The following is a 71,461-nucleotide window of genomic DNA, read 5'->3' as shown; positions in this document are numbered from 1 at the left end:
TCTCTAACCTCAACTTAAACCTAGGATTTCAGAGAATGAGTCAGTGCTTCCCTAGCTCTTGATTTTATTAGTTTTGATTGCCAAACATAGACCAGAGGAAAATTATTCTGAAATTTCCTTTAAAGGTCAATCCACTTCTAAGGATTGACAATCCTTCTTGTCAATCCACAAGAAGACACAGGAATCATTCAAATCCCATAGCTTCCAGAGGAAAGAACTCTTCCATAAAACAGCCTGGTCCTTCAGCAGCTACCACACAAACTGCTCCAAGTGAGTAAACCCAGCTGACCAAGAATTCTGACAATACTGAAGGGAGAGTTGCCAGTAATATAAACTGATGTAATCGGACATACAACAATGTCTTCTGCAAGTTCCCAGGTACACGTACACAGGTGAGAAGATGACAAAGTGGGATAAAACTGCTGTAACAGCAATTCTGACAACTAGGAAAACTTCTTGAATTCAGTTCCCTACCCCAGCTAAGGGGTAAGCCAAATTTTGCTCTTATGATAGGATACATTATTTCAGAAAATAATAATTTTTAACTTTTTAAATAAAAAGTTGAATGATCTCTCAAATCAACAGACGTGCTGCATCTGAATCATACTGCCTGCCAGGGGCACTGCTCCGAGCCACCTCCACCTAGACTGCCTGAGTTGGATACTGCAATGTAAGACTTCGTCTGGCGAGACAGGGATAAGAAGTTGCTAGGCTTTCCAGCTACAGACTTAGGTACTAAACGTGAGTCAAGAATGAAGAACCTCAAACTTTAAAGTTCTGTAACCAGGAACCAGAGGAATGGTGACACCTGTTGTTAGTAACTGGCAGTTTTACCAAAAAGAAAAGAAAAAAAAAGTGGAAGTGAAGGTGATGATCTCAGTTTTTACATGAGATGAATGTCCTGGCAAAGTCCACCCACGACCAGGCGTGCGGGAAGGAAGAGGAAGTAGAGTGGACCCGAGTTGTTTGTCTGCCCAGAATCTCTCTAGGCAATTAGCCCTCCCCCATTCCTGATCTCCATGTTTTAGTAACTAACTCGACTCCCAGGACCCAGGAGTCCATCATCCCCTTGGTCCCAAGTGATTGGGGTAGGGATAGGGTTGCCAAGTTTAGCAAATAAAAATATAAAATGCTCACTGAAGTGTGAATTTCAGATAAATAAAAGATTGTTTTTATAAGCATGTCTCAAATATTGCATGGGACATGATTATACGTTAAAAATTATTCTTTGTTTGAAATTAAGATTTAACTGAGAGTCCTGTATTTTATTTGGCAACCCTGTTTCAGGAAGAAAAGGTGACATGAGCCAGCCAGTCAGAATCGGTACTGGGACTCCTGGGGAAAGGCTTTCTTCTTCCTCTGAGCTCTCTAGCCAGAAGGACAATGAAAAGCTAGAGCCGCCCCCGGCTACATTTCCCACCACAGAGGGGGAGACTGTGTAGGTATGAAGCCAATACAGAGAAAAGCACAGCCAAGACATGGAGAAAAAGAGACATTCCTGGAGGCATCATTTGAATCCCAAAGCTGAACCACGCCTGAAGCCAGATTCACTCCCTTAAACTTCTGAGTAGTACAGACCAATACATATTTTTGTTTGTTTGCATTAGTTTGATTTGCTTTTCTGTAACTTGACAACCAAGAGTCCCAACTAAACAGGGCTGGAGGTTTTCACAGACATCCGTGTTGATGGGACCTGCCAGGTATGGCATTCTTGATCTGAAGGGGCCCCTGAGCTTCTAGACCTAGGACAGTCACATATGGGGAAGCTTATGGTTAGTCCTGAAGCTGGAAAACTGTATGTTTTAGGCAGGCTTCTAATGAATTTCATGGTCCTTTCACCCCTGAGCATCTGTCCCCTCCCTGACTTTACAGCCCTGCTCTGTCTTGACCTCCAGCTTTTGGAGACTTGCTGGCTTCCAGCTTCTGACCTGGCTTTGACCTATTCTTTCATCTTGAACTTCTGCCTCAGTGTTCTTTGCATATAAGCTGTATTTTCAAATTGCTTCAGATTCCTCCTTCTATTTCTGCCCCCTCGGTCCTCCGTAACCTGGATCATTGCTATTTTTAATAAATCTACCATAATCTGGTAATCTGATCCAGTGAAGAACACTAGTCCTAATTCAGGGACAGGAAAAGATTCTAGAGGTCCAAGCACTGAAAAAACTAAACGTCCCTTCTATATAATTCAAGAGAAAAGGGGAAACAGAGGCCAGCCAATATATGTGTACTCCTTTTAAGGGGAAGGATTTACACAGAATTCTTTGAATTCCAGCTCCACCCTTACAAGCTGGGCAACACTGAACAAGTTACGGAAAACTGGATTTCAGGATCACAAGGCAAAACTCAAGAAGACAATTCTCTGACTGCATGATGAGGGTTAGGGGAAATACTGGCCAGGAGGGCTGTAGTATCTGACGATCATTCAGTCAATGTTACTTTGACTTCAGTTTCACGATTAGCTCTAATAGTTTTCCTTCATTTAAGTGACTGTTTCTTGCAAAATGTGTATCTGAAAAAGAGCTCAGAACCCAGAATATATTGAGAATTCCTACAATTCAGTAAGAGAAATAAACACTTTTTAAAAAAGTAGACAGAAGATTTGAATGAGAACTTCCCAAGAGAAGTAATCCAAGTGGCCAGTTGAGCACATAAAAATACACTCAGCATCATCAGTCATCAGAGAAATGAAAAATAAAACCACAATGAGATACTTCTTTACATTTACTATTTAGCTCAAATTTAAAAGACTGAACAATTCCTAGTGTTTGGGGGATATGGAGAAAATTGCAGTTCTGAGACCTTACAGGTAAGAATATAAAATGGTAAGACCACTCTGAAAAGCTGTTTAGCATTTTATTATTTATTACGAAGTTAAACATACACCACCCTATGATCTAGTAATTCCACTCTAGGTATTTACCCGAAAGAAAGAAAAATACAAGTCTGTATAGAGACTTTTACACATATACTCATAGAAGCCAGCTTTTACTACAATTGTTAAGATAATAGAGACAACCCAAATGTCCAATCACAGGAGAATGGATAAACAACTGTTATATTTTTACATAGATGGACACAACTCAAAAACTTCATGCTGAATTAAGAAGCCAGACACAAAAGATTACAAACTGAAGGGTTCCATTTCTATGAAGTCCCAGAGCAAACGAAACTAATTTGTGGTGAAAAAAATCAGAAAGCACTCATCTTTGTGGTTGGGATTAACTGGGAAGGCACAAAAGGAAACTTTCTAAGATGGTGAAAAAGCGTTATATCTTAACTTCGGTGATTGTTACATAGATGCAGACATAAGTGAGATTCACTGATCTGATTACACCTCAATTTTTTTAAAGTTTAAATATTGTGACATAAAACTCAAAATTTACTTGTGTATCATAATTGAAATACCATATTTCATCTATACTAAGACACATTTCCACATTTTAACATTTCTGAAGTTAGGATGTGCCTTAGAATCAATGGCATGTTATCGTTTACGGCAGCACAACTTCTTTCCTAGAAGTACACAGAAGTACATATCAGATTCATTGAAAATAGGTAGCTTCTAATTTTTTTTTTCTTTGCAAAATTCTTGCTAAAGTCATCAAAATTAAACTTTTCTCACAGACTCCCTACTTTGGCAGTGCACATACTTAACCTATTCCGTAATCTAGAAATGCCCTAATTTTACAGCCTATGGAATGACATTCTTTAACACCTACTTCTTCAAGTAGTTTGAAGACAAATGAAAACGGTTGCCTGACTCCAGCCCCACGTGGCTCCAGCATCCACAGCTGGGGCTCCAGCCTCTACTAATAGGCTCAGCCATGTCCCAGCCTGAAGGCCCCATCAAGCCAAGAACAGGGGACACATGATCATGGCCATGGCTCAGCAGCTCAGCTATTCTTGCTGCCAATTCCACCCTGTCCTCGGCCAGTCCTAATGACTAATTTCACAGAAGAGAGAGAGGTGCCAAGTGAAATTTTTCTCTTCTCAAAATTAGTGTGAAAGATACTATATGTTGGCTTACTTAACAACTACCCTCAACCTTATTATTCCACGTCATCCTCCATTACAGAGATTGGAAAGCCAAACACCAGCTTTTCCAACTTCCCCTGTTACTTGTGATAGGCACACAGCACAGCACTGGCCAGTGAAACACATTCTGAAGTCTGCTGGTGTGGGTGAAGGAGGGAGGGACCTGGGAAAGCTGATTTCTTGCTACTCTGCCTCCCAGGGTCTTGCCTTCAACTTTGATGTGACGGCTGAAGCTGGAGAACCTCTCCTTCAGCTGTGAAACAGCAAGGATGAAGAGGGCAGAGTGGGAACACAGAAATAGCTTTGAAATTATAGTTTTTAATGAATGTTAGTGATATTGTGGCTATTTTTCTAGAAGTCCTTATCTTTTAGTGATCCATACTGAAATACAGATTAATACAGCGATGTCTATAACTTGCTTTATTATAGCTCAATGGGGGCTGTTAGAAAAGTGGGTGTAAGTATAGATGAAACAAGATCAATCATAAATAGGCAACTGTTGAAGCTGGATATACATGCATATTCTCGCTACATCTGTGTCTGTTTCAAATTCTTCATAATTAAAAGAAAGACTGTGTCTGTTTCAAAGTCTCCATAAATAAAAAAGCAGATATTACCTCTGTGATCAAGTTCAACATTATCAGTTGACTTTCACAAGGTTAACAGCACCAGGGATTAATCATGTTGGTATCACGTCCCCCCTCCCCCCATCTGATGCAACGACAGGGCGCTCCACCTCTGTGGCATTCTTCCCCCAAGTCCACAATCGCAGGCCAAGTATGAGCAAACATGGGACAAAACCATATTGAGGGACAGTCTACAAAAATACCTGACTAGCACTCTTCCAAAAGTGTCAAGGTTAAGAAAAACAAATGAAGATTTAGAAACTGTCACAGACAAGAGGCTCCTAAAGAGATATGAAGCCTAAATGCAATGTGGTACCCAGGCCTGGATTCTGGAACAGGACAAACACATTAGTGGGAAAGCTGATGAAATTCCAATAAAGTCTGTAGTTTAGTGAATAATAATATACCAATTTCTTACTTTTGACAAATGTTCTTTAGTTACATGAGACGTTAATGCTAGGAGAAACTGGGTAAAGGGTATATGAGAACTCTGTACTTTCTTTGTGATTTTCCTGTGAATCTAAAATTATTCCAAAGTAAAAAGCATATTTTGAAAAAAGTCTAAAAGAAAGGAGTTTGGATTCCCAATGGCATTACTGAAGCACTGAACCCACACCAGCAATGGCCTACCTCCAGATTTTTTGTTTTGTGAGGAAAAATCAAACACATTTAAAAAAATAAATGTCACTTGACTATTACTTGAGCTGGATAAATATGAACTGATAAAAGGTGTTTGTCGTTTGTCTGATGCAATTAGCTCTTAACTCCCACAGCTGAGAACAATGGCATTAAGTCCCTCACAGCACCCAGGGCCGGTTCCTGAGCCTCAGGGCTGGCCAGCTTCTGTCATTTCAGCAGAATTCACAGGACCAACACCCTACCCGACTCCAGGAAGGACAGGAAGTGAAAGGGGAGGAATTGTCTCTTTGGGAACCTGCCTAAAGCAAACAATTAGTAAGACCCTTTAGTAAGTAGTTGTGACACAAGAACAACACACAAAACAAATATACACAAAATGTTATGGTAGCTCACAGAGGAAAAAAAATGTGACAATGAGTGTGTATATGTCCTTGTATGACTGAAAAATTGTGTTGAACACTGGAATTTGACACAACATTGTAAAATGATTATAAATCAATAAAAAATGTTAAAAAAAGGTTAAAAAAAAAGCTTTCTTTTCAACTATATTCATCAACTATAAATGAATTAGTAAATATAAAGGAAAAAAAATCTCATTCAAGTAGTAACAAAAAACTCCAAAAGATTTAGGAATAAGCTACTAAAAATGACCAAAATATACATGAATAAAACTATAAAACTTTACAGGACATAAAAGAAGATCTGAATAATTTAAAAAACATTATCACATTCCTGGATAGAAAGATGCTACATTGTAAAGATGTCAGTGCCTTCTAAATTAATCTGTAGAGTAAATATATTGCCAATCAAAGTTTCAATGTAATATCTAAATCGCATATACTATACAAAATTAACTGAAAGTGGATCACATATCTTCATGCAAAATATAAAACTATAATGCATTTACAAGGTAACAGAAGAGAAAATTTTTGTGATCAAAGGGATCTTGGTCATGATACCAAAAGCAAAATCTATCCAAAACCAAAAAGATAAACTGGACTTTATCAAAATGTAAAACTTGCTTTGAGAAAGACACTGTTAAGAAAAAGACAAGACAAGACACTGACTGGGAAAAAATATTTGCAAATTGCATATCCAACAAACAGAGCCTGCTACATGATTTATGGAACCCAGTACAGACTGAGAATGTGGGATCCCTTGTTGAAAACTTGTTAACAATTTTAAGACTGCAACAGCAGAACAGTAAGTGAAGCATGGGGCCCTTAGAGCATGGGCCTTGTGCGACTACGCAGGTCACACTCCCATGAAGCCATCTTTGCCAACAAAGGATTTATATCCAAACTATACAAAGACCTCTCAAGACTCAATAGTAAGGAAACAGATTAACCCGTTTTTAAAATGAGCAAAAGATCCGAACAGACATCTTCACCACAGAGGATACGAGGACAGCAAATACAGACATGAGATGTTCAACATCATGAATCAGTAGGGACATGCAAACTAAAACCACCATGAGATACCACTGCACACTGATCAGAATGACTGAAATAAAAAGTACTGACAATACCAACGGCTGACGAGGATGCGGAGGAGCTGGAATGCTCACACGTTGCTGATGGGGACGCAAAATAGAACTGCTGCTCTAGAAAACAGCTCGGCAGTTTTTACAATTAAACATACACTCACCATGGAACCTAGCAACCCCACTTCTTGGTATTTAGCCAAGAAAAATGAAACTTTATGTTCACACAAAGATCTCTGCAGGAGTGTTTAAGACAGCCCTATTCATAGTAAGTGACCCCTAATTGCAAAGAACCTAAACGTCCTTCAGCAGAGGAGAATGAGTAAGCTGTGGTGCATCCATGCCACGGAATGTCACTTAACAATAAAAGGAACAAGCTCAAGAGCTTGGGTGAGTCTCAGTGGCACTATGTTGAGTGAGAGATCAGTCTCAGAAAGTTATGTACTAATCCATCGATGTAACAGCCTCAAAAAGACAAACTCATAGTGATGGAGAATAGACAGTGGTTGCTCAGGTCATACTCACTGTAGTCAGAAAGATCAGAAGACCCCGAAGAGCTTGAAACCAAGCAGGATAATGTGGGGTCTTCCCAGGTACAGACCCCCTGCCACCCTGTGTCCCTCATTTCTGGTTTGTAGAAAAGCTTTAGCCTCTTAGGCCTCCCCCAAGTTCCAAAGAGCAAATTGAATCAGAGAAGTAAGAAAATGCAAAAACAAAGGAAAACAGTCAGGCAAGACAAAACAGTAATAGTTTAGCCATAAAACAAAGTCAAGGAACCCTAGTCCCTCCTCAAGGCCTACAGGTAATATCCTGAGCCATATCCTTGACTTGTTTCTACAGAAACCAGGCTCCTACCAGATGAAACTGCTGACCACTAGCAGGAAGGCCCAAGAAAGATTGGAACCAGAAGGTCGATGACTGCGATTCCCCAAATGTCATCCTATCACCTCACCATGCACCTGTCAGAGAACTGTGCACGAGCTGATCACACACCCATGACCCTCTCCCTCACACAGTCCCTAAAAACCCCTTCCTGAAAGGCATCAGGGAGTTCGGGTCTTTCGAGCGTGAGCTTCCCACTCTCCTTGTTTGGTGCCCTGCAATAAATGCTGTCCTTACCTTCATCACAGCCCGGTGTCAGCAGATTGGCTTTGCTCCATGTCGGGCGAGTGGACCCAGTTAAGTTCGGTAACAAGCTCAACATGGTGAGTTCTCCTGAAGAAGAAAATAAAGCAAGATTTAATTAACTAGGTGAAGACTTTTAGGTTTTAAAAGTCTGATCTTTTGGCTTGTTTTCCAAAATTCTCCCATAACCTAAATCACTAGCTGGAGCTATCAGAAAAGCCTCTAGTGCATCATTTATTAAATTGATGCTCTGCAATAAATGGCACCTTTGAAGGGAGTGTTCACCTTCCAAAGGGCTTGTTATACCTAATTCCTATAAAAGTCTCCAGACACTGAGATATACAGTTGCTCATTACCCAGACAGTGGGCTTCAACAATCACATTCTTTCTCTTATTTGACAACTAATTTTGAGTCCTGACTGTATGGCAGGCACTGGAGAAAGAATGGTGAGCAAACCTTAACCATACCCTTCACCTCATGGAGTTTACTGAATAGTGATACTTTTCCCATACAGTTTCCTGAATTCTATCCCATACTTTCTGAATCAGAATCCCCAGGGCAGTGATTCTCAAACTTTAGTGCATCTCAAAATCAGATCGCTGTCCCCTCCACCTCCAGAGTTTCTGATTCAACAATCTGCATTTCTAACAAATTCCCAGGTGATGCTGACGCTGCTGGTCTGGGGACTCCATGCTGACAACCACTGGCCTGGCACACAGAACCCAAGCATCTGCGGGTAGCTCTGATGTGTGTCCAGGGTTGAGAATCACTGGGGTACCATTTGCCCAGCACTGTGTTGGTTGCTGTTGGTCAGGGAATTTCAAAATAAGCACAAGTCTAGTCCCTGCTTCTAAGAAACCCACACTGAGATGGAAGAGATAAGACACAAAGCTGAATTCTACAAACAACTAAGTGCCTTGCTGGGTATTATCCTACACACACAAAAGCTCCAGAAATGTGGGTTCTCCATGGAGACTGGAACAGGTGAAGAAATTCGCTGGTCTTGAAAACTGAGTGCTGTTTGGATAGGCAGTAGGAAGCGACAAGCTACTCATGGGAAATTAACTTAGAGTCTACTTTCTTCCAATATGGTGACAAACCCCACTGCTAGCAGCAGTCCCTGCAACTCTGCCACCAAAAGAAGTTACAGGTATTTTCATGCAGTTCAGTAGCTGTAGGCATTTCAAAATATTGTTTACAGACATCACCATTCTGAAATTATAACGGTGACAGATCTGCCTCTAGATCTTATATGAAATGCAAATACATTCGCTTCTTTTATCAACACAGCTTTTAAAATATTTTGACAACTGTATTTCAGTATAACTTGGTTTCTTTGAAATATTATGTTTCGTTGTGAGCATTTAAAACCATTATTCTGCGGAGGGGTCCATGGCACAAAAACAGGTGAAGACAGCATTAGCAGTACCAGTAGCTGTGAGAAGCAGAGTAAGCAGGCAGTGAGCAGGGCATGGAGTTGGAATTAAAAGTAAATTAAGTTTGGGTTGCTTGGATGGGGCCTTAAAAACCAAGGAGCGAATCCATAAGGTTTGGTGGATTGGCTGTCATCTAAGTGTGTGACTATTGGCTTCAGCTCTGACTGAACAGCTGCATCTGGACTTCTCAAACTTTAGCACAGATGAGAATCCCATGGAGAGCTTATGAACATAGATTCCGGGGCCCCACCTGCAGAGATTCTGATTCGTAGGTCTCAGGTGGGGGGGGGCAAAATCCGCATTCCTCATGAGCTCCCAGGTGACTGACCACACACAGTGGTCTGTCCACACAGACTCCACTTTGATTACCTCTCACATACTTAATGGCATACAGACAGAAATGTCGAGTTTAAGAACAGCTGTATCTCGTGTTAATGCTTTCCTGTATTGTGCAGTATAGCGCAAGTGACAAGTGGGAAAGAAAAAATGTCCCATGGCTAAATAAATAAATGAAAAACGTAGAACAATAAAGCAAGACTTATGCTAAGAACCTTTGGGAACGGTCCCTCTTCAGGAGAAGGACGTGGTGGGCTGTCGTGCTGGACTAATAGTGCAAAAGACACATTTGGAGTAAAGATGGTCTATGGTACGTCTGGAAGAACTCCCCCAGGAGAATACCAAAGCAGTCTACAGATAAGGAAGTTAGTTGTTCATAAGCCTTTGCCCATGGGTCTTGAGCAGCTCAACGAAAATTACAAGATTCAGCTGAAGACAGTTTCAGTTTCCTTATTTCACCGAAATCATTGATTTTCCTGAATGTGAACTTAGAATCACTTGTTCTAGTGAGACTGTAGGGGAGCAGGCCTGTCTGAACAGCCAGCCACCCCGTGCAAGGTGGGTGGCGCTGCCCGTCCCGCCTTCCCCTCACCGCACAGGGCACTTTTCATCAAGCACACGCCCGCGTGCTGGGCTCACGTACACACACAGTGCACCCACGGGAGCATACACCCACTGGCATCTAATCTTCAATCCTTCGCTTCTTCATGTAATTTTTACCTTGAGGACTGTTCAAAGGTGGCCGGCTAACACTTTCCCATGAGGATATGACCTCCCTTGGGGGTTTCAACAGTTACTTTTATTCTTATTGCTCAAGGGGGAAAGAATACAGAATGTGAGGCTTGAGCCTCCTGTGGGGCGATGGAAACAGAGCAAATGCCTGTGTTCATCGACAGTTTTATAAAAGGGACAGAGAATGAGAAAAGCCACTCAAACGTCTGCCATTAAGTTTTTCAGAGAGGCCAGATGAACAGCTGGGTCACCACAGGGGTCAGCTTCCTGAAGCTTGGCCTGTGGCTCTGTTCCCTCCAAAGCACGCCTCCCGCGTCCGCCAAGGGCCAGCCTGTACACAAGGCTAGTGCTTTGGATGACATTACCACCCTTTCCTTCAAATAAAAAAACCTTGTTCCTCGAGACCTAAAAATACTCCTTGGCCTTGGAGCTCAGCCTTGTTTTCATCAACGCCTGTCCACTGGACCAGCTGCTCAACTGGGACAAGCCAAAGGCAAGAAAAAAGAAGCAGTTCTGAGGAAGCTGAATCACATTTGGTTCTCTTTGAAATGTCCAGTTCACAGAAAGAGCAAAAATCTGTCCTTTGAACAGGAGAATTCCGTTCCCACCCCACACTCACCTCTTTTTAAAAATTTTTTTTGTGGGATTTTTTTTTTTTTTCTGAGGGGGATGATCTTGGGCAGGGCAGAACAAATATTATTTTGATTGAGTTTTTTTCCCCTTACAATTAGTACAAAGGAAAACAAGACTGGGTTAATTGACTACTTTTTTCATTCATAGAAATTGACTATAAAAATATCACAGTCAAATGAAATAAAATTTTCTCAGAGAAACACTGGGTAGATTTTATTTTACACCGTGTGTGAGATGATTTTAGTGCTCAATGGTACAGCATTCTAAATTCATGGCGGTGTTGTTTTGGTTAATAGCCCCATATTTGGGGGGCTAACCATCTAGTTTATTCAAGTCAAACTTGGGTGTCTAGCATTCGAGCAAGCACTCACCTTGCTGTCACATGCCGTGAGAGGGTCTGAGAGGGCAGCGTAGGAGCTGGGCAGAAGTCACAGCTGTTCCCAGCTTCGAGTGGGAGGAAGGATCGCGGTCAAGGGAGAGGGTGGGAGTTAGGTGTCCTGACAGTGCGATCAGGCATGGTCCGGAGAGGAAGAGATCAAGGGCAAATCAGGGGCAGAAGAGGAGCCGAACAGTGAAAGGCTGTTGTGGTGAGTGTGGATAGAGGGGATGGAAAACCAACTACAGTGCAGAATCGAGTGAAAAATAAAGAAACTGGAGGGCAGAGGGGTCAGTGGTTCAAGGACAAAGGCAAAAAAGCTCCTGCATCAGGTGCTCTGGTCAGCCTCATTTGCAACTTGGAGACAAGACATTCCGTTCAGAATGGGTTAGTCACAGGAACAGCTTCTGACATATCTGCTCTCGGTCTGTCTCCCTGACACATCCATTCAACTCAGGTCAGACAAGACAGCTCCCTCTTCCTCAGATGTCAGACTTCCCCTCTTCCCACCTTGGTTCTTTCTGTTTCTGTTCTTGCACCAGAGTTTCTTTCTCCCTGGATCCCTACGTATCACATCCTACCCACCCCTTCATGGACCATCTCAGGTGTCACTTCTACAAAGCCTTCCCTGGTCCCTCCACCAGATCCCATCTCTGCATTAAAGAAATACGCACGTACTGCTACATTCAGTGCACGAACTCTGAGGTGATGGAGAAAACAGGGCAGCAAAGGGTTGGGGGGAAGGCCTTTCCAGCCCATCTCCTCTGGAGGTGCACACTTAATACTGTCTGCATTCCAGAAAAACTCCTGGTAGATTTCTATTAGTATGTCATTTTACCTTCCTCACAATGCTGTAAGATGTCTGGTTAAGGCTGGTAGTTTATTAACTTATATCCTAATTGTCTACCTAAAGGAGTTAAAGAAATTCTGAAATGAACAGTAATCAGAGTTACACGTATTAGGCACTAAAAGCAACAGAGCGGGAGCAGGAAATCTGAGTCCCTCTCTGCTCACGCAAGCCATTTCACACACCTTTTGAATCACGGTTTCTTCAAATGCAAAATGAGGAGAGTTCATCTGCCCCATCCGCATCCCAGAGCTTTGAAAGTCAACAGTGAGATAAGGCCCATAAGATGTTTACAGGCTACAAATGCTATGTACATAGGAGCATTATCAAAATAATGTTCATTTATTTTTTCAGTTACTCAGCTAACATGCATTGATACCTACTATTTGACGAGCAGGAGACTAGAGACCATATACATACTTACATACCCGTTAACTGAATAATTAGCCTGATACAAGTTGGTAGGTGAATGTTGAGATATGCAGAAGTGAATGCATTTTTCTCTGCATCCACCATTAAGATATAAATTATCTCGACTTTCGTTTTTTTTGTTGTTCTTTCCCCAAATTTCTAGACTATCCATATACCTTTATCACTTTTCCAATTTGGAAACCAAACAAACGTTGGTTTAATCTTAAAGGAATTATGTTATTCTTCTCCTAAATTTCTCCATGAAGGGTCACCAAACTCCCTCATCTACATACAAATTACATGCTTTGTGCTGGCGGTGAGGCACCACGTATGGCCCACCTTCTTCTCTTCTAAGTGCTTAATAGGATGCTTCGCACACAACAAGCCTTTGTACTCCTGTACTTTAGCACAGTGCAGTTCCAGCAATTCCCTGCACAGCTCTACCCACGAATGCTCGCAGATACAAACTGGCCCTCTCCCACCTCTATTTCAAATTAGGACCAAATAACGTAGTATGTGAAAGCTCCTATCTGCAACAACCAAAAGGAACCATGTAATGTATGACAAAACCAAGTTAGAAATGGCTTTTGAATGATCCTCACCGTCTCTGCCAATAACTTTAAATTACAAGCACTCCCATAGGCCTCTTGCTAGCCATTTTCTTTTTTCTTTATAAAGCAAAGTTTCAGGAAATTCTATGACTAGGCATTTGGAAGTGTAAATTTCTACCGATGGGACTTTATACACAAGGGTTGCAAAGGGACCACGTTTGAACCGGAGAGCCAACACACCCCAGGAAAAAAGAAATCAACACTCACAGTTTTCAACATGTGGGCTGATGGAGCTGGAATCTAGTTGACAGAAAAGAGAGAGAAGGGGCCGCCGAGAACTCACGTCTTGGGTCTTGACTCCTCTGGGGCTTAGTCTCTCCTCTCTTTAGTTCTCTGGTCACGTTTCTTTCAATCCTATCCGTTATTTGTTGCATTTTTTTAGAGGGATCCTCTTTTGATGAATCATCACTTTGTATTTTTAAAGCAGGTATACACGCACCCAGCAGGAAATTCAAAAGGTACGAAAGGTCACAGTGTGAAACCTCAGTCTCCCTCCGACCTTGCTACCATCATTGGCTGCTTCTTCCCCCAAGAAAGCACTAGGTAACTGGTTTCTTGAGCATCCGTTCTTTTCATTTCTACCACCAACTCCCTAGACCAGACTCTCATTTCTTCACAACTATCTTAGTGTACGCTTGTCTCTTACACCTGCCTGTCTCTTTCCAGGCCAACATTTCCTTCCTCTAGCAGGTAGAATAACTGCAAAAATAAGTCTGAGTAGGACCTGAGCTGGATTTTGATACACGAGACAGATGAATGATATGAAAGAGGACATCCCTTTCTGGTGGCAGTGGGGCACTTACCTGAGAGCCTGGCATATAGCAATGCTCTACACATGTTTACTGGGTAGTTGAACTAACCAATTACACAAGCATGTCTTCTCACAGGAATCAAGAAGGAAACTACTTCACTACAACAGAGTTCACAGTGAGAACTAACAAAGGATGGGGCCACAGAAGTCACAGCTGTTACTATCTGCAGAATTACTACTGTGCTCCAGACACTTCTAAGGTTCTACGCGTTGTACTATTTATTCTTCGAACACCCTTATGAGGTATCACTTCATTATCCATTTTATAGGTCAGGAAATGGAGTCTACTGGGGGAGGTGTAGTAAATCTCCAAGGATGCCCAGCTGGTGTGTACTCAGGGGTCAAATCGAGACTCCAACTGTTGGGAACAAGAATGATTAGGATAAAGAAACCTGGAACATCTGGGAATTTGTAGACTGAAATTTGGGGGACTCTTTCTACACGTTGGCATCATTCTAGGTGCTGATGAAGATCAAACAGATGCCTAAAACATGGGTCCTTCCCTGCAAATCACTTGTACATTTTATTTTTTAAGCCTGTTATCACATTGTTTAGAAGGTGACTCAAGCCACTTCATTCTGCTTTTCTGCTCTTCCCAGCTAGACTACAACCTTCTGAAGGCAGAGTCGGTGGCTGCCATTCCCTTTGAACCTTCTGTCACCGCACAGACCAGGATTCACTCCTGAGCTCCTTCCATTCCTGCACCGTCACTAGACCTAAATGTGACAGATACCCCAAAGGCTCAGCACTGGAAAGTCAAGAGCTCCTGGCTTATTACAGCAGCAGTCAAAATAGTGGTGACATCAAGAACAATTCCAGAGGCGGATGTGTATCTCTGACTTGCCTGCAGAATGGAAAAGCAAATTACCCTGGCTGACGTGTTCTTTAAGCCCTAGTTCTCAGTGAACATCTACCAGCGACAAGTCATGAGCCACAAGGCATAGGGAACAATTCAGAGTGTTTCTCAACCACTGGCCATGAGAAAACACTGGCTTTGTATTTCCTTCTTTACACTAAAATATACATTAGAGACCTGTACCAGTAAATACAGTACCCACCGAACGAGTTTACAAACTGAGGGAGCAGAATATATAACCATGACATGATTAAAAGTGAAGGACATTTTGTAAAGAACGTAAAACAAGAACTGTTTAATGAAGCATAGAAGAAATGCTTCAGGAATAGAACAAGACACATCAAAATACTGGTTTGGGCACTAGAAATGGCTGCTGCGTATGGGGAAAGAGAACCTCAGCTCACCGTAAAAGAGAGCTGCCAACCACTGAGTCTTAGCGTCAAAAAGGTTACAGATGTGTCACGAACTGTTGATCCCTCAGTCACGGGGTGGCTGGATGGGCAGAGAGGCCAGAGCCCTGGGAGGTGGTCTGTAGCCGTGAGAAGCCTAACCCGGGGCTCCCCAGGGGGCAGCCCGCGCCAAGTAGGAGTTGGACGGCGTACGCTGCCATCCTCAGAGCAGGCGAGCACATTTACCACGTGCTGAGTGGAACCGAGGAGGGCATGGACTTCAGAGGCCAGCAGAGAGTGTGATGCTGCCAGCTGCAAGCAAGAGACCCCTGGAGTCTCTGGGAGGGCTGGTGTTCAAGGATGCCTGGAGCAGGGCATGCAGCCAGAGTGCAGCCAGCCAGCCCAGGGTGCTGGAAGGCCAAGTGGATCGTCCCGGCAGAGACAGCTCAGAGAGGGAGCTCCGAATCTCCCACTTTGACTGTATCAGGCACTTCTGCGTATCTGTGGCTGATGTGCCCTTTCAGTTGGGACCAGCCTAGCATCAGGATGACTCCTTACTTAATTAAACATGTGGACTTTCTGAAGGTTAGATCTTCATCATCTTTTGAAATATTTGATATGCAAAAGAGTTCAAGTAGATTCAAAATTTATTCTCATTATCCTAGAAATTTCAACATTATATTTGTGAGTGAAGGAAAAAGAAGAGCTATAAATTTTTTAAATATAATTTCAACAGTGGTAAAAAAAAATACATGGTTTTACATTTTTACAGCCTTCTTCTGCAGTTTCTCTATGATGCTAATTATCAAGTATGCAAATACTGTATGCCCTTATTTTAAAAATTTTGATCAGGAAATGTGTGTCATTACTTGAAGTATAAAGCCAGATAAAAACAAGTTTTGTCCACGGCATCAAGCTGAAATTTCTCCTTAAAAGATTAAACAAAGATATTATTTGGAAGTTTTAGACACATTCAGTATTTTTAAATTTTCCTTAATGCTGTGTATATTATATTTATTATATTTCTATCACATAAAGAAACATAATGACATGGTCTTACCACAGCCTGTATATAGTAACCAAACCACACCCACGTTATTCTGGCGCACTGCACAAATGTTACCATTTTTCCTTGGTGTGCTGATATGAAAAAAATGTTGGGAAGTATTCCCTAAAAGCACCTTTAAATATTCAGCCTTCCTTTTTGCAGGCAAGTCCAATGAGTGGGTGGACAGGAAACAGTGTGCTATGTAAGAGACCAGCCTGGGCAAAAGCAAAACAGGCAGAGAGTAAGCATATTCCCGAAACCATGAGAGTATTGGGACGAAGGGAAGACTTTCTTTTTAAATCATTACAGGATGGCACATAGCTTAATTCCGCAGGGCTGGAAGGAAAGGATCAACAGGTGAAAATCAGCCCTGACAAAATTCAAATAAATCTTTGTATTTAATTTCTCTCATTTAATCTGTTAAATATGAAAAGTGATGCAAGACAAGCCCGAAAGGCATGCCCAGCAAGGCCAGGAGGAATTCATGAGAGAGGCCAGGTATTCTGGCTGCCCGGCCACTGCCTTTATCCACCAGCCTGAACCTTCCTTTCAGATCATCTTCTCAAATTATCCATAGGAGATTTATCCACATACTCAATAAGAAAAATATTTCTAATTATATCCAACCATTCTTAACATGAATGAGAATTATGCGGGGACACAAGATTGCCAAGACTTTTTTTGCCAAACAATTCCTTTTGACTTAAGAAAGAAGAGGCAGCTGCATTGTTTCCATAGCTATCCATATAAAAAGGCCCTTGGAATGAGGCTGACTCGTCCTGCTTTAAAAAGCTCCAAGGTAAAAGGGAACAGGGCTAGACCTTGAGGAGGGACACTGGCCACGCCGCCCAGCGTCGGCTGCAGCTGCTGGCGCTGGTACTGCTGCTTCTGATGCTGCTTGCTTCACACCCATGACTTTTGTCGCTTTCCGTTTACAATAGCAAGGAATGCCGCAAATGGGAGTTTGGGTTTGGTTTGGTTTGGTTTGGTTTCGGTTAACTAATCAAGTGCTTACCCCTTTTCTTTTATAGAACCGCCTCACTTCCAGGCTGCATCTTCTCACTTGCTAACAAGGTAAGACTTGGACTAACCAGTCCCTGGAGGATGCTGTGAGAGTCTCTGGGATGGATGTGTGTCACTTAGCAACCTTTGAGAAACGGCTTGTCTCAGTAAATACTTTAGCAACTGTGCTTCAGGAAAGGAGAGGGAGAGGGAGGAACTGCCTTTTAGGACAATGCACACAGTCTTACTTAAAACTCGGGCATTGGTGGCATCATATTTCAGCAAGGGAATAGTTCTTAACAGAATATCATTTTGTTTCTGTAGGAAAAAAGATCTGCACAAAGATTCCTTTGCTTAAAATCTCAAATGTGATCAAAATCTATCCTGCTATAGAATTTATTTAGTAAACATGGTAATGAACAAGCAAGAAAAGAAGTACCTATGAAAACACTTCTTTTCTTTCTTTAAAGCCTTTTAAACAGTTACCTTACCCAAGGCAGAGTGTCGTGTGAAACCAAAACACTGACATTTTGTCAACAGAAAATAAAGGTATTAATCTGCCCTACTGCTGCACTGCATTTCTAAAGAGAGAGGCTGGTGGATAGCTGATTAAAATGACTTTCAAGTAACTTGATCATGTAATGACTGCAGTAACATCCTTTGCCAAACCTTTCATTCTACTGATGCCACCGGCAACCTGCAGATAACACAGAACAGAGCAGCCCAAGCCTGCGTCTTTTAGAAGGAAAGGTGGGACAGTGAAGGGAGCCTTCGATGTGGAAGAACAAGGATAATGTTTGCCGTGGCTTTTATGCCTCAATTAGTTTAACTGGGTTAAACCGATTAACTGGATTTAATATGCAAAGAAATTATGCTACAGAAACTCTACTAAGCCCCCCCCCCAAAAAAAGGTAAATGAGATGATAATCCCCCCAAATCCACTGAACGTGAACACCTGTGGCTGAACGTCTAAAGGAGGAAATAAAGTTCTCTTACATTATACAGCAAGAAATGGAATTCCCAATAACAAATGACATTTTATAGCTCAGTGGTAGCCTGAACTATTTCAAATTGCTTTCTCAGCTATTATGTTAACTTTCCCCCCAAAATGTCTTCACTGTATCTCACGGTTGCAAATTAAGAAAGGCAGATACTGTGATTCCTGTTCTACAGATGGAGACGCTGAGGCTCAGAAGGCTCAAGGGCCTTACCCAAGGGCACACGCTCCTTAGCAGCCTGCAAGGTTACAACCCAGCTCCGTGATTAGAACGTCAGTCTTGAAGGGTGAAAGAAGATAATGGATGTAAAACCCTGAGCACAGTGTTGGTGTGACCCCCAACACACAGTGTTAAAATACAGAGTGCACTGAGACCCTCGAGGCCTTTGAGTCCTTGTGGTTATGTCTGTTTCAGTAACTAGAGCACAGTGTACAGTGCACCTGCCTGGGGGAATTTCCAACTGGGCCCATGAAATATCATTAATGTAGAGATTTACTGATAGAGCTGACAATCCAGATCTCTAATATGAACTGTGTCATCTCCTCTAGGACCTCTGAGTTCTGCAGCCATGAGTTCAGACCAGGAAATGGCTGTCTTTGGGGAGGCTGCTCCTTACCTCCGAAAGTCTGAAAAGGAGCGCATCGAGGCCCAGAATAGGCCCTTTGATGCCAAGACATCAGTCTTTGTGGCTGAGCCCAAGGAATCCTTTGTCAAAGGGACGATCCAGAGCAGAGAAGGAGGGAAAGTGACGGTGAAGACCGAAGGAGGAGCGGTGAGTAGGGTCCCAGGAGCTGACTACATTCCACTGATGATTTCGTTTGGTCACTCAATTGACATAAACAGTCATCTCTCCTGTTTCCCAGACTCTGACAGTGAAAGATGACCAAGTCTACCCCATGAACCCTCCCAAATTTGACAAGATCGAGGACATGGCCATGATGACCCACCTGCACGAGCCAGGAGTGCTGTACAACCTCAAAGAGCGTTACGCAGCCTGGATGATCTACGTGAGCGCCCCTCCCCTTCAAAGTGGTCTTTATCACTGGACCCTGTCAGCCCACTATAGCATAAGTGGGTCACAAGTAGGGACCCATCACTTTCTCTAGTAGTGTAACTAGTTAAAAGGTTCACAATTGCTACTATAAGCCACAACCCAGCAGCTGGCCCTTCATCCTTTGTCTTCTCATCCAAAGCCAGGAAAGGCCACTGTCTCTGGCCTAAGTTTGCTACAGATCCTTTGAACAAACATTAGGGCAGCTACTGCTCATACCTCAACCACAGGCCATCTTTCCCCTTCCCCATTCTTGCTGCAGAATCATCCAGAGGGAAAATAAAAACTTACATTTTTAACATTTAAAAATAATGTTTTTAAAGACCAAATTTCACCCATTTTTCACTCCTCCAAAATCACAGCAATTTTTCTCTCTGTGTTCTGGTCCCTTCTATGTGGAATGCCTCTCTGATGAAACCTCTCCAGCTTCTCCTGGCAGAGCTGGATGTTCTGCCCCGTTATTTCTGTTCCTGGGTTAATACCGATGGTGTTTTCCCACCATCAATCATTTCCATGTCTGTCTCCTGCATAGACTGGGAGTTTCTCATCTCATGATGTGCTAGAGACAGTACAAACTCAGTGATATTTTCTAAGTGAACTTATTATGCTATGTTGACGTTTTTGCATGGTTTAGCCACTGGTGATATTCAGCTGGACAACACTACACAAGTGTACCTGGTGTTGAGAGTCAGTGTCCATTCTGATTCGCTGGTGCTTATCCTAGACCAGCTGTCAAAGATTTTGGAAATCCCTCTACTGTAATCATAACGTAGTGACATCACGTTGCGTTCTGCTTCTTTATAACTCAGGGGTATTTTACAAGTATTTCTGCAGGATTGCTGCATACCTTCATGTTTACTTTTGTAAATGTCTGCATCACACTATCTTCAGAAGATTTTCCATAGTTCACCTAACTATTCCATACTGTTGAGTACTTAGCAACCAAATTTATGCTTTCATGAATCTGAACTCTCTTAATGCTACAAAAGAAATACATGCCTATTTTCTAAAATACAATAAAAACATCTCACACTACATTAAAAGGAACACTCCTTTGGAGCTCCTGCTAAGTGAAAATCACTGTGACAAATCCCAAGAGGGGTAACAAGAGGTCTAAGCTGTAGGCCCTTCCCTCAAGGACTTTGCTCTCTTGTTGAACATTTGAACTAGTTTTCATGCTGATGCCCTGTAGAAATGTAGAGTACTTACTTAAAAGGGCTCCTTTTAGTTAAAATTCATTTAATAAGCGAACTGCACAAATAACAGTGTTTGGGTGGTTATTCTTTCTTATTCCTTGCATAGACCTACTCGGGCCTGTTCTGCGTCACCGTCAACCCCTACAAGTGGCTGCCGGTGTACAACCCCGAGGTGGTGACGGCCTACAGAGGCAAAAAGCGCCAGGAGGCCCCGCCCCACATCTTCTCCATCTCTGACAACGCCTATCAGTTCATGCTGACTGGTGAGTTGAATGTTTAGAGCAGAACCATAGGAGAAAGAGACTCTAACCATCTCAACACACCCTCTGGGATGGTCCCCTAAATGCTATTGCCCTTTGCCCAGAACCAGCCTAAACACACTCCAGATTTTAAGGTGTATCTGGTATTAAAACAGTTACACCACGAATCTTCTTCCTAGAATACTGTCCCAGCTAGGCCAGTCTAAGGTACAATGGCACCAGGGGAAATGGCTTAGAAATTTCCTCTTCAGAGAGAGTAAAACATCAAAATGAAGTTTGATCTTTCCTTAAATACATGACTAAGGCCATGATTACTTCCAAAGCTACTGCCTTTGCTATATTTATTCTTTCTCACACATGAAAATAACTCTAATGCATATTTTTCATTATTTCTTGTACCTACAATAAACATGTCACTAACTTGTCATCTAAACCCATCGGAAAAACCCAGGTCCGCTTTTGAAATTTATTTAGTGGTAGTGTATAAAAAGGGAAAGTCTGGTGCTTCCTTGCAGGGTTCTGTTTAAATGGCTGCGTGTGTGTGGAAGTGCAGTGGGGGGAGCTGCAGGCAGCAGACAGATGGGTACTGGAAAGGGTGGAGGGCTAGGGCCCACCAAGCCTTAGGGATTGCTGAAAATAGTAAGTCTGAAAAATACCAAGTCTTTCATGTCATTATATTTTATAACTTACTATTTACAAATATATTAGAACACAGTCTTAAATATCTACGACTTCTCTTTTGTAGACCGAGAGAATCAGTCAATCCTGATCACGTAAGTAGATGTTACACTTTCCTTCTGTGACTGCACTGGCTGCCAGCTCTGGGACCTCATCTGACTTCATTTTTATTTGACAGCGGAGAATCCGGGGCTGGGAAGACGGTGAACACGAAGCGTGTCATCCAGTACTTTGCAACAATTGCAGTTACTGGGGAGAAGAAGAAGGAGGAATCTGGCAAAATGCAGGTGGGTGGGTTGCCAGGGTCAGAGTCCAGGCTCTGACTGGCCTGTCCCGTAAGAAGTTTCCTTGGCGGGGGAGGGGAGGGCTCAGTGGTGGAGCACATGCTTAGCATACACAAGGTCCTGGGTTCAATCCCCAGAACCTCCATTAAAAAAAAAAAGTTTCCTTGAGCCCCACACATGAGGACCGCTCTTGCCTTCTTGCCTTTGCAGGGGACTCTGGAAGATCAGATCATCAGTGCCAACCCCCTACTGGAGGCCTTTGGCAACGCCAAGACCGTGAGGAATGACAACTCCTCTCGCTTTGTAAGTTTCTTGGATACTATTATGGACAATGTTCACTGGTCAAAGTTCCCTGAATCTTTTTCAATCACATTATAATAACCATGGTTTTTCCTTTTTCTCTGAGAATGTAGTGACATGGATCCAAGTCCTGTCTAAAAAGATACGTGACTTTATATCTGAGTTCTTATCTTTCATTACCTACAATTATTCACAATTTTAAAATTAAAGAGAAAATTATTTTACCTACAAAATAGGAGATACACCTTTTCTCCCTGGTACAAATAGTCTTTGAATTGATTTAATGTTAAAACATCAGCATTTCAAGTGTTTCAAGTTTCTCAAAGATTTGATATGATTCAAAAACAAAGTAGTAATACTAGTTTTCCTTTCAAGGGTAAATTCATCAGAATCCACTTTGGCACTACAGGAAAACTGGCTTCTGCTGATATTGAAACATGTAAGTGCTCAGATATCCTTTACAATCATTCCTGTTTCTTATGACCTATAATGCTGACCAAAGTAACATTTACATCTCACACAAATTTTAAATTTTCCCTGTTTGTTATATATTTGCTTCCAGATCTGCTAGAGAAGTCTAGAGTTACTTTCCAGCTTAAAGCTGAAAGGAGCTATCATATTTTTTACCAGATCACATCAAACAGGAAGCCAGAACTAATTGGTAAGAAATGTCATAATTCCTTTTCAGAATTACTGCATCTGCACCTATCAATGCATGGTCCATCTCAATATTCCATGATGGAATTCTGTCAATTGCATTTATTGTCTTGATTTTGAAAACAGCTTTGTAAGTCTGGTAAAAATTTATTTGTGCTGACTATAGACGTTCAAAAGGAAAACTGAAATAACATCTCCAAATCCTATCACTATGAAACAACCACTATGAACACCTGGATGAGTATCATTCTAGTCATTTTCTGTACATATATCTTTACAAATAGATACAGACGTACAATAGCTGGCATTACAGCTATGTGGCTCTTCTGTAATCTGCTTTTTTCCTTAGCAATAATATTTCATGGCTTTTTCCACTCCAGTGCCTTATAATTTGCCTAGAAATCTCTTGTTTTAATGAAGAAGATACTTCTGCTTACTTTTTGCTCTGTTCCATGTACTCAGAAATGCTTCTAATTACCACCAACCCATATGATTACCCATTCGTCAGTCAAGGGGAGATCAGTGTGCCCAGCATTGATGATCAGGAAGAACTGATAGCGACAGATGTAAGTAGAACACAAGAAAATTAGAACGCTTATGTTGGTGGGAGCAACGCTCCCTCTAGATACATGTTCAGTTTCTAGTAAAACTGCAAAAGAGTCAAGGATGAGCACGGATGTGCCTCCTGGAGCCAACTGGAAAGATGAGGATGTGCCCCTACAGCATCTCACTTTCCCTTAGCAGTCTTTCAACGCTCTATCCTTTCTGAATTTACCTGAACCATTTTTTATAATCTACATGCTTTAATTCCAAACCACCTCTAAAAATAACAAGATGCTTGACTTTCCTATCCTTGTTCTCCACCTCAAGTTCATTTTTTGAATCTCCAGAGCGTATGCACCTGTAACTCTAATGCTCTGTGCTGGCCTTTGGTTGACCAACTCCCTATACATCCAATCTAAGGAGCTCCTTGCTTTCCACCAGTACTGGCAGTTTCCTCAGTTTGACCAACAGGTCAGGAATCTGACTGTGAACCACCAATAGTAAACACGTGGATAACAACCTAACAGTTCTCCAACTGGTTGTATTGGCAGAGTGCCATTGATATTTTGGGCTTTACTAATGAAGAGAAGGTCTCCATCTACAAGCTCACGGGGGCTGTGATGCACTATGGAAACTTGAAATTCAAGCAAAAGCAACGTGAGGAGCAAGCAGAGCCAGATGGCACTGAAGGTATCAACTGAATTAGCCACCTGATCTCATGTTTGTTGGAAAACCATATTCGTAACTTGTTACCCTGGATTTCTCCTAGGAAGACAAGTTCATTTTTAAGAATGGTGTTTTAAAGTATACATAAATAAGATATATGCAGTGTGGGTATTAGACAGATTTTGCTACAATTTCTGAAGTTCTTTAGGGCACACTACACATAATCAAGTTCTCGAACTTAGTGGAAAAAATGGGCAAGAATACTCAAAAAGATATTCTGAAAACACTGCACAAAATGCCTGGAGCTTAAGAAAAAAATTTTTTTTTTCCAGAAAATGGGTTGCTTTGGGCCACAATAACATCATTCTACCCTTTCTTCCTTTCAGTTGCTGACAAGGCAGCCTACCTCCAGAGTCTGAACTCTGCTGACCTGCTCAAAGCCCTCTGCTTTCCCAGGGTCAAGGTCGGCAATGAGTTCGTCACCAAAGGCCAGACTGTAGAGCAGGTAGGTGCATAATTCAAATTCACCACCAAGGATGCCAGCATTTTAAGTGCTCTGTTAACCACAAGAGATACACCTTTGGTCTTTCAAGGTGACCAATGCGGTGGGTGCTCTGGCCAGAGCTGTCTACGAGAAGATGTTCCTGTGGATGGTCACCCGCATCAACCAGCAGCTGGACACCAACCAGCCCCGGCAGTACTTCATCGGGGTCTTGGACATCGCTGGCTTTGAGATCTTTGATGTGAGTTGGTGGTCACTTGGTAAGGGGTTTTTACAATAAGGCAATGGAAATATCAATAAGAAGTATGTGAACATTATGACCTTTTCTCATCACAGTCAAAAAGTTATGCTAAAATCTAGAAGAGAATGATTGGGCAGCTACTAATCGTTCACTGAAGTGGCAAGTCTACTTCTGTGAGAAATAATGAACTTCATGAGGACTAACGTGATACATGATCCAACGGGAGTTAGGAATTCAGTCGGTGTAATGAGGGCTCTAAAAACCCCACAATGCCAAATGTAGGTAACATAAAAATATCAAAAGAAACCTGGGTAATACATAATACGCTCTGAATATATGGTGGGAAACCGCGCAGAAATACTGAGGCAGATAGTAAGGTTAGTAATTGAGGGTCAGCATTAATAAACTCAATGCAATTAACTCTTAATCCTCATTAATGTGATTATCATGGGATTAAAAAGTCATATTTGATTACAAAATACATTTTTTCTGCTTTCAGTTTTGAGAAGCTTATCTTTTTCTTTCTAATTATAAAAGCAAAACTTAGGCATTGCAGAAAATATGGAAAATCAAGGGAAAATATTTCACATTAATTACACTATTTATATAGCTACCTAATGTTAACTTTTTGGTTTTTTACAAAAATATGTTTGTGTTAACACACTGTACATAATGGCATCTTGATTTCTTTCTCACTTCACATTAGAGAAGAACAAAGGTGGCAATGATTGCTCCCTTGCAATGCTGACCACTGTGACTTCGGTTCAGTTTCCTCCCAGTCAGCTTCTAATGGGTTGCAAATTAGATGTTAAGTGAGTCAACAGAAAATGTAGAAGATAATGGGAATAAACAAGAAATGATTAAGCAGGAACTTAGAAAAACACCTGACTCAATTTAGGCAAGTGCAAGAAAAGAGTATTAATGATTTAGGATTTTGTATAAAATGGCAGCAGAGAACACATTAGATTTTACAGGCCCCCAGAGATTCTGATATCTAGCATCTAAAGGCTGTTCGACACACATTTTTAAATTAAAGAGCCCTATATTTTAAAAGGCTCAATTTGTTAAAGAGAAAAGTAAACGTATCTATTTATTCAGTTCAACAGCCTGGAGCAGCTGTGCATCAACTTCACCAACGAGAAACTGCAACAGTTTTTCAACCACCACATGTTCGTGCTGGAGCAGGAGGAGTACAAGAAGGAGGGCATTGAGTGGACGTTCATCGACTTCGGGATGGACTTGGCTGCCTGCATCGAGCTCATCGAGAAGGTCTGTTTTGTGTTGCAGACCCAAGCTCTGTGACAGCTCAATTATTCGCTGCGTCTTGTTTAATTACACAGACAGAGAAAAATGCTTAAATAGAATTGTAACTCTGTGTTGTGGTCTGCTTTCAGCCTATGGGCATTTTCTCCATCCTGGAAGAGGAGTGCATGTTCCCCAAGGCCACAGACATCTCCTTCAAGAACAAGCTCTATGAGCAGCATCTTGGAAAGTCTGCCAACTTCCAGAAGCCCAAGGTTACCAAAGGCAAGCCCGAGGCCCACTTCTCCCTGATTCACTACGCGGGCGTGGTGAACTACAACATTATCGGCTGGCTGGACAAGAACAAGGACCCCCTGAACGACACCGTGGTCGGGCTGTACCAGAAGTCAGCATTGAAGACTCTGGCTCTCCTCTTCTCTGGAAGAGAAACTGAAGCAGGTAACTTTCAACAGAATTAACCTTTTACTCAATATAGAAAACCCAGGCAGAGAACGCCTGCACTATCATTGCTTGTGATTTCTCTTCCTCTTAGAGTCTGTTGGAAAGAAAGGTGGTAAGAAGAAGGGTTCTTCCTTCCAGACCGTGTCTGCTCTCTTCAGGGTACAAACTTCATTTTTCTCTCTCTAATTAGATTCAGGAAGTTCAATTTTACTTTATTGTGTGTGGAAGGGGAAGTAATCTTGCAAGGATTCTAGAACTAGATGTGGCTCAAAGAGACGGGTCAGCAGGCAGTGGCAGAACTGAGTCTCAGGAAGGCCTGAGGTAGCTTGGAAGAGAGAGCTCAGTATACAGGAAACACAGGTGTCCGGAGGTTGGAGTCAGTGTGAGATGTATAATTCAGTACTGGGGACAGGAAATGAAGTTATTTGACAATAAATGTTCCTTTGGGAGAAGATTAAGCAAAACCTAAGATTTTCTTGAGCCTATGGGAGTGCCCAAATGAGGCAGGTGCTCAGGCATATATTGGCATAGAAGCAAAATGAGTAGCTTTTGAAAGTTGAGGATAGAAAAGTAGTGGTAGGATTTGGAGACTGATCTAAAAGAAGAAAATAAGAAACCAGATGTGATAAGAAATAGCTTTTTAAGGAAAACTGACTCATCTTTTGACAATCCTATCTGTAACAACTGAAGTTCTAGTTATTCTGAAAAAAAAAAAAATCACGATTTCCATTGAGTGGAAAACTTCTCACGTTTGGTAATATGGCTGTCGGTTTTCTGACAATTCCCAGAACATGGCACTGAAGAGCCCCTTTCTATGAAACCAGCAGGAGGACCCAGCTCTGTAATTATAAGGAGTAAGCATGTAATAGAAAAGCAGGTGCAACTGAAAGTTGGAGAAAGAAAGAAATGGGAGATTTGGAGAAACACTTTGAATTACTTGTAAATCAGACCGCATATCTAGGCAAAAGATCGTAAGTGACGTGTTTCCATGTGTTAAAATGTCACATATTTATAACATATGCTAGGAAATTCCATAGCAGCGAACGACCACTTTAACAGCTAGTTTATAAGGCACAAAGAGAGGAAACAGAAGGACAAGTTGGGAGTGTGGAGATTCCAGAGAAAATCCTTTGCCAATTCAACCTGGATGCTATTCATTACAATCGAACCAATGTCATGGCTCAGGATGATTTATGTCTACAAATGTGAATGTAAGAAAACAGTGCGTTTTTAAGCAAATATTCATATGGTTCCACAGGAGAATTTGAACAAGCTGATGACCAACCTGAGGAGCACTCACCCTCACTTTGTACGGTGCATCATCCCCAATGAAACCAAAACTCCCGGTAAGGCACGTCTGACATCCAGACGAGTTCCGGTGTGTCTGCTTTAGATCATGAAATAAGGCGTGGGTGGTATTTCTCCTTCTAGGGGCCATGGAGCATGAACTGGTCCTGCACCAGCTGAGGTGTAACGGAGTGCTGGAGGGCATCCGCATCTGCAGGAAGGGCTTCCCCAGCAGGATCCTCTATGCAGACTTCAAACAGAGGTCAGACTTTCCTAATTGTGGTGCATCCTAAAATTCAGTATAAATATATTTAGTGTAAGCAAAACAACTTAGTGAAAAATATGCCTCTATTTGTTATTTTTTAATTTCCAAAAAAAGAATAAAAAATTATGTCTCAAAACACCTTTAAAATATAGATATACCACTCCACAGATATATTAAGCACTCTGCAGACGTTTCACTGGACTTACTATGCCCCTGGCTTAGCTCATAGATGTCTACATTAACTTCAAAAATTATAAGAACAGCCATTATTGAGTGCTCAATATGTTTGGATTATTTCATTTAATCCTTACAAAAACTCAGTAGAGATAAGTGCTATCCATAGCAAATGCATCTAGAAAGAATAATATGTTACATTTTGTTGGTCGTCTACATAAATGTGAACAAGACTGAAGGATCCTTTCCTGAGAACAGGGTCCGACGAGGCAGAAAGTAAAGTGGCAACTGTGCAGGGAGGTAAAATGGAATAAAAATAGACAGTAGATACTAGATTTACTATCTGTGTAGACAGCGTAGAAAGAATACTAATTACTTTAAAGCTGAGTTTTTAAAATGGATCATTTAATGCTTAGCGACTAGCAGTGCCATCAATAAACCAAGTTTTAAAAAACTATATTTACTTTACCAGATACAAGGTATTAAATGCAAGTGCCATCCCTGAAGGACAGTTCATTGACAGCAAGAAGGCTTCTGAGAAGCTCCTTGGGTCCATCGACATTGACCACACCCAGTACAAATTCGGTCACACCAAGGTAACACCCGTCTCTAACGCCCTCTTGACACTGTGCCTGTCTCTCTGGAGTCTACGCAAAGTTTCTGATCTGCAACTCTGCCCCCACACAGGTCTTTTTCAAAGCTGGTCTTCTGGGGCTCCTAGAGGAGATGCGAGATGAGAAGCTGGCCCAGCTGATGACCCGAACCCAGGCCAGGTGCAGAGGGTTCTTGGCAAGAGTGGAGTACCAGAAGATGGTGGAGAGGAGGTACAGAAACATACTGTTCAGTTATTCACATCTTCCTTCTTCAGAGGCACATTTGAGGTGGCTTGCAGTTAAGACTCTGATATGGTAAGGCCGCTGTGGTAAGAAGGAATAAGAGTCTGATACTGAAGTGGAGACATACATGTACCAGGAAACTTGAGGTAGGAATCATCACCATATAATACACTGAATGTTCAGGTAAAAGAAAAAAAAAAGAAAGAAGCATAATTTGTGTGTGGGTCTTATCTAAGAAGAGAAAACATCCCAATGAGTAAGAAAAGATAAAATGCTGCCCTAGCACTTGATTTTAATATGATTTTACTGGGTAGATCATTGAATAACATGCATTGAACTATGGCAGACAGTATTCTCAACAGTGTTTTCACATAGGATGCAGAAACAACTTCTTCACCTGATCCTTTCTGTTACTGAATTATTATGATTTAAAGTATTAAGGACAAAAATCTGTGAAACTTTTTTTGGGTAAGTCAATACAACTTCCCTGAGGCACCTAGCTTTTCAATGATCTAATCCGACGCAGGGATAGAGCTCTAAGACTAAAGAGTCAGGCATCTCAAACCACAGGATGTACATGAACAGGACCCATAGTGAGAGGTGCATTTTTAACTGCCACCTGTACATCCATGCATACACGTATGTGTGTAAGTAGATAAATAATTTACATGAAACGGATTTTATTTCTATCACCTGTAGTTATGCTACTAGTTTCTATTGTATTCTATTTCATTAAACATAGTAAGTTTGGTCATGACCCATTGTTTATAATGTATTTGGGCAGTTTTAATTGCCATTTTGCAGGGTAATTATTTTCTAAAAATAATTTAGATTAGAACAAATGTGATGATATTACAGAGTTGAATGCAAAAATCACACATTAAGATATTAAGCCAGAGATTTTTCAGAGAAATTCTGAAGGTCTGTTTATCCCATGCCCTACATCCCTCAGGCGTCTAGTTCCCCCTCTCTGCTCTCAGTGGTGTTCACATAGGGAAGTCTGAGAAGCATTGAAGTAGAGCAGTACTTCTCAGAGGATGGTCCTTGGACCCGCATCACCAGCATCTCTTGCAAACTGTTTAAAAATGCAAATTCTAGGTCCCACCTCATATCTTCTGAATCTGAATCTCCGGGGGTAGGGGTCCAGGAACCAGTATTTTAACAAGCCCTTCAGATGATTCTTATTCACATCAAAGTTTGAGAAGCACTGATGTAGAGAAATGAATGATTAATGAGTCCATGTCCATCATCCCCAAATACAATTTATTTCATCTGTGCTTTTGAAAGTAAGAGAGGAACTCAGTGGTGGGGACGGGGGACAGAACCTCCAGATCTCACTGCCAAGATTGAATCTCATTTCATCACCCATACAATATGTAATTTGTAGCAATTAAATTTCAGGGAGTCCATCTTCTGCATTCAGTACAACATCCGAGCCTTCATGAACGTCAAGCACTGGCCCTGGATGAAACTGTTCTTCAGGATCAAGCCCCTCCTCAAGAGTGCGGAGACCGAGAAGGAGATGGCCACCATGAAGGAAGAGTTCCAGAAAACTAAAGACGAACTTGCCAAGTCAGAAGCAAAAAGGAAGGAACTGGAAGAAAAAATGGTGTCACTGTTGAAAGAAAAAAATGACTTGCAGCTCCAGGTTCAGTCTGTAAGTAGTGGTATCATCCTGGGCACGAGTAAGCAGGAGGCAAGCACTACAGCTCTGGCCGCTAGCAGCAGCGGGCTGGACAGTCTGTGTGGGAGACACGCACTGGAGGGAGAAGGTTAAAGCTCTCTGATGGTGCAAATAAGGTCCATATTCCTTCAGCGCCCAATAAACCCCCCAAGCCTGGGCCAGGGCAGTGAGGTAGAACTGACCATTGTCTTCCATTCTATTCAACTTCAACAAACTACAGGGTTTACAACTGCCTTTCCCTTTGAAGACAGACCTTGAAAGTGATCTGAACGTGAAACTATCCCAAATAAAATATTAAGGAGAGTACAGCATGAAGGGAGTGATTTTTCTTCTCTGAAACTTCCTCGAACTTCTAGATGTCCATGGGTCTTAAATCACACTATGTAGAGCTGACAAATGACAGCATTCTACATCAAATTTTATTGATTTATTGCTTGTTACCGATCTCCCAAACTGAGATCTGCTCTTTCTAAACCATCTCCATAGTCAGTGCTGCGTCACATCACACCTGGATTGCTGCATCCGCACCTAACCTGCTCTGTCTCCCCCGAACTCTCTCTACCTCCAACCATCCTGCTCCATGCTACTCCTGAACTAACCATTTCAAAACTGTTTCCAAAACTCTGAAATGTAACTTACCGTCTTTCATTTGGACTGAAGTGAATTGGTCTGGTATAGTTTACTCATCACAAAATCATATATTTTTCCTTCTATTTAAGATTGGTCTCTTCCGTCAAGTTTGGGTGGTGTAATAACTCCTTCTTTTAGATTACAGAAGGGGAAAAAAAAACTGTTTCTGTCCCCACCCCCTTCAAGTCTATCCTGAATTCTCTTCTGTTGTCCCTAGAGAATCACTCAGAATCTGCCCTACAGCACTGCATCCACCACACGGCCGTGCTGCACATTCCCATTCTTCTGTGTATTAAAGGCTGCTATGGAGGCTCACTGATGAATGTCCAAATCAGTTTCTCTCTCACTTCCTGTCCACTGCCAACCCTCTTATGTACAAACAGGTTGCTAGGAATTTCTCGATCACTTTATGACTCAACTTGAATTTAGAGCATCACAACCAGGATCATCCTCCAGGACTACAAAGGGAAATAATTTCGTAGCAGCTGCACCCAGAATTTCTCTACTGGAATGCCCTCTCTCCTCTGGTTCCTTCCCCCAATAAATTCATTTCTACAAAACCAAATCCTACCCATTTCTGAAGGCCCAACTCAAATGCTGCTTCACTCATGAAACCATTTATGATACAACTTCTCTTATCTCTCACGTCACTAACTGCTTTCTGCAGTAACGGTAGCTTGTCGGGGGAAGCTTTCTAGTCTGCTGTAGAAGACACTCTTCTAAAGAAACAGGACAATATCTGATACACTTTGTTTTTCCCACAGTGTAGAGTGTCCTGTATCACACACAGCAGCTGGTCCATAGAAGTTTAATCCAAAGAACCAACAGTGGAGATTTACACCATTGTGAAATTCTTCATTCTTAACTTCCCAATTTTAATTCTGTTTCCAACTAAAGGAAGCTGAAGGCTTGGCTGATGCAGAGGAAAGATGTGACCAGTTGATCAAAACCAAAATCCACCTGGAGGCCAAGATCAAGGAGGTGACTGAGAGAGCTGAGGATGAGGAAGAGATCAACGCTGAGCTGACGGCCAAGAAGAGGAAGCTGGAGGACGAATGCTCAGAACTGAAGAAAGACATAGATGACCTTGAGCTGACACTGGCCAAGGTTGAAAAGGAAAAGCATGCTACAGAGAACAAGGTATGAAATATATACCCAAAAAAGTTTATTTTTTCACTATTATTAGGGAATACAATCATAAAACTGAATCCACCAAAATGTAACATGCAATGCAAACTGTTTTTACTTTCTAAGGTGAAAAACCTCACAGAAGAGATGGCAGGACTGGATGAAACCATCGCAAAGCTGACCAAGGAGAAGAAGGCCCTCCAGGAGGCCCACCAGCAGACCCTGGATGACCTACAGGCAGAAGAGGACAAAGTCAACACCCTGACCAAAGCTAAAACCAAGCTAGAGCAGCAAGTGGATGATGTAAGTCTAGGATTATCAAGGAAATTATTTTCTTGAAAAGGAAGTTAAACAATCCTTTTGACTCAGCATTATTCCTATTTAGCTTGAAGGATCCTTGGAGCAAGAAAAGAAACTTCGCATGGATCTAGAGAGGGCCAAGAGGAAACTTGAAGGTGACCTCAAGTTGGCCCAAGAGTCCATAATGGACATTGAAAATGAAAAACAACAACTTGATGAAAAGCTCAAAAAGTGAGTATTGAAGAATTGCTTATGAACTTCCGAAAGAATTGCTTATGAACTTTCAATGTTGCATATGGACTCAATGGTTATCCTTTGCTACTTTTTAAAAAGGAAAGAGTTTGAAATTGGAAATTTGCAAAGCAAGATTGAAGATGAACAAGCACTTGGCATTCAACTGCAGAAGAAGATCAAAGAGCTGCAAGTAAGTTCATATTTCCATCAGTCTGGCTCAAAGAGGCACGATTATGACATGAAGAAGCTAACTTTGAGCCTTTCCTCATGGCCAGGCCCGCATTGAGGAGCTGGAGGAGGAAATCGAGGCAGAGCGGGCCTCCCGGGCCAAAGCAGAGAAGCAGCGCTCTGACCTCACCCGGGAACTGGAGGAGATCAGCGAGCGGCTGGAAGAAGCCGGTGGGGCGACTTCAGCCCAGATTGAGATGAACAAGAAGCGGGAGGCCGAGTTCCAGAAAATGCGCCGGGACCTGGAGGAGGCCACCCTGCAGCACGAGGCCACGGCGGCCACGCTGAGGAAGAAGCACGCGGACAGCGTGGCCGAGCTGGGGGAGCAGATCGACAACCTGCAGAGGGTCAAGCAGAAGCTGGAGAAGGAGAAGAGTGAGATGAAGATGGAGATCGATGACCTGGCCAGCAATGTAGAAACAATCTCTAAAGCCAAGGTACCACAGAGTCTGGGGAATTGTTACTAACAATGACCCTTTATGTGCACATCAGGTTACACAGGGCCCTTTATACACATCACGTAATTCGTTCTTTGCAGTAATCCAGGAGGTAAGCAAGAAAGATACTAGCGTCTGTATTATTTCCACTTAAGCATATGAAGAAACTAAAATTCAGAGAAGTTAAGCATGGCAGCCCCATCACACATTAACTAATGACAGCACAAGCACTGAACACAGGTCATCAGTGCTCTCTTATTCTTGAATGAGAGAACACGCATCTCCAATATTCTCAATTATCCAGTAAGAAAAGTTTCATTGTACATAAAGGCAATAAAGTATTTATGAACATGTTTTTAAAAACATGCTATTCAGTTCTGACAAAAATCTTAAATTTAGAACATAATCTTTAAATTTTTTACTATGGGCATTAACTCAGAGATATTGTGGGTTCAGTTCCAGACCGCTGCAATGAAGCAAATATCAAAATAAAGCAAGTCACACAAACTTCCTGGTTTCATAATGCATATAAATTATATGTTTATACTATACTGTAGTCAACTATGTGTGCAAAAGCATTATGTCTAAAAAAGAGTATATCCCTTAATTTACAAATACTTTATTGCTAAAAATGTTAATCATCATCTGAGCCTCCAGTGAGTTGTAGTAGATACATCAAAGACCACTGATCACAGATCACCACAGTTTGAATATGGTGAGAATTACCAGAATGTGATGCAGAGACACGAAGTGAGCAAATGCCTTTGGAAAAATGGTGCTGACAGATGTGCTCGATGCAAGGTTGCCATAAACTTTCATTTATGAACAACGCAGATTCTGAGAAGAGCAATAAAAAAGGAATGCCTGGAATATGGAACATGGCTCCACAATTAGCTTTGAGAAAATCCCAATGTATATTTTCGACTTAGGACAGCAATCATACAATGTAAAGAAAAAATTATTGTGTAGCATATTACATATAAGAGAATTTCTATGTCAAAATAAGTATCTTTCTGTTTTAGAAGAAACTATAGCTGTAACAAACTATTATCAAAATGTCTTTGTTTACTTTTCCCTTGTTCTCATGTAGGGAAACCTAGAGAAGATGTGCCGCACGCTGGAGGACCAAGTGAGTGAACTGAAATCGAAGGAGGAAGAGCAGCAGCGGCTGATCAATGACCTGACAGCTCAGAGGGCACGCCTGCAGACCGAGTCTGGTAACTCTCTCCTCTTCCATGGGGCCTAAAAGTGGAGATGATGTGGTGAAAACCAACTGATCTGGTGATGTGAGAGCCTAATAAAAGCAACTGAGAATATGTGTGATTCACCAAACAGCTCAGACTCTCCTCCTACTTGCAAGGTCACTTGGGGACGGCAGTGGAGACAGAGACTTCCTCAGGACGGGGTCAAGCTCTGCTCCACAAAGCCCTTGAACAGAATCCGGCCACAATGAGGGCCTACTTGGGGTCAGGGGTCATTCCAGCATGGGTCCAGGGCTTCTGTTTTAGACCAAGCTTTTATCTAGATCACAAGTGAACCAAATTCCTGAATATGCCAATGGATAACCCAATCTCTCAAAAGTCTCATGAAATAGGGACAATGAGAATTTGACATCTGAGCTCCCATCTCTGACAGTCATCAACAGGTTTTGCACAATATCATCTAACCCTGAAAGACTCAGTGAGGGCAAGAACAAAGAGAATTTAAGCTGTATTTATTCATTCAGGTTAATATGTAAGTTTCACCATAAAAATAAAAAATTTGACATTAAGTATGAAGATGTCAATAGAGAACCCCATCATCTGAGCACTTAGCCGCAAGGATGGCTGAGAATTTGAATTTATTTCTAATATGGGCTTGCAAAATTCTTTCTTCACTTTAAAAAGTGGTGCCATTTCTTTTGCCTATCAGGTGAATTTTCACGTCAGCTAGATGAAAAGGAAACTCTGGTGTCTCAGTTATCAAGGGGCAAACAAGCATTTACTCAACAGATTGAGGAATTAAAGAGGCAGCTTGAAGAGGAGATAAAGGTAATGACTATTTTAAGACTCGTCTTTTTCCCCACTACCTGACCCTAATTGGAGTCCATTACAACAACTTTTAAAGGGTTTTGAAATTTAAGAATTAAACATTAAATATCCAGTAGAATGAAGGTGTAAGTATCTCTGCAGGCCAAGAACGCCCTGGCCCACGCCCTGCAGTCCTCCCGCCACGACTGCGACCTGCTGCGGGAACAGTACGAGGAGGAGCAGGAATCCAAGGCCGAGCTGCAGAGGGCGATGTCCAAGGCCAACACGGAGGTGGCCCAGTGGAGGACCAAATACGAGACGGACGCCATCCAGCGCACGGAGGAGCTGGAGGAGGCCAAGTATGTGCGCAGATATGACAGAATGTGCAGAAAGCTTTGCCTATTGAATCAGAAAGACACAACCTTTGAAGGAACAGTGAATTAGCGCACAAACGTTCATTAGTCACTTCAGGCACTACCAGGCCCTGGGAATAAGACACGAATAAAGCAAATACCATCACTGTCTTCCAAGCCTAAACTCCAGTTAAGGGAACAAAGAATAACAATTATACTGATAGCTAGCTTTACTGCTGTTTGTTAAGCACACTCAGCTCGTTGCTGCTTCGGGGTTTTGCACTTGGTGGTCCCTCTGTGTCTGTAACACCCTCCCAGCAGATCTCACCCAAGCTCACTCTGACAGTTTTAGACCTTGACTCAAATGTCGTCTCCTCAGAGAGGACTTCCCTGAGTATCTAGAAGAGTTGCCCGTCCCTTACTCTGTTGTAGTTTCCTTCATTGCACTTGTATCTGCAATATGCTAGTATGCATCTTCTCATTCACTTGCTGTTTATCTCCCTTATGAGTTTGGGAGCTTCATGAGGCAGGGCCCATTTTTGCCCCATTCTCTGCTGTGTACTCAGCCTCTGGTTCAGAAAAGGAGCTCACCAATATCTGCTGAATGAATGACTGAATGGATGTTTCTCATGTGAAGCTTCCAGTACTTTTCAGTGTGGTAATAGTTCATGACTCTTGGTGTGGTCCACTTCTCTCTACAAACATACATAACCTTCCAGGAAGAAGCTGGCCCAGCGTCTGCAGGCTGCTGAGGAGCACGTGGAAGCTGTGAATGCCAAGTGCGCCTCCCTTGAGAAGACCAAGCAGCGGCTCCAGAATGAGGTTGAGGACCTCATGCTGGATGTGGAGAGGACAAACGCAGCCTGCGCGGCCCTGGACAAAAAGCAAAGGAACTTCGACAAGGTAAGTTCCACAGCGGCCCCTGCTCTTCACCACTGTCCTCCATCCTTCATGGCAAGTAACCACTCTCGGTTTTTTTCAGGTCCTGGCAGAATGGAAACAGAAGTATGAGGAAACCCATGCCGAGCTGGAGGCCTCCCAGAAGGAGGCTCGCTCGCTTGGCACTGAGCTGTTCAAGATGAAGAATGCCTACGAGGAGTCCCTGGATCAGCTAGAAACTTTGAAACGAGAGAACAAAAACTTGCAGCGTGAGTCCCCTTCACTTTCAATAATTTTCATGCCTTGGAGGACCATTTCTCTTACGTCCTCTGTCTGACCAACTCTCTACCTGCCTTTTACCCAAACAACAGAGGAGATTTCTGACCTCACGGAGCAGATTGCAGAAGGAGGGAAACGTATCCACGAACTGGAGAAAATAAAGAAGCAAGTGGAACAAGAGAAGTCTGAACTTCAGGCTGCTTTAGAGGAAGCAGAGGTACAGGTCAAAATGTGCATTGTAAACAAAGTCATAAAAGAATGAGGACTATACATTGAATAGAAAGAAAAACAGCACAAAATTAGTGGAAGGGAAGGTGTGTGAAAAAGGTTCTGAATGCTTCCTGCTAATGTCACCCCTTGCTGTCATTAAGGCATCTCTTGAACACGAAGAGGGTAAGATCCTGCGCATCCAGCTGGAGTTGAACCAAGTCAAGTCTGAGATTGACAGGAAAATTGCTGAAAAGGATGAGGAAATTGACCAGCTGAAGAGGAACCACGTTAGAGTCGTCGAGTCAATGCAGAGTATGCTGGATGCTGAGATCAGGAGCAGAAATGATGCCATCAGACTCAAGAAGAAGATGGAGGGAGACCTCAATGAAATGGAAATCCAGCTGAACCATGCCAACCGCATGGCTGCTGAAGCCCTGAGGAACTACAGGAACACCCAAAGCATCCTCAAGGTAAATGGGTTCAATAGATGGTCCCAGAGCAGTTGGAGTGAGGGCAGCCCTGAGAACAAGGTGGCTCAATGATCATTCATTCCTCAGGACACCCAGCTACACCTGGACGATGCTCTCCGGGGCCAGGAGGACCTGAAGGAGCAGCTGGCCATGGTGGAGCGCAGAGCCAACCTGCTGCAGGCCGAGATTGAGGAGCTGCGGGCCTCCCTGGAGCAGACGGAGAGGAGCAGGAAAATTGCAGAACAGGAGCTCCTGGACGCCAGTGAGCGCGTCCAGCTGCTGCACACCCAGGTGGGATTCAGCACAAAGAACTTACCTTCAGTAAATGCCTATGTCCCAGAAAACATAAGCTTGAACTTTTTATGACAGGTTTTATACTTTTATCAAATTTTCACTTCATTATGAGAAATCTTTCACTGTTTTATTTTGCACATATTATTATTGATTGATTTCCTAAATTATTCTAAGGCTGCCCATATTCTTTCGTGTTAATATCTTTACTGACCCTTGTTATCAACATTAGCTTTTTTATTGTGGAGAAATGAAGTGTTTGAACATCTGTTACAATTTTATCCCTATTAGTGATCTTACTGGTAAATGGCAGTTATAAAATTATAGAGCTATTTGATCTAATTCTGAACTATGTACCTTAAAAGGCTGAATATTCTGTAATATCTATTTTAATTAATTGTACTATGCAACAAAAACATTAAAGGGCATTTGATTTGCAAATTTTTATCTGAAATTTTTTCAAAAAATGGCTACAACTAAGTACTTTGGTAACATGATAAAAAATGTATAACTTATTTTTAACCAGAACACCAGCCTAATCAACACCAAGAAGAAGCTGGAGACAGACATCTCCCAACTCCAGGGGGAGATGGAGGACATTCTCCAGGAAGCTCGCAACGCAGAAGAGAAGGCCAAGAAGGCCATCACTGACGTGAGCAGAGGGCCACGCAGGGGTGGTCAAGCTAGAATCTTGACGGGCTATCTTATCTTAGCTCTCTCAACCTGTTTCATTTTACTGCTCATTAGGCGGCCATGATGGCCGAGGAGCTGAAGAAGGAGCAGGACACCAGCGCCCACCTGGAGCGGATGAAGAAGAACATGGAACAGACGGTGAAGGACCTGCAGAACCGCCTGGACGAGGCTGAGCAGCTGGCCCTGAAGGGCGGGAAGAAGCAGATCCAGAAGCTGGAGGCCAGGGTGGGTCTCTCAATATCTATTTCCATTTGTTCTCAATGCCTTATTGGATTAATGTTCTTAAGAGCCTATTCATTTGCAGGTACGTGAGCTGGAAGGAGAGGTTGAGAGTGAGCAAAAGCGTAACGTGGAAGCCGTCAAGGGCCTGCGCAAACATGAGAGGAGAGTGAAGGAACTCACCTACCAGGTGCAGCAACAGTTTTTATCAGCTAAGCACTCCTTGCGTATGTGGGAAACGCTCACATGCATAGATACTAAAGTCATGTGATTTTTAAGTAAGGCCCTGTTTTTATAATCTTTCAGACGGAAGAAGATCGGAAAAATATTCTCAGGCTTCAAGACCTGGTAGATAAACTTCAGGCAAAAGTGAAATCTTACAAGAGACAAGCTGAGGAGGCTGTAAGTATCCTTAAGATAGAGGGAAGAGAGAAGTCTTCCATTAAGAAAGCTAAAAAATAATTACATAAGCTTACTCCTTGTGGTAAATAACCTGTTTGCTTTATAGAAGACTGTGAATGTCTTAAAAATATTTGTATATTTTTTACTTAATTCTCATTACTTATAATATTAATGGCTTGATTTTGAAAGCCACAAAGAAAACTTAAAAAATGTCAAAGCAGAAATAATACAGGCAACATTATCTAGCCATAGTGTGATAAAGCTATAAAGTGATGAGAAACATAAACAGAAATGTTAAATGTTAAAAAAAAGTTAAATGTTAAAAAAAAACTTCCCTAAAAATTTTAGGGTTAAATTAAAATAAAAAACGTAACCATGGAGCAATTATTAATAATTCTGAGTAATTATTAATAATTATTAGTAATTGTTGATTAATTTATTAGCAACTTATAAATAAAAATCCAAGTAAGGTGTGACTTTTACAAACCTAGAGTGTAGTCAAAGTTGCTCTTGGAGGACAAGTCATTGCTTTATATGCTTTCATAAATGAAGAAACTGACAGTCTAATAAAGAAATTATAAATAGTAAATTATTGAAAATAAGAGGTGCTGTTAAAGATAAATGTAGAAATTGATGAATTAGAGTATATGATTTTCTAATTTGATCATTTCAGTAACATCTGATAATTTCTGGGAAATTAATAAAATAAATACACTTATAACTAACATAATCGGGGGAAAGTGAGAGAAAATGCAAACTCACAACATTACAAATGAGAAAGGGAACAAACTATACAAATAGAAGATTTTTTTTAATGTAAAATATAAATCAGTCAAGACAGTTGAAATTGTAAAGAAACAAGAGCATATAAATGACTCAGTTGGCTAAATAAATTATTTCAGAGTTACTTCTGAAAATGGACTCAGGTCCAGATAGGTCTTTCAAAATTTCAAAGAACAGATAATCCCTAAGCTATGTAAGCCATTCCAGAGCACTGGAAAAGATGGAAAGCTTTCCAAATCACTTTAAGAAGCTCACGTAACTCTCATACCAAAACCTGTCCAAGAGAGGACAGGGAAAGAAACTAAAGACAGTTTTATTTATGAGTATAGCCGTAGCAAAGATAAATTACTAAGTAACTGAAACCCTTACTTTATTAAGGAAATTGCCCATCAGTGATTAAATAGGCTTAATTCCTACAATGTAAAGATTACTTAACATCAGAGAATCTGTCAGTAGAATCACTACATGAGAGAGAAGGAGAAAAAAAGTGACTGTTTTGAAATGTGCCAAAATTTTATGATAAAATTCAACATTTATTTCAATTTAAAGATGCTATTAAAAAATTCATCCTTAATGATAAAGAATACCTAACTTGAGCAAACAGTCATCTTCCAGCAAGCACTAACAAGCATGATGCTTGCTTCTTCTCCGCTCTTGTGTTTTCTCTTGATCTATTTGTGGCACATATTTTTTTTAACATGTTTTGGTTGCAAAAATAGAACTGCGATTATTTATGAGACACGAAGCCCCAAATAAATCAAAAAGTTAATTTCAATGATAACCAAAATCCAGGAGGTGGTTAAGACAATAGTGTTTCCTGCTGGGTATTTTAACTTTTCTGCACTTACCAAGTCCTTTCTTCCCCTAGGTCTACAGAGTCTAGAAAGATGCACATTATGGGTTGCTTACAATTATATTTTTATCCTCAGGAGGAACAATCCAATACAAATCTATCTAAATTCCGCAAACTCCAGCATGAACTGGAGGAAGCCGAGGAGAGGGCTGACATTGCTGAATCCCAGGTCAACAAGCTGCGGGTGAAGAGCCGGGAGGTTCACACGAAAGTCATAAGTGAAGAGTGATCATGACCTGATGCTATGGGATGACTGAAGAGAGGCACAAAATGTGAAGTCTTCGGTCATTTCTCTCTGTAATTGTTGTCTATCCTACCCTATTGCAAAGGAAATAAAAAGCATAGGGCATTTTGCAAGCAATATCCTTAGACTGGTCTTCTCTTTTCTCTTTCTCCTGAAATGATGTCAAAGCCTGAATAATCATAAGGGTATCAAACAATCACATTTGACCTGCCACTAAGAAATAACTATATTTGCTTTTATTTTAGGTTTATAGTAATACTTTAAGAGTATAAAGTTGTCACTGATCAGGGAAGTCTGATCTGATGAGCAGAAATATGGAAGTTATTTTTATTTTTCTAACCTTTCCCTAGTATTGGGGAATATAGTAGGATCTTAAAAAGCTCCAGCTTCCCGTAACATGAACCTTATTTTCCAGGTCTACACAAAGACTGGCACTGGTTATACTCTCACACAGGGGATTCCCACTGAATTATATCGTTAATTCTCCTTGCTTAATAACTGTTGTCAAGAATACAAGTATAACTATTAGCACAGGGAAATTTTCATCATTAATACCAATATATTCACAGCATATGCATCGGGTAATGGGTACAACATTAAAAAAGTAAGATGTGACCTTTCTCCTTATGAAAGCTACAAAGTGGCTATGAAGTCTGGAGACAAAATATTACTCTATATGCTATATAATATCAATAAATGGTTTATTAGCCAATGTTTCCAGATTTTATGGCCTTCTATAATCACGTAAAGATTATAAATGATTATTTATATCGATCAATAAATGACTAAAAGTATCAATATGAATCCTCCAAATAAATTATTCAAATGTATACTGGACACAGATAATGATAAGTATGAATTTGGTGCAAAAACTAGACATGGTAGTAATCTGAATTACTCAGAGAAGTTTCCTGAGAGAATCAAGATGTCTTAAACTGGATTCAGTTGTGATGCACAGCCAAAAAGGTAACCTTCCCGGAGAGTGTAATTTAAATGCCCCTGTGAGAGAACGCCTTAAATCAGATGTGTGGAAGCAGCTTCACAGGGAATCTGGATTCACACTGGCCTCAGGAAGGGTGTGGAATCACTTTTCACTGAACTTCTACTGTGTTCCCACATCACCTGTAAATACTTAAGTGCCTCAGAACTTGGCTGTAATGACCAAAAACAACATCTTATTTTCTACTTACTGGAAAATCTACCCAAAGCAGTCAAAAAGCCATTTAAAAATTCCCATGGAATCCTATTGAGAGCATTATTAAAGTGTTCTCTCCCTGAGAACACTGACATTTTCCAGATGCCTGATAAAGAAAGGGTGTAAGAAAGTAAAATGATGTGCCTGTGGCTACAAAGCAGGTTAAGAGTTGGCTAGGCATGCCCACTCAGACGCATGTCTCCTGTAAGACCCTTCCTGATGCCTTTAAAAAGCATGCTGGGCTGCAAACCAAGTGACCAAGGTCTGGACTGCTGTGTGATTTGTGAACTCTCTTCTATTCTTTGAATTTCAGTTTCTTTCTCAGTGACAAGAGGAATATGGATTTAATAGTCCCTTACAGCAATAAAATCATGTGACCATTATGAACAGTATCTCCAGATACCTGCTTTCATAAGGCAGCCTATTTCCATTAAATTGACTGAAATATAATTACAGTAATGCAGGAATGGCTTCAAAACAGGGTATATTAAGCAAATTCTGTCTCAATCTCAGACAGACAATGATGACACAGAGACAGGCAAGGCCATGGAGACAATAAAACAAACTTTTTTTGATAAAAAATCAGAATGGAAAATAATGTGCCTGTATCATTCACAAGCAAAATGTGAACTATGTACCATTGATAACTGATGGAGGAGAAGTCACAGATGCTGCATATGTAGACAGAGAAATGCTCTGTTTTCTAGTATTTTCTTACATTGAGTTTCACAGAGGATTTCACAAAAAAACTTGTGTTAAAAAAAAGAGAGCAAGCGAGCGAGAGGCAGAACATCCGAGCTCGGCGAGGCAATACAATCTTGGAGCAAGCCTGAAGTGGGAGTGGAGTGATCTGACAGTGAACAGACTGACTGAAGGAAACAAAAGAAGCCGTCTGTCTTTGGCTGCTCTTCATGAAGCAAGTTTTAAAATTAAATTTCAAAGCATCCTCCAAAAAGTACAGCAAATTGGGGGAAAAAATTACGGCTTCTTGGGAGAAACTCGCCATCTTTTCCTAACCCTCTGGTAAAGAGCAGAAACTTTCCTCCCGGGTATAGTATCTGCAATCGTGCGGCAGCTGAAGAGCCCTGACACGGCGAGGCAGGAAAACCAGGTGGAGGGCACGCAGATCCCGGCTGCTTCTGAAACAACGCCTCACGTTATTCCGCAGGCGGTCACTTCCACATTGCCAACAACTCAAATTATTTATAGGAGACTGATTTATACACTGAACCCAGTGTGAGACGAAATATTTCTAATTATATCCAAACATCTTTAATATGAGGGGAATTATGCTTGGAGACCTTCATTGCCAAAAACACGTTTTGCCAAATATGATTTAAGAAAGGGGAGGAGGCTACGTGTTTTCCATATTTGACCCTATAAAAGTGCCCTTGGAATGAGTATGACTTGTCTTTCCTCATAAAGCTTCAAGGTAAGTGTGTGTGAGGACAGGCCCTGTCGGAGGACCGGCAGGGATGTCTGGCTGCCCGCACGCATGCCACACATCCTGGCTCCCACTGCCGCTGGCAGCCCTTCCAGCCAAGCACCAACTTACGCTGTAGCAATTTTAATTAGATGCTTCAGTATTCCCAGTCATTTCCTGCTTCTCAGTTAAGAATCATTCATGCTACAGCTGGGAATTGCCAGAATTTAACCAAAGGAAATTTGCTTTTTTTCTTACAGTTCTGACCCACTTCAAGGTTGCATCTCTAAGGTAAGATACTGATTTTTTATTTCTGATTCTTGGCAGGGTGCAAGAAATCTTTTGCAGTGGTTTGGAGAGTGGCCGGGGGGATTATAAAATAAAAGCATTTCAATTTCATGGCTGTTCATTCTTCCCTTGAAAAACTCCGAGGGGGACTTTACAGACTGGTTCTCATTAATTTATATCTTTTGCAATATATGAAATATCTGCTTTCTCAGAATCTTTAGGAGTTTTAGATACATTTTTTTCTATTTGTAGCATTACAGGTTGTCTTTCAAATAACTGAATTGCAACATGCAATATAACATTTCAGAGCATTATAATTCATTCATAGAGAAAATGTAAATTTCATACTACAGCTTTTACTCAGCACAATATATAATATAAAATACCTTAAGAAGCTGTCTAAATGGATAAGCAGAATGGATAGAATCCTTGCCTTGGAAAATGGCTGAAATCTGCATGGTGTTTCACATGCTATAAAATGGACATTTTAAAAAATATGATGTGAAAGTTGATTGTGAGCATTTTTTAGCAAGACAAAAGATTTTAGTTGTACTTTCCAAATCACTGTAGTTTGAATGGAAAAATGTTAAGAAGTGCTTTGAGTTTTCCTGGAAGATGTCTTTTATTATTACAAAACAGGTTACATATGATAATTATTGACAGGATTAACAGATGCTAAAAGTGACAAGAAAAAAATTTTCTGAAATTTTATAAAGATATTAGTAATAAAGTAAGAAAATATAGGTAATAACACTTATAATAAGTTTCTGAGAATACTAAAGGTGGGTAAAGAAGCGGAGCTTGTCAGAAGTACGACACAGGAACAGGAGAAACTGACGTGTAATAGAATATTTTTGACAAAACAAAGTTGCTCTCATTTCTACTTTCCTCTATTAGGTAGTATTTGAAAACCAGAAATCTATAAAGAAAAGCTTTTCACCATTTACAAAACAGTTCCTATAATTTTACAATGTGTTTCTGTTGAAGTTTTAATTGATAAAGCCAGCTTTGATCCTTCCCTGTACCTAGCATGTGTCCTAAGAGGCGTGAGGGATGCTGTAAAAGGAAAGCACTCCCTGCCTGCAAGATGCTTATAATCTAGCTGGACGATCAGAACTAAGAGTTAAAGAGCTGGAGAAGCCCTGCTGTCACGTTAGCATTGTGTTCTGGATACCCTGACATGGGTTCCTTCTGAAGGTTAATATGCAAATGAAACAGGAAAAGGAGGTACAACATCATACAATGGATGAGCCAGAAACAAAAGTTTCTTTCCAAATAGAGTAATTATCTGTTAGCACTGGCACAGAATGCAGAGAATAACATTTCACCTCCAGCCAAGCCAGGGAGGTGCTCACACGAAACATTATGCTCGCTCTAAACTGGTCAGGAAATGAAAACTGTTTTGGTTTTTTAACATAAATCTAATGGTCCAGTTTCTGAATTTTTATAGTATCTTTTCTTCCTCTACCAGGCAGGGTCTTTGACAGGGCTGCCATCAATAACCTGCAGCCATGAGTTCAGACCAGGAAATGGCTGTCTTTGGGGAGGCTGCTCCTTACCTCCGAAAGTCTGAAAAGGAGCGCATCGAGGCCCAGAATAGGCCCTTTGATGCCAAGACATCAGTCTTTGTGGCTGAGCCCAAGGAATCCTTTGTCAAAGGGACGATCCAGAGCAGAGAAGGAGGGAAAGTGACGGTGAAGACCGAAGGAGGAGCGGTGAGTAGGGTCCCAGGAGCTGACTACATTCCACTGATGATTTCGTTTGGTCACTCAATTGACATAAACAGTCATCTCTCCTGTTTCCCAGACTCTGACAGTGAAAGATGACCAAGTCTACCCCATGAACCCTCCCAAATTTGACAAGATCGAGGACATGGCCATGATGACCCACCTGCACGAGCCAGGAGTGCTGTACAACCTCAAAGAGCGTTACGCAGCCTGGATGATCTATGTGAGTTCATTCTCATGGACTTCTTCTGCTCATGCACGTCACTCATATTTTGAAAAACAGCACATTCCTAAGGTCCCCATGAAATAATTAATTTCTTTTCTATTTCTTTTGGTGCAGACCTACTCAGGCCTGTTCTGCGTCACTGTCAACCCCTACAAGTGGCTGCCAGTGTACAACGCAGAGGTGGTGGCTGCCTACCGAGGCAAAAAGCGCCAGGAGGCCCCGCCCCACATCTTCTCCATCTCTGACAACGCCTATCAGTTCATGCTGACTGGTGAGTGGTTCAAATATTTTCCATATGAATTATTTTACCACCTATAATCACAAAATGGTAAAGCAAAAAAGGGCTTTGGAAATAATTGAATCCAACCTCCCAGTAGCACAGAAGAGGGGACAAAAGAACAGTGAGGTCCACACTGTCAAGCGGGAACTAACATTCAGTTCTCCTGATTCCACCCCCATGACTCCACCAGACCACGTACTGCTCCATCCTACTAAGTCTGACTCGCTGATAGTCTCTTTGCTTGGAAATTCATGATTTTAAACATTTAATTAACAAAAACAAGCTGAAGTGTATTGTCTGAATAGAAATGAAAAATACATGTTCAACATTTTAGTACCTAAGTGTCCTGTTGATTGCAACCTGGATACTTTTAAGAGTACTGTTACATCTTTAAAGTCCTCAGAAACCATCTCAGAGACAATATCCTCTCTCTGATGAAAGTGATATTTTGGGGCTACATGCATACAAACGGAAATTGTTACTGTTCCCCTATTAAAGAACTTAATTCTGATAGAGGCACTATCTCTCACCTGATCTTTATTTGACCCAATGGCATTTTTGGGGAAGGCTGATCAGAGTTAGGGTTGCAGTCAATGGCCCTGAGATACAAGTGAGTACATGTGTATATGCGTGCGCATGTGTGTATCTGCGATATGAACTGAACTTTGGTCTGATTAACACTACTTTAAACTATAAAATAGAGTCTAAGTCTTAGCATATTATGTATTTTTCAGTTATATGCATCCGTCAGCAGACAGCCTGAAATCTACAGATGACAAGTAGGGAATGTGGCTCTGTAAAGTTGCTTTTTTTTTTTTTTTTTTTTTTTATCAAAAGGACACACTTCCAGTGGTGCCTAAGTTTAAAATATGACAATATTTTAATGTCTCTCTTTCCCAACTTGAGACTTAAAAATCATATCACATATAGCTTTATAATAATATATTGCAAAACTCCATTGAACTAGACACACACAATGCTCTCAGTGTCTACCTAAAGAAAGGTTCTTTGTGTAATGATATAAAAGTTGACTGTCCACTATTTTTCTTCCAGATCGGGAGAATCAGTCTATCTTAATCACGTATGTATTAATATTATGAGACTTATTCCTATTTTACTCACACTGGGAAAATGACAAACCAAAACAAGAAATTGCTTCATGCCCCCATACTAAACCAACAGCATGATCAGCCTGCAATTAGATATTATAAAGTTTAGGTTACATCTGAATGCAAAAGAACAATGTCCCAATTTAAATCATTTGCTAGTCCAGTACTGAAAGTTCCAGAATGTTCCGGCAAGTTGGAGATGTAAAACACCACATCCTCACACGGCCAGAACCCGTTACCGGGAAGCGAGCACACACAGCTTCCGACGGTTGGGAGTTTGACAACGTTGCCAGTGTTTCATTTGCAAGGTCTACTGGGGAATGCTTATTCCTTCAAAGACCTCACTTGGGAATGTCTTTAGCCTAAGGAAGCTGACAGACACATCATTATTTCAGAGAGTTTTGCACTAATTGCTTCATTTATTACATAGTGATTGAGTGGGTACTTCTTGGACACTCAAGTCCCGGGCTAAGCCCCTAGAAGAGAGTCTCGCATATTTTAAGCGCTCAAGAAATAAGCGTTACATGATTACTGAATGAATGTCTCAGCTTCTGTTGAGTGCAAAGCACCAGAAACACCATGAGCTACATGTTAGATGAAGAGAAAGACCTAGGAGACTCTGACAAGAAATATAAAGCAGGCAAATAAGGCAGTGAATGCAGATGAAAGTCGTTTCATTTGTCACAAGAGCTTAATCTCTCACACATATTGGATCACTGTCTGACAGCGGGGAGTCCGGGGCTGGGAAGACTGTGAACACGAAGCGCGTCATCCAGTACTTTGCAACAATTGCGGTGACTGGGGAGAAGAGGAAGGAGGAACCTACTAGTGGCAAAATGCAGGTGGGTCTGGCCGCCGTGTCAGAATCTGGGCTGGCAGGTGAGAAACTCCTGAGCCCCACAAGTGAGGACCGCTCTTGCCTTCTTGCCTTTGCAGGGGACCCTGGAAGATCAAATCATCAGTGCCAACCCCCTACTGGAGGCCTTTGGCAACGCCAAGACCGTGAGGAATGACAACTCCTCTCGCTTTGTAAGTCTCTAGGTCACAGAAAGGCTTTCTCAGCCCTTCAGTGCCAAACGAGGCATGTCTCAGTTATCATTTCAGTCTCTTCTTACTTCTGTGCCTCCAGTTTTGTATATAACATCACCCTTTTCACTTGCAAGGGTAAATTCATCAGGATCCACTTCGGTACCACAGGGAAACTGGCTTCTGCTGATATTGAAACATGTGAGTAACAGGACCCCCTAAGTAGAATCCAAGAACGGCAAATGATGGTTTGGAGGAACATTCTACAGCTCCTGCTGAGCCTGGAGCCTGTGAGACACCAGTCTGCTGCCAAGCACACCCGTGGTTAATGCCAGTCTCAACCACAGCCCGCAGCGGGCTTTATCCCCACCCCCACCCCCGCCCCAGTCATGAGCTAACGGTTCTGGAGAAACCGCCAGGGCTCGTGGGGCTTGTCTGAAGTAGTCCAGCCTCAGAACAAATTTCAAATTTTTCTCGGGAAAAGCTAAGACTAGAAGTATATCTGTTTCCTATGGGTTCAGTGTATGTGATTTCTTCCTAGTACGAGCCTTCATAAACATGCTCTTAGTAACCCCTCTGGTATAAAGTGAGAAGAGACCCAGGAGAGGACCGAGTTATCAAGGATCAGGTATATTCCAAATGTCAAGGACCTTCTGTGTGAGAATGAATATGTCCTGGGCCAGGCAACTTTAGTTCCCTTCTAGAGGTAGTAAGAGCAACCGCGCGGCGTTTGCAGAGACGTAACGTGGACTATCTACCTCGTGGGGACGTTCAGCTGGAATCTCAAGCATGCCAAGGAGATTTAGCTAGAGACCCATGGTTCCAAAATCACTCCAGGAACTTTATACTTTTTTCACCTACGCCAACGCCTGCTTTCCACCGCAGATCTCCTGGAAAAGTCTAGAGTCACTTTCCAGCTAAAGGCAGAAAGAAGCTACCATATTTTTTACCAGATCATGTCTAACAAGAAGCCAGATCTAATTGGTAAGAGCTTAAATTTGTAAGTTAGAAGCTAATTGTTCTATTAGCATCTTCTAAGGTGAAACATATACACCGAATTTTCCACGTACACAGAAATGCTCCTGATCACCACCAACCCGTACGACTACGCCTACGTCAGTCAAGGGGAGATCTCAGTCCCTAGCATTGATGACCAAGAAGAGCTGATGGCCACAGACGTAAGTTACACGTGCAGTTTTTAAAAAACAATTCCTTACATTTGGGCATGACAATGACAACCTGCTGTAGGTGTGATTAAGGACATAATACAAATGCTCCTAAATAAGTTGGTGCCTTCTGCCCAACTTCTGTCCTCTCATCTCTCCTGGCAGAGCGCCATCGACATCCTGGGCTTCACTGCGGATGAAAGGGTCGCCATCTACAAGCTCACAGGGGCAGTAATGCACTACGGGAACATGAAATTCAAGCAAAAGCAGAGAGAGGAGCAGGCTGAGCCAGATGGCACTGAAGGTACCTGGTGAACCTCTATCTGGGCTAAATTAGAGAATACAGGCAAATAAGCCCATTCGAAACTCATGTCTCCTCTACAGCTGAGCTTCGGATGCATATACACAAATCTACCCCCACACAGTATGATTCACTCCTTACTCTGTCCCTATCAACTGTGAGGCCACAGTATGTCATGCTGGATACTCGAATTGTGTCTCTGCAGTTGCTGACAAGGCTGCCTATCTCCAGGGTCTGAACTCTGCTGACCTGCTTAAAGCCCTCTGCTTTCCCAGGGTCAAGGTTGGCAACGAGTATGTCACCAAAGGCCAGACTGTGCAGCAGGCAAGTGCATGACACTATGAATCACACACCCCCGACGTCCTCATGACATGTCTTCAATAACGCAGTGATCATTACTCTCTCTATGAAGGTGTACAACGCCGTGGGTGCTCTGGCCAAAGCTGTTTATGATAAGATGTTCCTGTGGATGGTCACCCGCATCAACCAGCAGCTGGACACCAAGCAGCCCCGGCAGTACTTCATCGGGGTCTTGGACATCGCTGGCTTTGAGATCTTTGATGTGAGTTAGCACAGATTTCGCAGGAGAAAAACTTAACAAATCTTACTTCCACGGTCTGTGTTACAAAAGGTCTATGAAAGACAGCTACACTACAAAGTAAACTGACACATGAAAGAAGATCAAAAGTCCACGAAAGGACGTGAATTTTAGGGCGAGACAGATCTGGGCTCAGATTCTACCTGTCAGTTCTGACCTGTGTGAACTTGGTTAATGGAAATGGTGTCCGACCCAAAGCTGGGCAAGTTCAACTACCATGTAAGACACCTAACACTCCAGGTAACACTCACTCCTGAGATCTTTCTACCACTGGGTTTCTTAATTTCAAGACATGAGCACAGTCCCCGAGCACAGTCCCCAAGCACAATCAGCATCTAGTAAATGATGAAGAAGGTGAAGAGGCAACAACAGCAGCAAACTGGCAGTGGGGAAACGATGACACATGCAAAGAACAGTTCTGAGATTCCTACCTGCCCTGCCGTGTGCAGGTACGGAGGATGGAAACAGCATCATAAAGACACTCAAATTCCACTGCCCAGGACAGACGAAAGCCATATAGTTTAGGAAGAAGGTTACCAAAGTCCCCTTCCTGACAGTAGTGTCTCGGATGTGTCTGATCCAGAGGTCCCACGTCTTCCCCTTTCTCTATAAGTAGACTGATGGACACTGAATGAGATTGTCTGAGTTTTACGGACAAGAGCATTTCCAGAAATTTTCAAGCCGACACGGGAAAGAGAGAGAATCTGGTACCAAGACGGAACAGGAAGAGCAATCCACACGTTTTCAAATAAGAGAACTAACAACAGTGCAAGCTTGTAGACTCTGAGAGTTTTAAAATAACAGTTTTGCTGAGATAATCATTCACATACCGTACAGTTCACTTATTTAAATTTCTGAATTCAGAGGTTTTTGATATACTTACAGACCTGTGCAACCATCACGACAACTGATTTTAGAACGTTGTCATCCCTTCAATGAGAAATCCCTCCCCATTAAGCAGTCATTCTCCACTTCCCTCTCCCCCAGCCCCTAGAAACCACTAATTTCTTTTGTGTCTTTGCATTTGCCTATTCTGGACATTTCATATAAACGGAATCATATAATGCGTGGCCTTTGAAGCTGCCTTCTTTCACTTAGCCTAATGTTTGCAAGGTTCATCCGTCCTGTACAACCTCTTTGACTTCTGTGTACGGTGATACCGCTTTCAGTCAAGAGCACTCCCAATCGTGTTTCTCCGCAGGTGGGCAGGTAGACTAGCCAAGCAAGAAAAGCCACGTTCAGAGAGAGGCTGTATCACAAGATGAACGGCAATTTGTGTTTTCTGCTTATTTAGTTCAACAGCCTGGAGCAGCTGTGCATCAACTTCACCAACGAGAAACTGCAACAGTTTTTCAACCACCACATGTTCGTGCTGGAGCAGGAGGAGTACAAGAAGGAGGGCATCGAGTGGGAGTTCATCGACTTCGGGATGGACCTGGCTGCCTGCATCGAGCTCATCGAGAAGGTTCGCTTCCCTTTTTCAGATTGCAGATCATACTGCTGACCACTATTTTTTTTTTAATCATAAAACTTGGTATATTCTATGGTACAAGACTTCTACATATAAACAAAATCATGGAAAGTCCTTTTGCCAACCCTGAGGTAGCTATTCAGTGAAAGGAGCCTGGATCTCTTCTATCGAGTCCAGAACTCTGCATTTCCCTACAGTTTGCAATTCAACTTTACACTTAAACCATCTTTCCTTATGAAAGAGCTCAGAGAATAGTATGTCTTCTTATTTCTTTGTCTGCCTTGGATTCATTACTCCTGGCATTTGAAATTTGAGTTTCTAGCACCTTAAAGCAGAGCCTCTCAATTGTGACAAAGAATCACCACACGTACTTAAAATTGCCCACTTTCATAATCTCAATCATAGAAATACTTGTTTTCCAAGTTCTCTGACATAACCTGCATTGCTTGCAAGTTACCCCTGGAGAAATACTGCTTTAAAGCCTTTGGGAGAAAGTCACAAACTCTAGTAGAGCTCATCTCCATTAACTTGCTCTCCATCATACCCTAGAGCCTGCAGTACATCTGGATCTTCAGAAGTACCAGATAAATATTGGTAATTTAACAACTTCCAATCAAAGAAATGAGGTTTACCAACCATAAAAAATTAAACAGCGAATTTTCTCAAACAGGATCATAATATTACATATTACATCTACTGGCAGACGAAATTCAAATCTCATCTTCCTTTTCATTCTCTCAGCCTATGGGCATCTTCTCCATCCTGGAAGAGGAGTGCATGTTCCCCAAGGCCACAGACATCTCCTTCAAGAACAAGCTCTATGAGCAGCATCTTGGAAAGTCTGCCAACTTCCAGAAGCCCAAGCCTGCCAAAGGCAAGCCCGAGGCCCACTTCTCCCTGATTCACTACGCAGGCACCGTGGACTACAACATTATCGGCTGGCTGGACAAGAACAAGGACCCCCTGAACGACACCGTGGTCGGGCTGTACCAGAAGTCCGCATTGAAGACTCTGGCTCTCCTCTTTGCTGGAAGAGAAACTGATGCAGGTAACTTTCAATAGAATTAACCGTTTACTCAATATAGAAAACCCAGGCAGAGAACGCCTGCACTATCATTGCTTGTGATTTCTCTTCCTCTTAGAGTCTGTTGGAAAGAAAGGTGGTAAGAAGAAGGGTTCTTCCTTCCAGACCGTGTCTGCTCTCTTCAGGGTACAAACTTCATTTTTCTCTCTCTAATTAGATTCAGGAAGTTCAATTTTACTTTATTGTGTGTGGAAGGGGAAGTAATCTTGCAAGGATTCTAGAACTAGATGTGGCTCAAAGAGACGGGTCAGCAGGCAGTGGCAGAACTGAGTCTCAGGAAGGCCTGAGGTAGCTTGGAAGAGAGAGCTCAGTATACAGGAAACACAGGTGTCCGGAGGTTGGAGTCAGTGTGAGATGTATAATTCAGTACTGGGGACAGGAAATGAAGTTATTTGACAATAAATGTTCCTTTGGGAGAAGATTAAGCAAAACCTAAGATTTTCTTGAGCCTATGGGAGTGCCCAAATGAGGCAGGTGCTCAGGCATATATTGGCATAGAAGCAAAATGAGTAGCTTTTGAAAGTTGAGGATAGAAAAGTAGTGGTAGGATTTGGAGACTGATCTAAAAGAAGAAAATAAGAAACCAGATGTGTTAAGAAATAGCTTTTTAAGGAAAACTGACTCATCTTTTGACAATCCTATCTGTAACAACTGAAGTTCTAGTTATTCTGAAAAAAAAAAATCACGATTTCCATTGAGTGGAAAACTTCTCACGTTTGGTAATATGGCTGTCGGTTTTCTGACAATTCCCAGAACATGGCACTGAAGAGCCCCTTTCTATGAAACCAGCAGGAGGACCCAGCTCTGTAATTATAAGGAGTAAGCATGTAATAGAAAAGCAGGTGCAACTGAAAGTTGGAGAAAGAAAGAAATGGGAGATTTGGAGAAACACTTTGAATTACTTGTAAATCAGACCGCATATCTAGGCAAAAGATCGTAAGTGACGTGTTTCCATGTGTTAAAATGTCACATATTTATAACATATGCTAGGAAATTCCATAGCAGCGAACGACCACTTTAACAGCTAGTTTATAAGGCACAAAGAGAGGAAACAGAAGGACAAGTTGGGAGTGTGGAGATTCCAGAGAAAATCCTTTGCCAATTCAACCTGGATGCTATTCATTACAATCGAACCAATGTCATGGCTCAGGATGATTTACGTCTACAAATGTGAATGTAAGAAAACAGTGCGTTTTTAAGCAAATATTCATATGGTTCCACAGGAGAATTTGAACAAGCTGATGACCAACCTGAGGAGCACTCACCCTCACTTTGTACGGTGCATCATCCCCAATGAAACCAAAACTCCCGGTAAGGCACGTCTGACATCCAGACGAGTTCCGGTGTGTCTGCTTTAGATCATGAAATAAGGCGTGGGTGGTATTTCTCCTTCTAGGGGCCATGGAGCATGAACTGGTCCTGCACCAGCTGAGGTGTAACGGAGTGCTGGAGGGCATCCGCATCTGCAGGAAGGGCTTCCCCAGCAGGATCCTCTATGCAGACTTCAAACAGAGGTCAGACTTTCCTAATTGTGGTGCATCCTAAAATTCAGTATAAATATATTTAGTGTAAGCAAAACAACTTAGTGAAAAATATGCCTCTATTTGTTATTTTTTAATTTCCAAAAAAAGAATAAAAAATTATGTCTCAAAACACCTTTAAAATATAGATATACCACTCCACAGATATATTAAGCACTCTGCAGACGTTTCACTGGACTTAATATGCCCCTGGCTTAGCTCATAGATGTCTACATTAACTTCAAAAATTATAAGAACAGCCATTATTGAGTGCTCAATATGTTTGGATTATTTCATTTAATCCTTACAAAAACTCAGTAGAGATAAGTGCTATCCATAGCAAATGCATCTAGAAAGAATAATATGTTACATTTTGTTGGTCGTCTACATAAATGTGAACAAGATTGAAGGATCCTTTCCTGAGAACAGGGTCCGACGAGGCAGAAAGTAAAGTGGCAACTGTGCAGGGAGGTAAAATGGAATAAAAATAGACAGTAGATACTAGATTTACTATCTGTGTAGACAGCGTAGAAAGAATACTAATTACTTTAAAGCTGAGTTTTTAAAATGGATCATTTAATGCTTAGCGACTAGCAGTGCCATCAATAAACCAAGTTTTAAAAAACTATATTTACTTTACCAGATACAAGGTATTAAATGCAAGTGCCATCCCTGAAGGACAGTTCATTGACAGCAAGAAGGCTTCTGAGAAGCTCCTTGGGTCCATCGACATTGACCACACCCAGTACAAATTCGGTCACACCAAGGTAACACCCGTCTCTAACGCCCTCTTGACACTGTGCCTGTCTCTCTGGAGTCTACGCAAAGTTTCTGATCTGCAACTCTGCCCCCACACAGGTCTTTTTCAAAGCTGGTCTTCTGGGGCTCCTAGAGGAGATGCGAGATGAGAAGCTGGCCCAGCTGATGACCCGAACCCAGGCCAGGTGCAGAGGGTTCTTGGCAAGAGTGGAGTACCAGAAGATGGTGGAGAGAAGGTACTAAATGGGATACTTTACTAAACCCCATCAGCCTAGGCCTTTTAATTTTGCTTCCTGTTATATCTGACTTTAAGCATTTATGTTCCCATTACAGAGAGTCCATCTTCTGCATCCAGTACAATATCCGTGCCTTCATGAATGTGAAGCACTGGCCCTGGATGAAGCTGTATTTCAAGATCAAGCCCCTCCTCAAGAGCGCAGAAACAGAGAAGGAGATGGCCAACATGAAGGAAGAATTTGAGAAGACCAAAGAAAGCCTTGCAAAGTCTGAAGCCAAAAGGAAAGAGCTGGAAGAAAAAATGGTTACTCTGATGCAAGAGAAAAATGACCTGCAGCTCCAGGTTCAATCTGTGAGTATCAGAGCCCACTGCCTGCAATCTGATGCTAAAATTTCGATTCAGCAATTACTAGAGGAGAGGCCAGATTCCACCTTATTAAGGGACTGATTATCAATCGTTCCTAATTCACAACTGCTCAGAATGGTCCATAAAATTTTATATATAATATTACTAAAAAGCACTGTGATAGGATTCCTTGCTGTTGAGAAGGGAAAAATAAAAAACATTCTTCCTTTCCCCCTGTTGTTTTTCCTAACAGAATATGGGCAGGAAATAAAGTGATCTTTGATCCCTAAGATTATCCCTACTGAAAAATGCAAATAAGAGCAGTGAAAAAAGAAAAATATTGACAGGGAAAAGGAGGAGACTTTGTGATGAAAATGTATCAACTTGAAACCAATATTCTGAATTTCTGTATCTCTGGTCCCCCGGGCAATTTCCCTCTCAACTATATCATTAGAAACTCTCTAGTCCCTGAAAGAACAGGACCATTGCAAAGACAATGGCAATACTTTTCATAAATAGTGTCAATGAGACGATGCATGAGAGGTAGTGTTGATGTTCTTGGTCCAATGTCCCAGTAAATATCCAGAGAATATTTGGAAGAAATATTTGATCAACACCATCACCTAACCCATTTTTGTGACCTAAATGACAAGAGAATTTCAGCTACCGCCACTGAAATCAACAACAGAAATGTTTAAGGCTACTCTCTAGTTCTCTGAATTCAGAACAAACTCTACATTGGTTCCACTGGGTGCACAGGTTTTAGACACAAGACTAGAAAATTTAAAGAAAGATGAATTGTAAATACCTAGGTCAGCACTGTGATTTTCCTTGTAGTTTTCGTAGACCAAGGTTTTCTAAATTGAGGAGGGGTTCATCACACTTTCAAGAATCAAAGGATAATTGCATAGGGTACCTGAGTTTGATCCAAGTATAATTCTCTCCTCTCAACATAATATGACCTCTTTTCAACATTATTCTATCAACAACCTATTTAATAAATGTTTAATGAAGTAGCAAGCATTAGGGATACAACTTTGAGCAAGAGACATGGACCCTGCCTTCAGAGAGTTTATATTCCAACTCCCATTTCTTCTCCTAAGAAACACTCTTGCTACTTCTCAAAGCACCACCTTTTAAAAATGCTCTGTTGCCCTGAGTCGTTCCAGCTGCTCCCTTTAACTCCCAGCTACTCTTGTTACTGTAGGACATGTCTTCCTTTGAAGTCACTTTTCTGATATTACCCCTCCCTCCAAGCACCTGCTAGATACCCAACCATTTTCTTTGTTTTCTTTTAATAAACTTTTTTGGAAAATAATGTTAAATGTATCTTCAGTGCCATAAGTGCCCAATAAATATTTCCTAAACAATGGAAAACTAATAAAAATTAACCTAAGACTTTAAAGCACAATTTACTTGTTTGGTTTCAAAATCTTAATAAAATCTGAGAATGTTCACAAAACAAAATCCAGAAGTGTCTACTGTTCCTTCTCAGGAAGCAGATAGCTTGGCTGATGCAGAGGAAAGATGTGACCAGTTGATCAAAACCAAAATCCACCTGGAGGCCAAGATCAAGGAGGTGACTGAGAGAGCTGAGGATGAGGAAGAGATCAATGCTGAGCTGACAGCCAAGAAGAGGAAGCTGGAGGATGAATGTTCAGAGCTGAAGAAAGACATAGATGACCTTGAGCTGACACTGGCCAAGGTTGAAAAGGAGAAACACGCCACAGAGAACAAGGTATGAAACACACTTCTATGTAGCATTTAGAGACTCCGCCATCCAATTACGCTGCTTTGGAGCAAAGATAATGTCTTCCTTAACTTTCCTAGGTAAAAAACCTCACAGAAGAGATGGCAGGACTGGATGAAGTCATAGCTAAGCTGACCAAGGAGAAGAAGGCCCTCCAGGAGGCCCACCAGCAGACCCTGGATGACCTACAGGCAGAAGAGGACAAAGTCAACACCCTGACCAAAGCTAAAACCAAGCTAGAGCAGCAAGTGGATGACGTAAGTCTAGGATTATCAAGGAAATTATTTTCTTGAAAAGGAAGCTAAGCAATCCTTTTGACTTGACATTTATATTAAGCTTGAAGGGTCCTTGGAGCAAGAAAAGAAACTGCGCATGGACCTAGAGAGAGCCAAGAGGAAACTGGAGGGTGACCTAAAATTGGCCCAAGAATCCACAATGGATATAGAAAATGACAAACAGCAACTTGATGAGAAACTCAAAAAGTGAGTATGATAGAATTCAACTGTAACCTGCTTCTTGTCTGGGTCTCTAAAATATTACTTCATGGCACACAGAAGAAAAACAATGTCGTCTTTGACTTTTGTCTGTAATGAAAATGGTACACTACTGACTTGTAAAGCATGTCCTACTCACGTCGTCAACACCAGCAGTATAAAGATAATCAATTACACAGAGGAAAGAAGACTGGTAGGAGGACGGACGGAGAGCTAACGTGTTGCTCTTCTAACAGGAAAGAGTTTGAGATGAGCAATCTGCAAAGCAAGATTGAAGATGAACAGGCCCTTGCGATGCAGCTGCAGAAGAAGATCAAGGAGTTGCAGGTAAGTATGTGATTTCCATCAGTCTCATCCAAAATGACAAAAAAATCCCTACCACCAAGGAGCTCTTAACTTTGAGCCTTTCCCTATGACCAGGCCCGCATCGAGGAGCTGGAGGAGGAAATCGAGGCAGAGCGGGCCTCCCGGGCCAAAGCAGAGAAGCAGCGCTCTGACCTCACCCGGGAACTGGAGGAGATCAGCGAGCGGCTGGAAGAAGCCGGTGGGGCGACTTCAGCCCAGATCGAGATGAACAAGAAGCGGGAGGCCGAGTTCCAGAAAATGCGCCGGGACCTGGAGGAGGCCACCCTGCAGCACGAGGCCACGGCGGCCGCGCTGAGGAAGAAGCACGCGGACAGCGTGGCCGAGCTGGGGGAGCAGATCGACAACCTGCAGAGGGTCAAGCAGAAGCTGGAGAAGGAGAAGAGTGAGATGAAGATGGAGATCGATGACCTGGCCAGCAACATGGAGACCGTCTCCAAAGCCAAGGTACAATTATGATTTAAGTTTTAAAGAGATTTCTGTAGGACAGGTGTGAGTGAGTCTTTCAAGAATCAGTAGTAACTGGCAGGAGGAGACTATGGCAGTGCCAGGCAGGAGGCTGGGCAGAGGGAGGGGCAACTACAGTGTGTTGGGGCAAAGAGCTCCATCTTTACATGAGAATAGCTGTACGCAAAGAACATGCACCCTAACAACTCAAGTTCTTTCAAATAAAAAATACAATTCAATGATCCATTCTGAAGTCTTTAAAGCACTTCACCTTGATTAGGCTTTCTGCTTTTCCCTTAAACACAAATACATAACTTGTGTCTCAAAAAAAAAATCTGATAAGCTGCATCATCAAGTACCATTATTCTCGTATCACAGACAAGCCAACTGAGTAAAGGCTGCAATTCACAAAGCAATTTGGTGGCACTATGTTTAGACTACCGGTCTTGTTACTACTTCCATCACAATCTAAGGCCTGGGTTGTCTTCATTTGTTTCTAAAGAAAGTTTATTCTCAAAATAAATGAGCTCCAATGGAATGTCTGGATTACTGAAAATGTCTATGGACCAAACGCTTGCAATGCCATCTGCCACTTTTTGAATGCAGGGAAACCTAGAGAAGATGTGCCGCGCTCTAGAAGACCAACTCAGTGAACTTAAGACAAAGGAGGAAGAGCAGCAGCGGCTGATCAATGACCTGACAGCTCAGAGAGCACGCCTGCAGACGGAATCAGGTGGGACATTTACCAGTGTTGACATTGAATGATAAATTTACAATGCACGCTCAATTCACTGAAAAACTCTGCAGTGAGGTACCTGAGCTCACATATGACCCCTCTGGGAGGTGCCCGCCCATTTGAACACATTATTGATCACTGGCATGGACTAGTTTTTTTCTTTCTGTCTTTTCGGTTTGGGGTTTGTTTTCTTTTAAATAAAGAGATCCAGGCTCTTTTGCTTTAACATTTTAAAGCAGATTTGACTCTAATCTATAAGTTACCAAAAAGCATATCCTCAGAGTATTTTATTTTCACTTTTCAAAATGCTGCCACGAGTTTTTTGTTATTTTATTACCCTCATTAGTCAGTGTAATGTTATCCTCATTTTAAAGATGACAGATTATGACAGTGATGAAATGACCTGTCCAAGGATGCTCACTCCAGTCTTTCCTCAAGTCTTTCCAACTGCTGGTAGCACCAGCAGCAGGTGTAGGGAAATATTCAGGACCCCAACCCAGCCAAGAGCATTCAAGTGAGGGTTACATAGTTTTGATCATCCAAATTGGACAGTCTTTGCATTTACTCCTCCTCCTATCAACTTATCCAACTTTCTACCAGAGTTTGACTTCCCCAAGCAAGAGGTAACAAGATGGAAATTGTTCAATGGGTCATTTGGACTATTAAAGTAGTAGGCAGATCAGCGTCTTGGAGAAATATTTTACTCTTTCATATTCATTCAAATATTATTCTTTCTAGACCACAGCTCAAGTAAGGCTTTTGTTACTGTTATGCAGGTTTGGTAAGCACACTTTATGAAAATGAAAAATGGCATTCTTGAAGAGTCGAAATGCTCCTTGTAGTTTCTTTTCCTCAGCATATGCTTACTCTTAGTAATTTAGTGGTATGGGAAAAAAATGAAAGTTGTGATTCTTATTAAGTGTTAAAAAGATAAGGCTTCCAGGTAACCAGTTCAAAAAGTGGTGCTAAAAGGATCTTCTCTCTTTTTAACATAATACAGTTGACCCTTGAACAACATGGGTTTGAACTGTGTGGGTTCACTTATAAGCGGATTTTTTTTTTTCAGTAAATACATACTATGGTACTCCGTGATCCACGGGTGGCTGAATCTGTAGATGTGGATACAGAGGGCTGGCTGTAAAGTTATACATGGATTTTCGACTGTGCAGAGGGTCGGAACCCCTAATCCTCCAGTTTGTTCAAGGGTCAACTGTATAGTGTATTTTCAGAATTATATTGCTTAAAGAATGGGAGACAAATTTAAATGCTACTTAGTTTAGAAATTGATTAGTTATCCATAATCCAACTCATTCTTGGGGTGGAAGGACACTTGATTATTTAATATAAAAATGCTTTCAGGATTTTCTTTTGAACATCACTTCTACTTACAGAGGGAACTGCTCAAAGTCTCCTATTTTTCACAGAATAAATTTTGTTTCAGTCAATGGAAGGTAAACTAGTACAACACTGTTGCCTTAGACAAAAAGCACTGGAATGTTGTTTTGGTTAGATTTGCATTTCTTTTCACATGTTTCTTCATCAATTTTTATTGGGATCAAATAATTTTAAATATCTCCCAAAATCTCTTATGCTGTTCATAAGCATGTATTCTACCTCAAAGTCTTCCTTCCTTCTCATTTCACATAGATGTGCTCATCAGGGTTGAAGTGGATGCTGGTGGTTTGCTATAATCCACATTCTACATCATGTTTCAGACCCACCTCCCTTTCCCTGCTCCAGTCTGTAATTTAGAGCTTTAATTTCCAAAGTAGAGTTGAGTTTTCCGGTTCTTGGTCTTTATAGGTGAATATTCACGCCAGCTAGATGAAAAGGACACATTAGTTTCTCAGCTCTCGAGGGGCAAACAAGCATTCACACAACAGATCGAGGAACTGAAAAGGCAGCTTGAAGAGGAGATAAAGGTTAGCCCTGCTTTTTGCTGCTGTTGTTCTTGTCATTGTCCTTGCTTTTGAGGTTGTTTTCTGCTTACTTCTAACATTTTCTTCTGGTGGCCTACAGGAGTTTAGGGACTAAACATAACTTTAAAGATATAAAATTAAGTCACCAATCTCTATGTTCTCAGGCCAAGAGTGCTCTGGCTCATGCCCTGCAGTCGGCCCGCCATGACTGTGACCTGCTGCGGGAACAGTACGAGGAGGAGCAGGAAGCCAAGGCCGAGCTGCAGAGGGCGATGTCCAAGGCCAACAGCGAGGTGGCCCAGTGGAGGACCAAATATGAGACAGACGCCATCCAGCGCACGGAGGAGCTGGAGGAGGCTAAGTATGTTCTAGACTTAGTTAAAATGGAAATATCTCCATTAACAAAGTGCACCTGCTATATGTACTACAAGGGCAAATGTCCACTGCTCCCCAAACAAATAAAAACCTAGGGGAAAATCATGCATGACATAAACCTAAATAAGAAAAACCAATACTCCAGGTTGCTGATAGGGAAAAATTAAATTAAATTAGAGGATAGAAGGAAAAAGGCAAGAGGATAGAAGGATATAAGGCCAGACAAAGCTGAATGATTATTTTTAAAAAGGGGAACTATGGACATCATCCTATCTACACAAGTGTGGAGACAGAGTCAGCTGTACTCTCCTGTGCTTCTCTCTCCTCTTAACCACTAATGGAAGAATCAGTCCAAGGTGATAGGTAGGTAAGAGAAAAACAGTCAGACTCTGAAGCATAGCTCCTCCTTTTGAGATGTAAAAATATGGCTTTTTGTAGAGGGAAAAAAGAGATACATTGTTAAAGACTAAAAAGTAGACATTAAATTCTGTAATAAGAAAGAACACATATTGTTATATAAAGGGCTAAATATTCAATGCAATCCAAAGTTCAAGACTGAACTGTAAGAAGGAGAATCTTATTCAACAGAGTTTAAGGAAGGGACCTGCTTATTCAACAGGAAGTTTAAGGAGAGATCAAGTCATTTATTCTGGGAATAATGTACAGCCATATAGTGGGAATTATAATGTTGTGGTAGATGCCTTAGAAGAGATTCTGATTGACCAGTCACTTCTATTGTCCTCATTTCACTTTTCAGGAAGAAGCTGGCCCAGCGTCTGCAGGATGCCGAGGAACACGTGGAAGCCGTGAATGCCAAATGTGCTTCCCTTGAGAAGACCAAGCAGAGGCTCCAGAATGAAGTGGAGGACCTCATGATAGACGTGGAGAGGTCTAACGCTGCCTGCGCAGCCCTGGACAAAAAGCAAAGGAACTTCGATAAGGTAAGTTCCACCCCAGTTTCTGCCTCAGCATTCAACATGTGATTAAAGTCTGCTACCTTCAGTGTATCTGATTCAAACCATCCAAGGGCTGTTCTCAGCAGCTGCTGCTCCATGAGTAAGTAGGGAGAAGGAGGGACTCCAGTGATTTCTACTTTTCTCTTTTGTAATTATTTTTCAGTCCCAGATCATCTCAACTCTGTCTGAAAGTTGCCAGAATAGATGGTTTTCATACCATCAAACTTTCTCCACCAAATTTCTTGACCATTCCTTGCCCCTCAGGTCCTAGCAGAATGGAAACAGAAGTGTGAAGAAACTCATGCTGAACTTGAAGCTTCCCAGAAAGAGGCCCGCTCCCTTAGCACAGAGCTGTTTAAGGTCAAGAATGCTTATGAGGAATCGTTAGACCAACTTGAAACCTTGAAGCGGGAAAATAAGAATTTGCAACGTGAGTACATTTTACCCTTTCTTCAACAAAAGATCTGAAAGAATGTTTTCCCTCACTGAACAAATTTAATTTTTTTTCACCAACAGAGGAGATTTCTGATCTTACTGAGCAGATTGCAGAAGGAGGGAAACATATCCATGAACTGGAAAAAATAAAGAAGCAAATTGAGCAAGAAAAGTCTGAAATTCAAGCTGCTCTAGAGGAAGCAGAGGTAGATATTTTACTGTATACTCTAAAACAATTTTGAGAGGAGTTAAGATCTACTGAATTGGTGAATCAAAAGAAAAGAAAAATAATTTTGATGCTGTGTACTAAGTATGAGTATGGAAAACTCACCACGCATTAAACTAACATAACTGTACATCAGGAACTGTGTGCTAGACACTGAGAAAACAAAGATGAATAAGTTAAGGGCCCTGCCCTCAAGGGCATGAAATAGTTGGAGAGACAGAATTATACAAAACCAACAGTAACACACTGTAGAAATTTCTATAACAACAGAATAAAGATGTGTCATGGTGGCACAAAGGTAGGAACTAATTCGTATTTCTAGAATACTACACACTTCCAGTCCCTGCTAATGTCACCCCTTGCTGTCATTCATTAAGGCATCTCTTGAACACGAAGAGGGTAAGATTCTGCGCATCCAGCTGGAGTTGAACCAAGTCAAGTCTGAGATTGACAGAAAAATTGCTGAAAAGGATGAGGAAATTGACCAGCTGAAGAGGAACCATGTTAGAGTCGTCGAGTCAATGCAGAGCACTCTGGATGCTGAGATCAGGAGCAGAAATGATGCCATCAGACTCAAGAAGAAGATGGAGGGAGACCTCAATGAAATGGAAATCCAGCTGAACCATGCCAACCGCATGGCTGCTGAAGCCCTGAGGAACTACAGGAACACCCAAAGCATCCTCAAGGTAAATGGGTTCAATAGATGGTCCCAGAGCAGTTGGAGTGAGGGCAGCCCTGAGAACAAGGTGGCTCAATGATCATTCATTCCACAGGACACCCAGCTACACCTGGATGATGCTCTCCGGAGCCAGGAGGACCTGAAGGAGCAGCTGGCCATGGTGGAGCGCAGAGCCAACTTGCTGCAGGCCGAGATTGAGGAGCTGCGGGCCTCCCTGGAGCAGACGGAGAGGAGCAGGAAAATTGCAGAACAGGAGCTCCTGGACGCCAGTGAGCGCGTCCAGCTCCTGCACACCCAGGTGAATATTAACAGAACAGTAAAACATACAGTGGACTGAAAAGGAAATTCTTGCTCAAATCATAGTACTACCTAAAAATTTATTCATAATGCTTTATGGAGGTTAAAGTGTAAAACATTTAACATTTTGGGGTTAACAATATTTGTTTATCTAAATTGTGACATTCAGAGTTGACTGTCTTGTAAAAATATATTATCAACTCAGATATTTTATGGAACAAGAAGGTATACTAATTATTAACTTAATTAGTTTGTAAGTTCATTAGCACATTGGACATCTTAATTTTGCTTTTATGTATTTAATATTTCTAAATTTTATATTTTAACCAGAACACCAGCCTAATCAACACCAAGAAGAAGCTGGAGACAGACATCTCCCAACTCCAGGGAGAGATGGAGGACATCATCCAGGAAGCTCGCAACGCAGAAGAGAAGGCCAAGAAGGCCATCACTGACGTGAGCAGAGGGCCACGCAGGGGTGGTCAAGCTAGAATCTTGACAGGCTATCTTATCTTAGCTCTCTCAACCTGTTTCATTTTACTGCTCATTAGGCGGCCATGATGGCCGAGGAGCTGAAGAAGGAGCAGGACACCAGCGCCCACCTGGAGCGGATGAAGAAGAACCTGGAGCAGACGGTGAAGGACCTGCAGCACCGCCTGGACGAGGCTGAGCAGCTGGCCCTGAAGGGCGGGAAGAAGCAGATCCAGAAGCTGGAGGCCAGGGTGGGTTTTCTGATCAGCATATTCCCATCTCATTCCAATCCAATGCACAATTTTGAATACCTAGCATTTCTAGGTGATGTGGGGCACACAAGATGAACAAGACATATTCCTTGCTGCCCAAGAGCTCATGGGGGGGGGGGGGGAGGTGCAGTGATTAGCCTAAGGCATCAAGTACTACATATATAGCCGAGTAAAAGAAGTACTATGGATCTTCTGAAGAAGTAGAAATCCACTGAGTGAATGGATCATAGTAAACACCTCTAAAATGCCCATCTTCTTGCAGGTACGTGAACTCGAAGGAGAAGTTGAAAGCGAACAGAAGCGCAACGTTGAAACCGTCAAGGGTCTACGCAAACATGAAAGAAAAGTGAAGGAACTCACTTACCAAGTAAGGAAAATGTCCTGTCTTGGTTTTTCCCCTAGTCTGCAAGAAATCAAAAACCAAATATGATGGTATCTGTACTTTCAAGAAACTTACTCTTTAAAATATTTCAGACTGAGGAAGACCGCAAGAACATTCTCAGGCTCCAGGATTTGGTGGATAAACTGCAAGCCAAGGTGAAAGCTTACAAGAGACAAGCTGAGGAAGCGGTGAGTTCAGAACCCCTTGGGGTGATGGGGCAGCCTCCTGTTCTCAGCTATGTCCAAATCAATTTAGTTAAAGGAATGAAAGAAAGAAGGGTAAAATAAGGAAGGATCAAAGGAAAATGGTTCAACAAAGATCTGAAGAATGAAAAGAAACCAACCACTTGACGAGCCAGGGGAGAATGTCTAGGGAGGAGGAAGAGCAGATGCAAGGCTTCTGAGCAGGAAAGAGGAGAGAGGGGCACAGGGAGGAGGACAGGGAGAGAGGAGGACATGTTCTGGTCCAAGAGGCAGAAAGAATGAGGGAGACAACAGCAGACATGGAGCTTGAGATCTGGGCAGGGGGCGGGTCATGGAGTCTTCCGGGCCATGATAAGAAGTCTGGCTTTTATTTGAGATACAGTGGAACACTGGGAAGCCACAGGAGGGGTTTAATCTGGGTTGGTCGTGCCCTGATTTATATATATATATATATATATATTTTTTTTTTTTTTAAAAAGAGTATTCTGGCTACTAGGTGGAGAACGGATTGTGAGAAAACACAGGTGCAGGGAGACATTTTAGGAGGGTTTTCAGGTGGCCCAGTGGCTTTTGGAGCACAAAGAGAGAAGTGGAGAGATTCAAGGTCTGTTTTGGAGGTAGAAACTACAAGATATGCTAATAGGTTGTGCTTGGGAGGTGAGAGAAAGGAAAGTAAGGCTAATTCATCAGATGTATGGTTTGAGTAACCAGGTGGATGGCACAATACTACAATGGAGAGCTAAGGAAAGAACATATTTGCAGCTCAAGAAGGAAACACAAATTCTGTTTTGGAAACACTGTTTGAAATACCATTATATACACAAGTGAAGGTGTCAAGTAAGCAGTTAAATATGAAGTCTCAGAAGGTCTGGACTATGCTCAAACCATTAGATCCTCAACACTCCACCACATCTCATTCCCTAGCCTGGGATTTACCTGAAATAATAATCAAATAATATCAATTTCCTAAGTATGGAAGTATGGATATACACACCTACATATCACAAATTAGTTCCTCTGATTATTTATGATTTTTCCTTTTCCCCTGACCTCTATGGTCTGAGAGAGAGAGAGAGAGAGAGAGAGAGAGAGGGAGAGGGAGAGGGAGAGGGAGAGGGAGAGGGAGAGGGAGAGGGAGAGAGGGAGAGGGAGAGACTTAACCCTATTCTCCTCATCTGTAAGAGGAAGATTTGGGGTTTTTTCCAAGCTCTGTTATTTAGTGACGCAGAATTTTCTAAATGTTCTAAATTTGAGTGCCATATTTTGGATGGTTCTTAATGAGCCTTTAAAAAAAAAAAAAGAGTGACTACTAGAGACTAAACTAGAACTGGCCTTCACAAACTTACTGCTATATATTCAGACATAATCAGGGACCTCTTGGACTATTTTTACAAACAATCAACTTCTTGTTTAATTTCTAAACAACATTAAATGACAATAGTTTATATTTAAGGCTGTTAGTCTGGTACAATATAGATTGTATACCCGCATTTTTAAGAAATCTGGTTCCGTTCTCAGGATTCAGGGGTGGGGTGGGGGGGCTGGAAAGCCGACATATTTAGTAGTAGCTCTAAGACGTTAAGATATTATAAATTGAGAACTTTTAGAACATCTTGGAGACAAATGTCACCTGTTCCTCCTACACATGACTTCAAGAAGTATAAGAGGAATTAATTTTAAAAAAAGAATCAAGAGTATTTCTCTAGGTTTTTAAAAAGGTTTATTAGAATGAACCATTTTTAAGTAAAAAGGGATTCAAAACCCACTGACCCAAGATAGGAGAAATTCTGAACTTTCCCCCTCTCATAACTGTCTTTCCATTTATTCTCAGGAGGAACAATCCAATGTCAACCTCTCCAAGTTCCGCAAGCTCCAGCACGAGCTGGAGGAAGCCGAGGAGCGGGCGGACATCGCTGAGTCCCAAGTCAACAAGCTGCGGGTGAAGAGCCGGGAGGTTCACACGAAAATCATAAGTGAAGAGTGATTCACCCAAATGCTAAAAAGTGACCAAAGAAATGCACAAAATGTGAAAATCTTTGTCACTCTGTTTTATACTTATGAGTTTTGCAGATAAAAAATTTATCTGTAAGGAACTTGTGAGTCTCTTTTTCTCCCACTGTGTCAATTTATATTTTTATCCAACAAGAAAGAATTAAACAAATGTTTTACTTATATCTTAAGGAGAAAGATTTAGTCACCAAGAATAAAACATGGCAGGAGTATCCAGGTCAATCCCCGTCAGTAAGAGCCCTCAACATCATAAATGCCCCTTGGGAAGCAAGGGAAGCAAGAGGCAGACCTTCAGCATACAAAATACAGGGCATACAGAATACAGAGTAAAACTCGCCTGGCAAAGCCTTAGCTAGTTACCAGAAAAAAATGGATTTCTGTTAATGAAGTCATTGATTTTTTTTTCATAAAATGGTAGGAAATCCTTGATCCTAAGACTGAATAAAAACAAATCAAAACACCAATTACCTACATAAAATAAAAGTTTAAAAAAATGGAACAGACACTCAAAAATGCAAACTCTCCACTGAGTTTGGATTAGGACCCTTTGAGAGGGAAACACGTTCTAAAGAATTTTCGGAACTTTTATTTTTTGTTACCTACAGATGTCTAGTTGTTTGTTTTACTAAGCCTCCTCGCTTGTTATTACATTAGAATGGTAAACAGGAATGAAGAATGAATATACTTTCAGTATCTGTTCTTTATCTTTGCAAATTTCTGTACATTTTACAAGGCTTTCTCCTAGTACTCCTGCTGGCAATAGAAGGTCAAGTAATATTTTTAAAAAGGCAGTTCCCTACTTTCATTATTTTATCTTTTGGTTACTACACTGTGCCTTTCTATAGCGCATGGTAGTTTTTATCATCATTACTCTAACTGGTATTACCACTACAGAGTTAGGTGCACTGAGGCTAGCATGGACCTTCTATTTATCTCATTTTTAATAGGCAGGGAGCAGGTCAAACAGCCAGTATCTTGTCCATTATGAATACATACAACAAAGGTCTTACAAGAACATCACACACCTATTTAAAAGAAGCAATACACAATTAAATGTTTTTAATTTTATTATTGAGGAGGTTAAACTTTCCAGCTGCACCCTCTGGATCTCAGTTTCTGGGGAAGATTCCCTCTGGGGGGTTACACACCTCCACCTATTTTTTATTGATCATTAAATGAGCCAATTGTTTGATGCTATAACTTGAGCTGCACGTTAAAAAAATTTATAAAGCAGTTTTTAATAGTCCTTAATATATTATCCAATTTTCTGCCAGTGATTACAACCTGATACTCTAATTCCACATTGCCATTTCACTGGTCGACTTAATGAGAAAAATGAAGAGAGAAATGGACAAACTTTAAGCAGAGAAGCAGGAAAGGAAGGTAGGGTCTGACAGTGGTAGCCAATCTTAGTGGTACCCCACTTAATACTGACTTTCCTGAAAAACATGAGATTCCTTACGCCACTGGGACATTCTCCCACCTTTTTTTTTTTTAAACACCCACTTCCCCGTGTTCCTTTATTTTTTTTAAATAGACTTAATTTTTTTAGAGCAGTTTCAGATTTCAGCAGAATTGAGCAGAAAATACAAAGAGTTCCCACAGAGCCCTCCCCACCACACACATACACTCCCCTACCCTCAGCCTCCCTCATCAGTGCGGCATGTTTGGTGCAATCGATGAACCAACACCATTCCCCCACCTTCTGGCTTGAATTGAACTCCCCCCCCCCCCCCCCCCGCCGAGAACAGTGCCTTCCTGGAAGCTTCTGAAAGAGGGACATTATCCTCTCACACTTTAAGAATGCCTTTGTCCTGACCTAGAAGTGAAAAACCCCGTCAATCCCGACTGCTATTTATCCTCTACAGAAAGCGCCTCCTTAAGATGCATGCTGTTCTGCTATGCCACATGCCTACTGCTGTCATCAACTGACTTTTCATTCATTGAAGAGTTTGGCATCTCCTCCCTCTCCACCCAGTTCTTACTACATTCCTGGGAGACTTCAACGTCCACCTGGGTGATTCATCCAGTACACTGACTCGCCCTCCACTGCTTTCTCTTCCACTCCATCTCTTCCACAGCCTCACTCTAGAAAATGCCCAACCTTCTAATTCACCAAATCAGGCATCTCTGCCCTGGTTTTCTAGCTTCCTTGTTGCACTATCTCCAACACAATTCCTCAACCCCACTGGCACCTCCAGTATTCTAACTTCTCACTTCTTCCATACCCAACAGACCCTATTTTATCTTTTTTTCTCTCACAACTAAGCAAAAATTCATAATCTAGCTTTTTGTCTAGTTTACTGACAATATTCTAAATGTCCTGGCCATCTTCTATCCCTTGTCACACTTGAGTGCAAAGACACTAAACCTGAATGAATCAAATAGTTCATTACTCCACACTTTAGAGAAAATGATGCCATCATAAAGTCCCAATCACTAACCCCACTGAGCCTTCAGTGCTGGAGTCATGCAGTCAATTTCTGACTATTTCCCTCTATTTCAAATCTTCCCACTCTCCTCAAATCTCCATTTCCCTCTTTGGGCCCAGAAAATGATCTTACATCTTGCTTAAAAGAAAAAATAGATGCCATCACATGGAAATGGCCACACATTTTTACTGCAAAGCCAGCTTCATCCTTCCAGTGTGGAGGTCTCTCCTCCAATTAGGGCCACCACCTCCACCTGGCTTTGAATATCATCCCCTCCCTCCACAGAATATTGATATAATGGACTATCCTTTCAGTTTTATTCCCAATCCCTCCCACTCTATCTTTTCTTACATTCTCTTGACCCTATTTTTATCTCCAGCTATTGTCTCATTTCTCTGCTTTCCTTTAAAACACAAATTCTCAAAAGTGTTGTATATACAGACTGTCTCCATTTCCTCACCTCTTCCCTACTCCTCTTCTCACTCCAGTCTGGCTTTTGCTCCCTCCATTCTACCTAAATGCATCTCACTATGATCCTCAGTGAATTCTTCATTCCTAAGTCGAATGGACAGTTCTCAAAGCTCAATTAACTTGACCTTCCAACTGTATATTACACATCTGGCTGTTCTCTCATATAGGAAATGTTCTCTTCCCTTGATTTCTAGAACTCTTCCCTACCCTGGTGTTCTTCATAGTTCTAGCTCTCCATCCTCTCCTTCTCTCTCCTCACCAGCTCATCTTTCTCTGCCTAACCTTCAAAAGATTTTGTGAACTCAGTGGAACGTGTCTCAGGTTCCATTGTAGGTCCCCTCTCTTCTCACTTCACACTTTCTCCCTGGATAATCTCATCTGCCCCTTAGTGTCTATTACCATCCAAAATCTATAAATTTCAA

At 41.7% G+C, this 71,461-nt stretch overlaps 2 protein-coding genes across 2 annotated transcripts; both read left to right on the top strand.

The window, feature by feature from the left end:
• Positions 1-17,426: 17,426 nt before the first annotated feature.
• On the top strand, positions 17,427-41,482 carry LOC105095878 (myosin-2). Its single transcript, XM_031467627.2, has 39 exons — positions 17,427-17,469; positions 18,944-19,167; positions 19,259-19,402; positions 20,749-20,905; positions 21,648-21,675; positions 21,759-21,867; positions 22,075-22,167; positions 22,540-22,603; positions 22,727-22,825; positions 23,284-23,387; positions 23,916-24,054; positions 24,417-24,535; positions 24,624-24,773; positions 25,872-26,042; positions 26,168-26,474; positions 26,569-26,636; positions 27,736-27,823; positions 27,909-28,026; positions 28,676-28,799; positions 28,891-29,027; positions 30,441-30,696; positions 32,251-32,493; positions 32,608-32,784; positions 32,867-33,012; positions 33,115-33,205; positions 33,291-33,680; positions 34,771-34,897; positions 35,592-35,710; positions 35,852-36,048; positions 36,762-36,945; positions 37,025-37,190; positions 37,293-37,417; positions 37,572-37,880; positions 37,968-38,171; positions 38,698-38,823; positions 38,919-39,089; positions 39,169-39,273; positions 39,390-39,485; positions 41,198-41,482. The coding sequence occupies exons 2-39, from the start codon at positions 18,964-18,966 to the stop codon at positions 41,348-41,350; spliced, it is 5,808 nt and encodes a 1,935-aa protein (XP_031323487.1). The 5' UTR covers positions 17,427-17,469; positions 18,944-18,963; the 3' UTR covers positions 41,351-41,482.
• Positions 41,483-44,243: 2,761 nt separating this feature from the next.
• On the top strand, positions 44,244-68,217 carry LOC105095879 (myosin-1). Its single transcript, XM_064495269.1, has 39 exons — positions 44,244-44,274; positions 45,743-45,986; positions 46,078-46,221; positions 46,339-46,495; positions 47,558-47,585; positions 48,341-48,455; positions 48,550-48,642; positions 48,777-48,840; positions 49,525-49,623; positions 49,714-49,817; positions 49,971-50,109; positions 50,312-50,430; positions 50,519-50,668; positions 51,999-52,169; positions 52,917-53,223; positions 53,318-53,385; positions 54,483-54,570; positions 54,656-54,773; positions 55,423-55,546; positions 55,638-55,774; positions 55,872-56,127; positions 57,617-57,859; positions 57,952-58,128; positions 58,208-58,353; positions 58,602-58,692; positions 58,786-59,175; positions 59,782-59,908; positions 61,715-61,833; positions 61,995-62,191; positions 62,963-63,146; positions 63,426-63,591; positions 63,678-63,802; positions 64,200-64,508; positions 64,596-64,799; positions 65,129-65,254; positions 65,350-65,520; positions 65,804-65,908; positions 66,016-66,111; positions 67,958-68,217. The coding sequence occupies exons 2-39, from the start codon at positions 45,783-45,785 to the stop codon at positions 68,108-68,110; spliced, it is 5,814 nt and encodes a 1,937-aa protein (XP_064351339.1). The 5' UTR covers positions 44,244-44,274; positions 45,743-45,782; the 3' UTR covers positions 68,111-68,217.
• Positions 68,218-71,461: the final 3,244 nt, after the last annotated feature.

Source organism: Camelus dromedarius, chromosome 16 (assembly GCF_036321535.1).
Source record: "Camelus dromedarius isolate mCamDro1 chromosome 16, mCamDro1.pat, whole genome shotgun sequence".
Taxonomy (NCBI): Eukaryota; Metazoa; Chordata; class Mammalia; order Artiodactyla; family Camelidae; genus Camelus; species Camelus dromedarius.
This window is presented reverse-complemented; position numbering and strand designations above follow the sequence as displayed.

Bases quoted from the DNA above. Each gene is read 5' to 3' on its own strand.
- LOC105095878 (XM_031467627.2), top strand. From the start codon at position 18,964: ATGAGTTCAGACCAGGAAATGGCTGTCTTTGGGGAGGCTGCTCCTTAC. The intron at 32,494-32,607 runs GTATGAAATATA...TTACTTTCTAAG, and splicing joins AGCATGCTACAGAGAACAAG to GTGAAAAACCTCACAGAAGA. The intron at 38,824-38,918 runs GTGAGCAGAGGG...ACTGCTCATTAG, and splicing joins CCAAGAAGGCCATCACTGAC to GCGGCCATGATGGCCGAGGA.
- LOC105095879 (XM_064495269.1), top strand. From the start codon at position 45,783: ATGAGTTCAGACCAGGAAATGGCTGTCTTTGGGGAGGCTGCTCCTTAC. The intron at 53,224-53,317 runs GTAACTTTCAAT...TCTTCCTCTTAG, and splicing joins TGGAAGAGAAACTGATGCAG to AGTCTGTTGGAAAGAAAGGT. The intron at 56,128-57,616 runs GTGAGTATCAGA...GTTCCTTCTCAG, and splicing joins TGCAGCTCCAGGTTCAATCT to GAAGCAGATAGCTTGGCTGA.